The sequence below is a fragment of the Tenrec ecaudatus genome, chromosome X (assembly GCF_050624435.1).
Source record: "Tenrec ecaudatus isolate mTenEca1 chromosome X, mTenEca1.hap1, whole genome shotgun sequence".
Classification (NCBI taxonomy): Eukaryota; Metazoa; Chordata; class Mammalia; order Afrosoricida; family Tenrecidae; genus Tenrec; species Tenrec ecaudatus.
In genome coordinates this window covers 112,073,233-112,145,321 of record NC_134548.1, presented here as the reverse complement: position 1 = coordinate 112,145,321, position 72,089 = coordinate 112,073,233, and the positions used below count along the sequence as shown (strand labels likewise).

Here is a 72,089-nt window from a genome sequence, read left to right as displayed (position 1 = left end):
TTTTTAGTTTTTAATATTTTGTTTTCTTTTTTAGATGTAAACAAACATTTTAAATGTGTACTTTAGGACAATAACATTGCTAGAGAAAAGAGGTAGATTCCATAATGATGCAAGATTCAATTCCATGACTATAATAATCAAACAATTCTAAATTAGTGCACATCTCTTAACAAAGGCCCCAAATATGCACAGCAAAAATGGGCAGAAATGGCGAAGTGGGTATCTCCACAGTCATGGTGGAGTATTTTAACGGTGTGGCAAACAAAACAGATAAACCAAATCAGAAGGCAACGTGAAAAAACAACATGGATACAGCATCGATACCGAACAAACGTTGCCCTACTTATGGCTACGCATGGAAAGTTCCAGAACAGATCGGGGGGCCGAGTCATAAAACAAGCCTCTAGAAAGTTTTATACGGATAATGCAAATTAGCCAGAAAAAGCTCGGGTCAGCATTTAAGGTTTTGTGTGGATTACCAGACCCCGGCCCGCTCCCAGCGCCCACCCAACCTCAAAATAGGAACCACAAGAAAGCTAATTTTCCACGTCCTCGCCCCAAGTCACAATCACTCCTCCCGACTGGGAGTCACTCGACTCATGCTTGTCCCCTCAACCGAACCACGGGAAGGGAGGTTTTTCCATGTAAAAATCATCACAAACTTCAGGGGCCCCTCAGGCCCTCTCCTCGGGTGAACAGAAAAGTCCGCGGGGCTCTGGTACGCCCCATGGAAATGGCCGCTAGTACCTGGGTGGGGTCGGGAAAGAAAACCTCGCCTACCTTGTGTGCTGGCCATGGTCTGACTGTCACCACTGCTCTCACGGGACTTTCCTGAGGAGAACTTGTGGGTTCTGGTGCCTAGGGTTTAGGGTAGACCAAGGTGAGGTGGGGCTCTAAAGGAAGCCCGCAAACCACCTTGTCAGGGTGCGAGAGGAAAATGGAGGCCAGCCCGGAAGTCTCTCCCCCAAGGTTACATGGCGCAGACCTCTTGGGGTCAAAGGAGACCGCTGAACTTCCTGTTTTAACTGCTCCCTTTGCTAGTAAGCTAGTTGCTGGTAAACTAGCCAGAGTTATTTCCAACTGAGTATATTCTCATCCCTCCGCTTCAATCCCTCAGCCCATCTCTTTCCGAGGTGTTAACTAAAGTTTGGCGGTTCGGGTCTCGTCTAAGGAAGGGTAGCCGCAGGGAACTGTGGGTAGGCTGTGACCATTCAGTTACTGTTACCCCGTGTGCCTGCTGACATTCTGTAAATCCAAAGACTAGCGAGATCCTGCCGCATACCGGGATCTAAACTGCCTACTGTGTTCCTGGGGCGTTGAATGAGAACCACCAGCAGCTCTGAGTTGCTGAGCTCAGCGAAGTGCAGGAGTTGGTCTGCAGTCACCCACATGTTACACGAGCAAAGAGAAAGCACAACGGAGCTCCATGGAATGGAGCGGGCTTCAAAAAGTTCCCAGAAAAACGTGCAATGAAAAGAGAATGGAACTTTCTGAAGCTACCCCCTCACCTCAAAGTCTTGCTGCAACGTATGTATATGATATACTTACTATTTTAATGCCCATCTTGCTTTATTATGATATGTATTAATCTGGTCGGTGTGGCTTTGCCACTGCAAATGAATATTATTGAAAGCTTCGCCCTCTCACCCATCCCCATCCTCACCTTATTGCCATTGCATTGATGCCAACTCATAGGGACCCTACAGAGCAGGGTAGCATTGCCCCTGTGGGTTTCCAAGACTTGACCTCTACAGGAGTAGAAAGCCACGTCTTTTTCCCACAGAGCAGCTCATGGTTTCCAACTACCTACTACTACTTGTGTTCAGTCACTTAAAGAGTTTAATCTGCTCTACATTTACAATGCTATACTGTCACTGAGAAATTATTAAAAGATTTTTAAGTGATAAAAAAGGTTTAATCTGTACAAGTCAACAATTGCAGTTCATAGCTGGCCCATATTCCTATAATTTCCTTTTCTCAACGGTGTTTTAAATCCTATAGCATTGGTTAAATTAACGATGCTATCGTGCATGTGTTTGGATTTATGGTAGTTCTGATTCCATGGGCCTCTCATAATGTCCCATGCCAAAGCAAACTGTAACCCGAAACCATTGCCTGGCTTTACCCTGTGGGTTTCAGGCACTGAAGTGGGTTGCACAGTGGGGGAAAAAAGAAATTAATGACATTATCAATAGAATTGCCTTATGCCTCAGGAGGATGATTTTTAATGTTTTTTTTTTAACATAAAATGACAATAATGTCTCTTAGGTGAACCAGAGACACATAGATGCGTGAATGGATTTTGGGCTTGCTCTTAATTCGAGCCCCAAACTAAGGACCTTTTGTTCTTATGACATGGCTCTGCTTTAATGCTCACCCTTATGAAGAGATCACTGAAGATATGGACACTATAGCAAAGTGTGGTGAAGGAACTACACAGTGCCCAACCATGAGAAGGAATAGTGCCTGGGGTCTACTTAAAGGCTTGTCTTCTAACAAACAGCCATCTAAGTGAGGCGTCACTTAAGTCCACATGGAAGAAGAATAGGAGCCTGTGTGATCCAACGATTAAAAATAATAAAATTCAAATCTGAAGGAGGAAACGGTATCAGAGATTAAATGGAGAATACCTGGTTTGCAGAAGGTTATAGATGACAGTGGAAGTCCTACATGGAATAAGCCTCTGGTAAATCCCCTCTGACCGTAGTTGAGGGATGTGAATAGCCTTGTTATCAAACGGAGAGCATTATGAAGTGAATTATGGCAGATGTAGTTACGTTAAAATATAATAACATTTGATATTACCTTTGACACATTTTAAAGTTGTTTCAGTTAAAAAAAGTGAAAGGGAAACATGTGGATTAAGCGTCTAGTGAATTCCCTTTGACCATAAACCAGGGGTGTGACTACTCTTGCTATCATGTCAAATGCATTGGAAAGTGGAATATTGCAGATGTGGTTAAGGTACAATTCATCACTTTATAATGTAATCTCCCTTTCGACCCATTTAAAATTTGTTCTATTTTTAATGTATTCTTTCTTTTCGATTGAGATTTTTATCTGCTTCACTTTGTTATTCTTGTTAGGTTTTGTTTTCCCAAAATGTTTTTCTGTGTATGAAATCCAGAGTAGGTAAAGTTAGAGAGAGTAACTGACTTGATGATTCCTTGGAGGCACGGCAGGAGAAGTTGGTGGGAAATGAAGTGCAAAAACAAAGACTTTCTAACATTGATTGTGGTGATGATTATACAACTCTTCTTAATGTGATTGAATTATTGAATTTTATAATATGTGAATTATACACAAATAAAACTTTTTTTAAAATTAATAAACCAAAGTAATTAAAAATCATTTTATTAGGGGCTCATACAACTCAAATCACACTTCGTAATACAACAATTGTGTCAAGCACATTTATACATTCATTGCCCTCATCATTCTCAAAACATTTGTTCTCCACTAAAGCCTCTGGCATCAGCTCCTAATTTTTCCCCTCCCTCTCCTCTCTCCCCTCCTTCATGAACCCTTGATAATTTATAAATTATTATTTTGTCTTATCTTTCACTGTCTGATGTTTCCCTTCACCCACTTTTGTCTTGTCCATCCCCCAGGGAGGAGGTTATATGTAGATCCTTGTATTTGGTTCCCCCTTTCCACTCCACCCTCCCTCCACCCTCCTGGTATCGCCACTCACCACTGGTCTGGAAGGGATCATCCGCCCTGGATTCCCTGTGTTTCCAGTTCCTGTCTGTACCAGTGTACATCCTCTGGTCTCGCAAGATTTGTAAGGTAGAATTAGGATCATAATAGTGGTTGGAAAGGAAGAATTTAGGAACTAGAGTAAAGTTGTATGTTTCATCGTTGCTACACTGCACCCTGACTGACTCATCTCCTTCCCGCGACCCTTCCATAAGGGGATGTACAGTTGCACACAGAAGGGCTTTGGGTCCCTAATCGGCACTCTCCCTCATTCACAATGATATGATTTTTTGTTCTTTGATGCCTGATACCTCATCCCGTCATCACCTCGTGGTCACTGAGGCTTGTGTGCTTCTTCCATGTGGGATTTGTTGCTTCTGAGCTAGATGACCGCTTGTTTACCTTCAAGCCTTTAAGAACCCAGATGCTATATCTTTTGATAGCCAGGCACCATCAGCTTTCTTCACCACATTTGCTTATGCACCTGCTTTGTCTTCAGTGATTGTATTGGGAAGGTGAGCATCATGGAATGTCAGTTTAATAGAACAAAGTATTCTTGCATCGAGGGAGTACTTGAATAGAGACCCAAATGCCAATCTACTACCTTAATACTAAACCTATAAATACATGCATATAGATCTATTTCCACATCCTCATATATTTAATATTTTTATATATGTACATGCCTGTATTTAGACCTCTATCAATGCCCTTTTCCTCCTAGCTCTTTGTCTATTTCCTTTGAAATTTCCTCTTGTCTCACTATCATGCTCAGACTTCATTTGAGTTACAGTTCTTGGTTATATTACCCTTGGTCAAGTCCTACCAGGCCTCCCACACCCTCCCACACCCTCCTCACCACTGATTTGTTGTTCCCTTGCCCCTGGGTTTGTTACCACAACTATATTTCCCCCCCCCCCACCTCCCCCTCTTCCATGTCCCTCCAGAAACTGTTGGTCCCGTCCGTTGTTTTCTCCTCTAGATTGTTCATCTAGCCTATTTTACTTAGACCTGCAGAGATAAACAAGCACAAAAACAAGACAGAGCAAAACAAAGCAACAAAATAAAACAAAACAATACCAACAAGCCAATGACAAAGACAAAACAAAACACAACAGGAAAGAAAAGCTTGTAGTATGTTCAAGGACAATTTGTTGGCCATTAGGTGTATTTTTGAGTCGAATCTGTTGGGGCGCCAAGCCCTGGCCCCAAAGTCTATTTTTGGTATTCCCTCTGGACTCTGTTGCTCTGTTCCCCTTGGTGTTCTGTTGCATGCTGTTAGTGTTTTGCCTTGGTGTGGTGGGAACCGATGGGATGAAATTCACACACTGTGTCTCTAGTGTTGTCCCCTGTAAGGCTATAGGTCAGTGAGGGATATCGTGTCACACAGTGGGGCCGGCTATGTGGTCTTCTCTGTGGATTGGCTGCTCTGAGTGGGAATATTGTCCTCAAGGGTTGGTGGGCCAGGATGTGCTCCAATCTATCTTCCACACCCTTCCTGTGTGCTCTGATCAGACATATCGTCCCGAAGCTGCAGAGTCAGTGCAGACCTCTGAAATAAATTCTTCTGGAGGGATGGGCAGGTGTCCATATAGTTGGGATTGGGGCCGGACACTCAGACCTCTCCACTGGTTCCCTCCTCCATGTCGGCATATTGCATTCATGTCTTGGAGCACTGGGTTGAAATCTGGTCCTTCTTTCCCTATAGAGATGTAAACAATGCCCCTTGGGTAGGTTAGTTCCCTGTGCCCCCGCTACCCATTTCATTTTATTTTTTTCCTTCCCCGTCCCCCCTTTTAGTTGGCTACAATATGTATCCCTGGATTTTGTCTGACTCCTGTCATACTACGTGGTCCTCACCGCAGGAATATTTGTATACATTAACTTTTTCCTTATGCCCATTTTGCATTTTTTTAAAGCTTACCTCAGCAGACTCATGTTGTACTTGTCTTACTTGTTGTGCTTGGCTTACTTGGCTAGCATGACTTCCACCAGTTCTTCTGATGGAGTGATGTGCTTCACACGTTCATCACTGCTTTTTTGCGATGCGTAGTGTTCCATTATATGTGTGCACCACAGCTTTAAAAAAACATTTTATTAGGGACTCATACAACTCTTACCATAATCCATACATACATCAATTGTGTAAAGCACATCTGTACATTCTTTGCCCTCATCAATTTCAAAGCATCTGCTCTTCACTTAAGCCCTTTGCATCAGGTCCTCTTTTTCCCTTCCCTCCCCACTCCTCCTCCTTCATGAGCCCTTGATAATTTATCAATTATTATTGTGTCATATCTTGCCCTGTCCGACGTCTCCCTTCACCCCTTTTTCTGTTGTCCGTCCCCCAGGGAGGAGGTCACATGTAGATTCTTGTAATCGGTTCCCTCTTTCCAACCCACTCACCCTCTACCCTCCCAGTATCGCCCCTCACACCCCTAGTCCTGAAGGTATCATCCACCCTGGATTCCCGTGCCTCAGGCTCCTATCTGCACCAGTGTACATCCTCCGCTCTATCCAGACTTGCAAGGTAGAATTTGGATGATAGTTGGGGGGAGAAAGTGTTTAAGAACTAGAGGAAGGTTGTGAGCTTCATTATTGCTACACTGAACCCTGAGTGACTCATCTCCTCCCCACTACCCCTCTGCAAGAGATGTCCAGTTGTCTACAGATGGGCATTGGGTCCCCATCACGTGCTTCTCTCATTCACAATATGATTCCCCGCCACCCCCCCCGCCTTTGGTGCTTGAAACCTGGTCCTCTTGACCCTTCATGATCACACATATTGGTGTGCTGCTTTGTTACTTCTGGGCTAGATGGCCGGTTGTTTACTTTCAAGCCTTTAAGACCCTAGACACTATATCTCTTGATAGCCAGGCACCATCAGCCTTATTCACCACATTTACTTATGCACACATTAATCTTCAGCATTTATGTGGGGAGGGTGATCACACAATGATGGTTTTTGTTCTTTGGTGTCTGCTAACTGATCCCTTCAACACCTCGTGTTCATACAGGCTTGTGTGCTTCTTCTCTGTGGGCTTTATTGCTTCTTGGCTAGATGGCCGCTTGTTTACTTTCAAGCCTTTAAGACCACAGATGCTATATCTCTTGATAGCCAAGCACCATCAGTTTTCTTCACCACGTTTGCTTATGCACATGTCTGTCTACAGCGATCATGTCAGGAAGGTGGGTATCATGGAATGACCGTTTAGCGGAGCAAGGTGCTCTTGTATTAAGGGAATGCACACGAGGAGGCCCACTGTCCACTTGCTACCCTACTACTAAGCCTATAAACATATGCACAGAGGTCTATCTTTTAACACTTCAAAGAGGTCTTGTAGAGCAGATTTGCCCCATACAACATGCCCTTTGATTTCTTCACTACTGCTTTCATTCAGCATTGATCGTGGATATAAGCAAGGCAAAATCCTTGAGGATTGAGATCTTTTCTCCATTTATCATGATGCAATCTATTAGTCTAGTTGTGAGGATTTGGGTTTTCTTTACATTGAGCTACTATCCATGTGGAAGGTTGCTGTCTTTGATCTTCACCACTAAGTGCTTTAAATCCTTTTAACTTTCAGCAAGCAGGTAAATGTCATATGTCATCTGCATTTCACATATTGTTAATAAACCTTCTTCCAATCCTGACAATGAATTCTTTATTAGCCCAGCTTCTCAGATGATTTGCTCAGCATACAACTTGAATAAGTATGGTGAAAATTTTCAACCCTGACATAACACCTTTCCTGATTTTAAGCCATGCAGTATTCCTTTGTTCTGATAAAAATGGCTGTCTTTTGGTTTGTGTACAAGTTTTGCATGAGCACAATGATGTGTTCTGGAATTCTCATTCTTCTCAAGGCTACCCACAGTGTGTTAGGATCCACACAACTGAATGCTTTTGCATCATCAACCAAACACATACAACATCTTTCTGCCATCTTTGGCTTTCAGCCAAGATCTATCTGACATTGACAATTATCTTTATCTACATCTATATATCTATCTATAGACATATATATATACATATATATATCCTCTCCTGAATCTCGCCTGAACCTCTGTTGATGTACCACTGCAACCGTGTTTAAATTATCTTTAGCAAAAATTTACACATGTGATATTATTCATTACTGTCTACATTCCGTTAACAGATATTATATTTAAGAGTATTCCATAAAGAAACCATTGTTGTGAGTGGCGATACTGGGAACGCAAAGGGAGGGTGGGTTGGAAAGGGGGAAACAATTACAAGAATCTGCATGTGATCTCCTCCCTGGGGGGGCGGACATCAGAAAAGTGGGTGAAGGGAGATGTCGGACAGGGAAAGATATGACAAAATAATAATTTATAAATTATCAAGGGTTCATGAGGGAGGGGGAAGCAGGGAGGAAGGGGAAAAAATAAGGACCCGATGCCAGCGGCTTAAGTGGAGAGCAAATGTTTTGAGAAGGATAAGGGGAATGAATGTACAGATGTGCTTTACACAATTCATGTATATATGGATTGTAATAAGAGTTATATGAGACCCTAATAAAATGATTAAAAATAAAAAAGAACGAAAAACTGATTTCCAAAATAACAGATGACCTTCCTTAAAAAAACAAACAAACAAGAATTCAAAATTTTCAAATCTGCAAGTCTTCCTCTGGAAAATGGATACAAATATTGCCATGCAAACCCATGTCTTCAGAAGGATGCTGTAATTTCCATACCCTCCTGGAATCTTTTCTAGGAGAAAGGATCAATCCATACATTTCTTCAGTGCCAAAAGTTTCTCTGAAGTGCATTCCCCAATTAAGCCCTTTGCAAGAACTCTGCAGTTCCATTGATGATCTATGGAAGGTGGTGGGCAACCCCTACAAAATGGTGTCATATAAAAAGCAAGCCCAGATTTCGATAGGAAGATGTTGTATTCAGAAAGAATTAATGCAATTAGAAAAGTATTCAGCTGTCTTTAAGAGCCTCAAGAGTTAGTCAAAAAGGCTTTTCCCTTATAAATACATGCCAAAACCAAACCAAATGCACTGTGATCAAGTTGATGATGATTCAAAGCAACCCTACAGGACAGGGTTAGCAGCCCAACACATAACTCCCCCCCCCCAAAAAAAAAAACGCACCGCAAATCAAACTCACTGCCATCAACTCAATGCTAACTTAGAGTAACCCCCTACGTGTTTCAGAGTAGAACAGCCCCATAGAGTTTCAGTGACTGTAAATCTTTTCTTTCTCTTTTCCTCCCCTTAACTTTTTACTGTAAATTAGGTGAAAGTGTTTAAAGATAAGATCAGTTTTCAAGTAAACAATTCACATATATTTTGTTTCATGTCATTGACTGCAATCCCCACAACGTAACATCACTTTCTCCCTATGTCCTGTCTCCATTCCTTCTTCTTTCCTAACCTTCTGAACTTGGTCCCCTGGTAAATACTGCCCTTTTTGTCTCATATAGTTGATTATTGTAAGGTGTGCATACTTTCCTCGTGTTTTTGTTTCCCTAATAGACCTATTATTAATTTGAAAATTGAGCCATGGGGATGAGTTCATTTCTAGACCTGAAGGATGGCTAAGGACCATAGTCTCAGGAGTTCTATCAGTCTCTATCTGACTAGTAAGCCTAGTCTCTTATATGATTTTGAGTTTTGTTTCTACATATTCCTTCCACTCAGCTCTGTCCAGGACCTTCTAATGCAGTGGTTCTCAATCTTCCTAATGCTGTGACCCTTTAATACAGTTCCTCATGTTGTGGTGACACCCCAATGATAAAATTATTTTCGTTGCTACTTCATAACTGTAATTTTTCTATGGTTATGAATCAGGCGACCCCTGTGAAAGAGTCATTTGACCTCCCCAAAGGGGTCGCAATCCACAAGTTGAGAACCATTGCTCTAATGCAATCCCTTTTAGAGCAGGTGGCGGTGGTGGGCATCATCTAGTTCTTCTGGTCTCAGGCTCAAGGAGATTGATGTTCATGTCGTCCATTGGCTCATTGGACAAATTGTTTCCATGTGTCTTCAATTTTCTTCACTCTCTTTTCCTCCAGGTAGAGAGAAAATAGTAGTTACTCCTTTGATGCTATTCACAAGGTTTTAAGACCCCAGTTTCTTCTCACCAAAGTAGGGTAGATTGAGGATTGTGCTACTAAGGTTTTAAATCTTTTATTTTCATTATTTAGAGAATCCTTTATCAGATTCTGTAATCAAATGCACGTAGATAAACCCTTACATATTTAACACAGTGCATTACCCCAGTACAAATGGAAAAAAATAAGTTAAATGTTTTTACACCGATATGGCTGTCAATTTCTGTAAAATGCATGCAAACTCAACACAGTACAACTAGGATGCTTTTTTGAAAGTTGACAGAACAACTAAAGTTTCCAAATATTCAAATTGTATTACATATATATAAATGAATCTAAAAAGACCAATCACAGTGTTAACCATCAAGAGTAGCACCAGCTTTTCCAGGCACTGAAGTCATCTGAACAAAATTATAGAGACATCTAGCACACTCCATTTAAAAAACGAAACAAAAAATATACAAAACCTCAGAAAACAGTGAAGTTCTGTAACTGTGTGGTACTGACACCATTTTATTATTATTATTATTATTATTATTATTATTATTATTATTAACCTCTCACTCATCATGTGGAAAGAAAATATTCTAGAAGAAGTCATTTAAAAATAGCTCTGATATAGCACAGCCACTATTACATTGTCATTAGGCAGGTACAAAATATTTTCTATTTGAGGTACGATACAGATACAGTATAGTCCTACATCTATAATACTAAGGATATAATTTAAAAAGCATTTGAGACTTGATTCCATCTTCCCAGCAGAGGACCCAAACGATGGTGTGACACAGTTATGGTTTAGTAACGCCCCCTCTAAGATTCTAAACCTTTAAGGAAGCAGACTGACTCATGTTTCTCTTGAGGTGCAGGTGGTGGATTCAAACCACCGACCTTAATAGTAGCAGCCAAAAAAAATAGAAGCCCAATATTTAACCCTCTGTTCCACCAGCCCACCTCTCACCCTCAAAAAGTGTGGGGAAATAGAATGAAAGGGTTACATGAATGGAGAAACTCTCAGAGAAAATTTTATTTTGAAACCACCTAGTCTCAGGAAGCCTGTTAAGAAGGTGTATGCTGGTTGAGGCTGAAGGTGGACCAAAGTTGAGGGCGCTGGGAAAATAAAAGATGCTTTAAGGAAAGTTAGGTAAACAGGCATTTTGTTCTGACTGATCAGTGGGGACAAAAAATTCAGTTAGTAATTTTTGAGGTAAAGAATGTGACTTTAGAGGGTGTGTGCCCACCTTGTCATAGATAAACAAGGTGCTTTCTGTGAATCTTATCTAAGTCATACAGGAAGGGGGCTAGCAAAGTTCAGTTTTTTTATTAGAGTAATGCATTGTAGTCGATTAATTCCCAGGAGAACCTGATAAGGGGGAATATACTCCACTTGTTTAGTAATTGCTATGGTTTGGTGGCACAAAGATGTCAGGTATGTATAGGAAGGAGAGAAGCCCGGCCTGTGATATTGGTCAGCCCTCCCAGTTGAGTGTGACAGAGACTATGATTTACAAATGAAAAGCTATAGAGAAGAAAATCCCAGAGCACTGGGATTTGATCCTGATTTTGTCTGATTAACCACATGCAATATAAACTAATTTTTAAAATTTAAATTTAATTTTTAAATAGTTTTATTTGCATATACTTCACATAGCATACAATGTAATTGTTCAGCCATAGTAAGAAGACTTGTGTGATCAACACCACCATCAATATCAGAACATTTTCTTCTCATACTCATTGTTATTATCACCCCATCCCTTGCCCCCATCTTCCCCTGACACTCCCCCAATCCCGGTACTGTCTCTATAGAGCTATATACCCTGGATTTCATATGCCGAAACCATACAGAACATACATAAAAAAGTAAACAAACAGAAAAAGCCCAACAACAGCAATGACTAAACAAGAAAACCTCAATCAAAAAGAAAGCAGAATCAATTGGAATAGTGTCTGGGGTCTTAAAGGCTTGTATTTAAACAAGCAGCCATCAAAGTGAGCTGTCAACTAAGTGTACATCAAAGAAGCACACTAGCCTGTGTGATCCAAAGACGATGATAACAAAATCCAAATATGAAGAAGGGAAAAGTACCACAACTCCAATTGTTAACACCCAATTTGTATAAGTCTCTGGAGGACAGTGGGAATACAACATCCATCTGCAGCATATCCAGTCAGATTTAGCCTCTGGCAGCAGTTGAGGTATAATGTTGTTATCCTGACAGAGATGATTGTAAACTTGATTATAGTGGATGGAACTACAGTGTAATATGATACTTGGTAAGTTGACCTCCCTGTTGACCCAACCTGAAATTCTTCTGGGCTTATATATTTCTTGCTTGTTCCATGGCAGAAATTTCTTCTCTGGCTTTTCTAATATTGCTGGTGGTCTTTTCTTTCTTACTCTTTATTTTTATCTTTATATTACCTTTTTTTCTTCTTTCTGTTTCATTGTTTCTGTTAGATTTTCCAGTTTATGAAGCACAGAGAGAATGAATGCATTAGAGACAATAACAGATGAAATAGTTTATTGGGAGTGGGGATGGGAGTTGGAGGGCACACAATGAATGCAGGAGGGGAGAGGAAGCATTAGAACTGATTATGGTGATGCATATACAATTCTTTTCAAAAGGAACTTAACTATGAAAGTGTATGTTGTATGAATATTATATCGAGAAAACTGCTAAAAAATAAGAAGAAACCAAAGTTGACCAGTGGTTACCATGAGTGAAGGAGGAAGAGCTGTTGCTTAGGGGGCACAGAGTTTACATGACTGGTGATGGAATAATTTGGAAAAGGATATCAATAATGGTTGCACAACATGAAGAGTATAATCAATAGCACTGCATTATACATGTGGAAGTTGGTGAATTGGAAGATATTTTTGTCACAATTAAAAATACTAATAATTACACTAATAACAATGAGTACAAGGAAGAAGAAAATATTTTAAAATTGATTGTGATAATGATTGTACAACTCTTGATATGATTGAACTATTGAGTTACATGCTATGTGGATGAAGTACCAATAAAACTTTTGGGGGGAAAAAAGCAGAAAATATTAAAAACTGAAACAACTTTAAACTGGGTCAAAAGGGAGAGCAAAAGATAAGGGGTTACATTTGTTAATAGAATTTTCTTCCATTTTTTTCTAAATAGTGTTTTCACTGGTGAAATTCAGAAGTGAGAGATAAGTACTATCCAGTAACTGGATACAGAATGATTGCTTGGACATCCTTCAGTAGGAAGCCTGGTTAGAAGGAAGGAAGGGAGGGAGGGAGGAAGAGAGGGAGGAACCTCATAAGAGGGAATTTTCTGAAAGTTTGCGTGGTAAATGAAACATTAATGAACAACTTAGTTTGAGTCCAAAGACATTAAATCTTGTGACAGGATGTTTTTTTTTCAGCCTTTTCCAAAGTGATCAAAAGAAAGCTCTGGGTGTATGTGTGTGTGCAAGAAAGAGAGATAGGATGATGAATACACACTGCAAAGTTGAAATACGTATTCCTTTTGTGAATGAATTTCTGGTCATATTGTCAAATTTTAAAAATCAATTATTTCTCATTATTTTAAAATTAACATATTCATTCCAAAATAAAATGCAATTTACAAATTTTATTTGCTAGAGAAGATTTTTAAAATTTCTTTAATCCAATTACACAAAAGGATGTGTATTTCAGGTAATTTTATTTATATTGTCTAGATATCTTTCTGTGTGTACAATCCTATATAGGTAGCTCACATGAGTGCATATAGTCTTCAAATTTTGCATATATATTAACTTGGTTTTATATTTAGAAATCCTACAGCTTTTTTGACTTTAATAATTTTGATTGCAATATAGAGTTCATCTCAGAATTATTTGAGAATGTACTTGAAGTGGTTGTGAGTACCAGACAAAAGCACAAGAATAGTGTCCATCATGAAGGGATGGGAATTAACATGACAGAATTATTATCATGCAGAGGTTCTTAGATTAACAAGTTTAAAGTTGTTATTTCCCAGTACTTACAAATGTAAATGAGGTCAAAATCTTGTACCATTATGTCTTGAAGCCTTCACAGCTTTCAGGCCTGGAATCTCTAGTGACTTGGCATTTGATGCAACTCTGTGTATTATTCAAATTTACTTCTGCTATGAATTTAATAATTTTTTTAAATAATGAAAAATTTTAAGTATTTCCGAATTGTCAAAAAGTTTTGAATTTTCATTCAAAATGTGAACAGCTGGGCATAAACATACACAAATAGTATTACAGACTTTTCTCTAATATACATGATTATTAAAGACTCTCATTAAACAATAAGGTGAGAGGGAAAATTATATCAACAAGCAATTCACCTAAAAAGTAAAATGTGTTTGTAGTAAATGTTTGGAAAGATGCAAATAGTTGGGTGGGGGGGAATCAGAGATGTCATACTAAGTGAAGAGAAAAATATTTGCAGAAAATTACTTTGGGGGAACTTCTGGGAAGATGGTGACTGAGTAATGCATACCAGAGGGACTCTGCAGAAACAGCCCAGGAGAGTTACTAAGAGGGAAGTTCAACACTGCTGGATCCCAGTAGGAGCATCAAAAAGACAAGTAGGCACAGATCCACAAGCTTTTGAGGGGCTGGGGGATTTTGGCTTACCACAATAGAGGCTGCCTAGGGCTTGATCTTAGCCCCACCACTGTCTCAGCCAGAGCCGGGACCATTTGGAGCTGGTGCAGGGGCTTTGTCTCAACACAGTTACAGCTTGCTGCCATCTCAGAGCAGAGATTAAATCTTTGCAGCCCCATGGGAAGGGATCAGGGCTAAGCTATATTGTCACTTTTGTTTCCCTCTCTTCTCTATCCCACCACATTCTCAGCAGGCTTAATTTTTTATTCTTTTCTCCTCTTTGTCACTTACCTGTTCTCTCGGACACCACTGCTGACCTCCAGACCACTCCCCTTAGTTAGGGCATTAAGCCTGTCCCACACCCAGTTAGTTGAGCTCCACATGGTGCAGCATATCCCAAGGCTGGGGAAAGCCCAGCTGACCTCCACCAGGTGATACTCCAGCCAACATCTTACCGGTGAATTGCAGTCTGTGTGGCTAGGGGAGCTCCTGTTTCTCCTCTGTGGGCCCACGTTACTGAGGTAACTTCCTCTTTCCTACCTCAGTGCCTCACATGGCAAAATGGAGCTCAGCTAACATTCACCAACATTCCAGTTTGTTGCAGGAACCTCTGCCCAAACTCTACAGTGAGCTGCCTGGACAGGGAAATGCTGCTCAACATTCTCAGTGCTCTACACAAAAGAAGGCAACCCACCAACTTTCTGGGGCACTCCCCTTAGAGGGAAGCCACAGGAGGAAAACGTGGTAAATCAATTCCATAGTGAAATTAGCTGTAGGCAGTTCGAAGAAGCATTCCTAAAAGTTTCCCAGAGAGAGCAAGTGCTCATCGACTCTCTGGAAAATGACAAGTGGCTCTTCTGAAACAACTCAACACAAACAACCAGCAGCCCGAACGACCTCAAGGCAATAACAAGAGAAACAAAAGGCAATAGCAGAAGATGTGCTGAATATAGCGGCATGCACAGAAGAAGCAGACATTGAGCTGCCACAGAAAGAAATCTTCAGAATGCTGCTTGGAGTCATACAGAATATGAGGGAAACAATACAGAAAAAGGATGGAATGAAAGAGCAGATAAAGTCCATACACCAAAGGGAAATGCAAGAGCTTAGGGAGGAGAAAACAAAAATCAATAGCAAACACACGGACCTGGAGAATCGACTGGAGGAAGAAGAGAACCGCATCAGTGACTTGGAGGACAGCCAAGCAGACTTTAACAAATGTGAACAAAAATCGAATAAGATCATCAAAGAAGCTGAAGAAAACCTAAGAGCTATGTCTGATGTTATGAATAGAAACAACATTAGAATTATTGGATTACCGGAGGAAGACACAACCAAGAAATAATCTACAACAATAGTGAGACAACTCTTAGAGGAAAACTTTCCCAGCTTAATGAATGAAAACCAGGCAACCACTCAGGAGGCTGAAAGAACACCAGCTAGATGGGATCCCAAAAAGAAGTCACCAAGGCACATAATAATTAAACTATCCAACTTTGTGGTAAAGGAAAAAAAATCACGAGAACAGCTAGGGAAAAACAAGCAATCACATATAAAGGTTCCCAAATAAGAATATGCTCAGACATCAGCAGAAACTACAAAGAATAGGAGAGAGTTGAGTAACAAATTTCAAAAATTGGAGGAAAACAATGCAAACCGAAGGATACTCTACCCAGCCAAATTATCAATCAAGATACATGGAAAAGTAAGAGTCTTCCAGAGAAAGAAAAACTCAAATAATACTTAGAAAAAATCCAGCCCTACAGAAGATCCTTGCCGACACATTATGGGCAGAAGCACAACACTCACTAGGCATAAATAAGAGACCGTCACATAGAGCAACCTCACCCAAAAGGCAGCAAAGAGAAAACAGACCCCAAGATAGCATTGGTTAAAGGATGGAAAAAATTCAAGAATGATACACACACGCACAACACACTAATAAGAAAGGAAGGTAGGAAAAAAAACACAAAAGGTATAAGATGACATCACAGAGTCCACAGATAGACATGATAACCCTGAGCATCCTGAACTCAGGCACTAAAAAACTGAAGCCAGATGACTGGCTCAGAAAACACAATCCATCATTCTGCTGCCTACAGGAGACACATCTCAATGCTGTAGACAAAAATAGCCCAAGAATCAAAGGCAGGAGAAAGGCATATCAAGCAGACAGCAATTCAAATAAAAGCAAGGATTGCAATCCTAATCTCAGATAAAATTGACTTAAAAGGGCAAACCATAAAAAGATATAAAGAGGGACACTATATAATACTCAAGGGAATGGTAGATAAAGAACCACTAAGCATTGTAAACATATTCCCCGAATGAGAGACCCACTGAATACGTCAACCAAACACTCCAAAGATGAAAAAAGAAATCACAGCCTCAATAATTATACTGGGTGACTTCAATACACTGGTCTCTGAGAAAGATAGGTAATGGAGAAAGAAATTCAATAAGAAGGCTAGTGATCTAAATACTACAATTAGACAATTTGACTCGATATTTACAGAGCTTTTCATCCAAATTAAAAAAAAACCCATTCTTTTCAAGTCTGCATGGCACGTATTCGAAGATAGACCACACGCTGGGGCATAAGGTGAATCTACATAAATTTAAGCACATTGATATCATACAGACCTCTCTCTCTGACCACTGTGCCATAGGCTGGAAATCAATAAGAGGAAGACAAAGAAAACAAGAGCAAACAATTGGAGGATGAATAACTATTGCAAAAGAAGTGCATACTGGCACAAGTCAGAGATGAAATTAGGAATTTCTAGAAGCCAATGAGAATGAGAACACGACATACCAAAATTTATGAGATACAGAAAAGGCATTTATCAGAGGAAATTTCATAGCAATACATGCACAACTGGAAAAGGAAGAGTTACTCATGACTGATATGCTGACACAAATTTACAACAAATAGAGTAGAATTGGCAGGACAATCCTACTAATAGCAAAAGAAAAGAAATAATAAAAATCAGGGCTGAGATTGAGGAGACAGAAAATAAGAAAACTATGGGAAAAAATTAATGCTGCTAAAAGTTGATTCTTTGAAAAGATAAACAGAATCAACACACCACTGGAAAACCTTACCAAAGAAAGGAGGGAACAAATTTCAGTAGAAAGAATGAGGGATGACAGAGGGGACATTACAACAGACCCTAATGAACTCAAAAGGACAATTGCACAGTACTACAAAGGAGTGTACTCCAATTAATTCAATAAATTGGAAGAGATGGACAAATTCTTGGAAAATCAATCCCTCCCTAGACTGTCCTCCAAGGATGTCAAGGATCTCAACAGACCCACAGCAATAGAAGAAATAGACAAGGTTATCAAGGGATTACCGACAATATAATCCCTGGGCCATATGACTTCACTGCAGAATTCTACCAAGTATTTAGGGAAGAACTAACACCAATCCTACAAAAATTCTTCCAGAACATAGAAAAAGACAGCAAACGTCTGAACTCCTTCTATGAAGCTAGTATAACTCTGATACCAAAACTGGGCAAGGATGCCACAAGAATTGAGAACTACAGACCAATATCCCTAATGAACATTGATGCAAAAATCCTTTACAAAATATTGGCCAATAGAATACAAAAATATATAAAACAAATAATTCACCATGACAAAGTGGGATTAATACCAGAGATGCAGGGATGGTTCAACATACGAAAGACCATTAGCATCATTCGCCACATTGACATGAAAAACTACAAGAACCGCATGATAATATCTATAGAGGCAGAAAAAGCATTTGACAACATCCAACACCAATTCCTGTTTAAGACACTTGATAAGATAGGAATGGAAGGAAAATTCCTCAAGACAATACAAGCTATATATATGAAAAACCAACAACCAAAGTAGTAGTCAATGGAGAAAAGACTAACACAATCCAACTAAAAAGGGGACCAGACAAGGATGCCCCTTGGCCCCACTGTTATTTAATATCGTGCTGGAGGTTTTAGCTAACAGCATAAGGCAATAAAAAGACATCAGAGGTATTTTTCTGGGGAAGGAATATGTGAAACTCATTATTTGCAGATGACATGGTTTTATATATGAAAAATCACAAAAGTTCCGCAAGGGGAGTACTGGAAGCAATAGAGGAGTTTGGCAGGGTTTCAGGATACAAGATCAACACACAGAAGTCCATCCGACTGCTATACACATTTGATAAGACCATAGAAGAGATAAAAAATGTGGCACCCTTCGCAATATCCAAGCACAATTTGAATATCGAGCGACATACCTGACTATAATTAAAAAAAGATCTATATGGGGAAAACTGCAGAAGTCTATTACAAGAAACCAAGAGTGAGCTCAACAAATGGAAGAATATCCTATGCTCTTGGATTGGAAGACTCAATATAGTAAAGATGTCAGGTCTGCCCAAGGAACTACATAAGTTTAATGCAATTGTGATACAATTACACTCAGCATTCTTCAAAGTAATGAAAAATATGATTACCAACTTGATATGGAGAGGGAAGAAGCCCAGAATTAGCAGTGAACTCCTCAAGAAGAAGGACATAGTGGGAGGGCTTGCTTTACTTAACTTTAGCACATCCTATACAGCCACAGTTGTCAAAACCGCATGGTATTGGTACAGTGACAGCTACTCAGACCAATAGAACAGAACTGAAAACCCAGAAATAAAATCATCAGCATACAGACAACTGATCTTTGACAAAGACCCAAAAAACATCCAATGGGAAGCATATACCCTCTTTAACAAGTGGTGCTGGAAAAAATGGATATCTACCTGCAGAAAAATGAAGCAAAACCCATATCTCACTCCATGCGCAAGAATAAACTCAAGGTGGATCACAGACCTTGAAGGTAAACCCCAAAATATTAGGGCCATCAATGAGGGAATTGGGACCAACTTGAGAACTTTGGCACAGGGGATACATAGACTATCAGAAATAAGGAAGGACACAAGCACAGAGGAAATACAAATTGACAAATGGGATATACTGAAGATAAAACACATGTGTACATTGAAAGAATTCACCAATAGAGTAAAAAGAGAGTCCACGGACTGGAAAAACATCTTTAGCAATGACACATCAGACAACAGCCTAATTGCTAAAATCTACAATACTCTGCTAGCTTCCAAAAAGAAAAAAAAACTACTTGCCCACTGAAGAGGTGGGCAAAGGACCTGAACAGACGTTCCATAGGGGCAGAAATCTGAATGGCCAACAAACATATGAGGACATGTTCCTGATCTTTAGCCTTAAGAGAAATACAAATTAAAACAACAATGAGGTACCACCTAACACTCTTAAAGATAGCCCAATTCAAAAAATCAGAAAGCAACATGTTTTGGAGGGGATGTGGGGAGACAGGAACTCTCATCCACTGCTGGTGGACCTGCAAGTATGTACAGCAAGTATGGAATTAGATCTGGCGATATCTAAAACAGATGGAAATTGAGCTACCATATGATCCAGCAATCCCCCTACTGGGCATATACCCAGAGGAGGCAAGAAACAAACCACAGCAAGACATCTGTGCTCTAATGTTCATTGAGGAAAGAGTACAAAATGTCAAGGATTTGGAAGCAACCCAAATTTCCATCTTCTGGTTAGACCAGAGGATGCACAGCGGTACAGATGGGAACTGGAAACACAGGGAATCTAGGACAGATGAACTCCTCAGAACCAGTGGTGAGAGTGATGATGCCAGGAGGGAAGGGGTGATAGAAAAGGGGAACCGATCACAAGGATCTACATATAACCTCCTCTCTGGGGGATGGGCAGCAGAAAGGTGGGTGAAGGGAGACGCTGGGCAGTGTAAGATAAGATAAAATAATAATTTATAAACTATCAAGGGTTTATGGGGGAGGGGGAGCGGTGAGGGAGGGGGAGTTGAAAAAGGAAAATGAGGAGCTGATCCCAGGAACCCAAGCAGAAAGCAAGTTTTGAGAACGATGAAAGCAATGAATGTGTAAGTGTGCATTATACAATTGATGTATGTATAAGAGCTGTATGACCTCCAATAAAATGACTTAAAAAAACAGCTATTTGCTACGAGCAACAACAATGACAAAAGTGTTAAAAAAGCAAAGATGTCCCTTTGACAATTAAGGGGAGCTTGACTCAACCCACATTATTTTCCATTGCCTCATATACACGTGATAGTGGACAATGAATAAGGAAGGCTGAAGAAGAATTGATGTATTTGAATTATGGTGTTGGCGAAGACTATTGAAAGTACTTGTTTTGTTTTTGTCATTGGTTTGTTGTTGTTTTATTGTATATTGTTCCTTGGTTGTGCTCTGTCTTTTTTTTGGTGCATGTTATTATCTCCGCAGGTCTGTCTAAATAAGATAGGCTGGATGAACAATTGGAGGAGAAAACAGCGGGGTCTATAGTTCCGTGGGGACATGAAAGACAGGGAGGTGGGGGGAAAGGTAGTGGTGTTAATAAACCGAGGGACAAAGGAACAACAAGTGATCCAAATTGGTGGTGAGCAGGGTGTGGGAGGCCTGGTTGGGCATGATCTAGGGTAATGTAACTAAGAGGAATTGCTAAAACCCTGGTGGGAACTGAGCATGATAGTGGGACAGGAGGGAAGTCAAAGGAGATAGAGGAAAGAGCTGGGAGGCAGAAGGCATTTATAGAGGTCTAGATAAATCATGTATATATGCAAATATATTTATACATGAGGATGGGGAAATAGATCTATGTGCATATATTTGTAAGGTTAGTATTACGGTAGCATTGGACCTCCACTCAAGTACTCCCTCAATGCAAGAATACTTTCTTCTATTAAATTTGGATTCTATGATGTTCACCTTCCCTACACAACCTCTGAAGACAAAGTGGGTGAACAACTAAATGTGGTGAAGAAAGCTATCAAAAGAGATAGCGTCTGGGGTCTTAAAGGCTTGAAGGTAAACAAGCGGCCATCTAGCTCAGAAACAACAAAGCCCACATGGAAGAAGCATACCAGCCTGTGCGATCACAAGGTGTCAAGGCATCAGGTATCAGGCATCATCAGAACAAAAAATTTTACCATAGTGAATGAGCGGGGGAGTGCGAAGTGGAGATCGAAAGCCCATTTGTAGGCTACTGGACACCCCCTTACAGAAGGGTCTAGTGGAGGAGGCAAGACATTCAGGGTGTGATGTAGCAACTTTCCTCTAGTTTCTAAATGCTTCCTCCCCTCCCCCACCACTGTCATGATCTGAATCCTACCTTGCATGTCTGACTAGACCAGAGGATGTACACTGGTACCGATGGGAACTGGAAACACAGGGAATCCAGGGCAGATGATCCCCTCAGGACCAGTGGCGTGAGTGGCGATACTGGGAGGGCATAAGGAGGGTGAGTTGGTAAGGGGGAACCTATATCAAGGATCTACATGTGACCTCCTCCCTGGGGGAAATACAACAGAAAAGTGGGGGAAGGGAGACATGGAAAAGAGCAAGATATGACAAAATAATAATTTATAAATTATCAAGGGTTCATGGGGGTGGGGTTAGTGGGGAGGGAGGAGAAAAAATGAGGACCTGATGCCAGGGGCGTGGGTGGAGAGCAAATGTTTTGAGAATGATGAGGACAACGAATGTACAAATGTGCTTCACACAATTGATGTATGTATGGATTGTGATAGGAGTTGTATGAGTCCCTAATAAAATGATTTTAAAAAATGAGGAGCTGATACCAAGGGCTCAATTAGAAAACACATGTTTTGAGAATGATAATGGCAACAAATATACAACTGTGCTTGATACATGGATGTATATATAGATTGTTATAAGAGTTGTATGAGCCCCCAATAAAATGATTGGGAATAAAAAGAAAGAAAGTACCGTGTACTGCCAGGATACATCTATTTTGGAGGAAGTACAACAAGAATGTTCCTTAGAAGTGAGGATGGAGACACTTATTCTTACACACTTCGGACATGCTATCATGAGAGACTAGTCCCTGGAAAGGTCATGAAGTTTGATAAAGTAGAGGGGCAACAGAAAAAGAGGAAGGACCCTTAGGAGATGGAGTGTTATAGTGGCTGTAACAATGGGCTCAAAGATACCAGTGATTGAGCGGATGACACAGGACTCAGCAGTATTTCGTTCTGTTGTGTATCAGATTGCCACTGGTCAGAACCAACTTGACCCCTAACAACCAATATTTAAATGACTTTTGAAAACAGAAAAAATATTCAAGAAGTTAGTAAAAATGTATCAACTTCTGGTTGTTGTTGTTTTTTCCCTCAACTTGGCTGGATCATGATGTTCTAGTTTGGCAGTACTGTAATGATGTGTGGTAGTCATTTAATGAGCTTCGATGTTGCGTCTTTCTGTGATGCCAGTCAATTGTAAAAGGCTTCAGGACGGGATGCAACATTCTTAATCCTCTCTCAGCCCTGATCTGATGTAAGGAGTGTTTCTCTGGAGCAGGACCTGCAAAACTTCTTATTTTACAAGAGATAAAGATAGAGAAAAGAATAGAGAGCAGAGGGACCTACTACCACCAAGAAACAGAACTCGGGAGTGGAGTGTGTCCTTTGGACCTGGGGTCTCTGCAGTGAGAAACTCCTACCTCTGGGAAAGGTGAATACCAATACATCTGGGGATCTCTGAGATTTGATAGAAGAATCTGGATCAAAAGAGATAAAATACAGAACAAAATTTCAAATTTTCGTGGAATCTTGACTTTCTGGAACCGTGGTAGCTAGATGAGCCCCCCAAACTATTGCCTTGAGATACTTTTGAATCCTTAAAACAGAATTATCCCCTGAAATCTTCTTAAAACCCAAGCACAGTTCAGCTTAACTAGTAACAAATGTTTCCCATGAGCATTTTTTTCTGGGACAAAATTGGAAATAATTACCTGAAACCTTAGAGAAGAACCTTAGGAAGCAATGAGTTTTTCTGAAGCAACCGCAGAAAAGATGGGTGAGAATTATCTCATGACTCAAAGAAAGTAATCCAAGTCACTGAATTAGTAATACATGTACACGTTGAAAGAGTTGAATTGGTTTGTATGTTCTGCTGTGTAGTTTTGGACAACAACAAATTATTTTTTTAAATGAATGAACTATTGCATGAATGTCATTGGTGAAACATTAAATGCTCTGTTTTCAAGCCAGTTACAATTAAGTTGTGCATGAAATGAATTTGCTTATATTGTATTTACTCAAGGTGACCTTGAGGCAGAACTAAACACTTCCTGTTTTTTTCTGTCTTTCTCATAATTGTTGTGTTTAAGTCCATTGTTGCAGCTTCTGTGTCAATCTCCTTAGAGGTCTCCCTCTTTTCCACTGTACAAGGTGTGGTGTTCATTTTCAGTGACTGGTCACTCCTGATAGCATGTTTAAAGAAAGTGAGATATGTTAAATAGCTATGGAGAGCTTAGAACCCTGGTGCTGTAATGGCTAGGTATTGGGCCCTGATGCACAAGGTCAAAAACCCCAGGCATTCTGTGGGAGATAAATAGAGTTATAGTCTCAGAAAGTCAGAGGAGCAGTTCTTCCCTGCCCTGTAGCTGGCTCTGAGTTAGTAGCTGATCCTTCATAAGGGCCAGAGCATGTTAGCCACCCTGCTAAGGGAGAGCAAAGGTCACTGAGACCCACTGCTCCATTTCCCTTGTGTGGATGTGAGGCAAGCTGGAAGCAGCTGGAAAATCTCCTGAAAATTTCCCTTTGATAGTGATACTCAGCCACCAGTGACGACCATTCTGATATTTAAAAAAACATATTACTCACCAGCCTATAACATTTTACCTTCTAAATGATAATAGATGTGAACTATACATAAATCACATTTATTCCAATTTGCATTCTGTAATCCATTGAACATGATTGCTTTCGAAAACTCTTTATTTTATTTACTTCTTAAAACCTTTACATCATAAAATTTACGAAGCTGATTATATTCTTACATTGATTTTACTTGAACATGGACTTAGATAAATTTGTCTTAAATGGATACTGGATATCACTATTGTTTTCATCAGTATCCTAACTGCTAATCAAGATATCTTTCACATTTGCTGTTTTTTTAATGTTTATGGATACAAATGCTTTACATGTACTTAACTTGGGAAGTTTATTTGGGATTGGGAAAATATTCAGTAATAATACATCAGGTTAATACCCCAAATCTAAGGAGAACATTATAAATTAGCATAAGATATGAATAGACAATTTACCAAGATGACATCCGTATGAAGACAATTTACCAAAAATGACCAACACCTATATGAAGAAATGCTCTTATTCATTAGGAGCAAGAGAAATATGAATGAAGGCAATGAGATACCACCTCACACTGACACTTTCAGCAAAATTCAATATAATAGAAAATGATACATGTGGAGAGATTGAAATACTTTTACCATTGCTGGTGGGACTGTAGAATTGTACAACCACTATGGAAATTAGTATGGCATGTATCATTTTCTATATAAACTAATGTAAATAAAAGTACCTTATGATAGCAGCAATCTCTCTAGTGGGCATATATTACCCTAAAACTTCGGTTCGCAACTTATGGGTCGCGAACCCTTTGGGAGTCGAACAATCCTTTCACAGGGGTTGCCTGATACATAACAGTAGCAAAATTACAGTTATGAAATATCAATGAAAAGAAATTAATGGTTGGTGGAATCACTACATCAAGACGAGCTATATTAAAGGGTCGCAGCATTAGGAAGGCTGGGAACCACTACTCTAAAGAGAGAAAGAATACAAGAAGAGACATATGCATTTCTATGTTTATTGCAGTAATTTCCATAATAACAAAACCATGGAAACAATCCAAAACCTTAATTATAAAGGAACAGATAAAAAAACTCTGGTACCTTCATGCAATGGAATATTATGCATCAATAAAAAGCGACAATTATCTTTTCTTGTGTGACAGTTATCTGTAGCACTGCATAACCTGGAAACAGCTAGAGAAAATTATACTTAGCAAATATAGTAAGTCTTACAAAGGTAAACATTTAATAACACCATTATTATAAGAAAAAAACAAGAATGAAAAATGTGGTTTATACACCAAAAGACAAGACTTTGATGACTAGGAGGAGGCCAGGGATGGGGGTGGTAAAATGGAGAGGGGAGAATATTGAAGTGGGAGGCTTCAACAAGATATTGTTGTTGATTTAAGATCTTGAGGTGGGTTGTGTAAATATGTATGTTTCTTAAAAAAAAAACACACTAAAAAGTCCCTTCAGATTCCTTATCCCTCAAATCTAAATAGTACTCTGAGTGACTAAAGGAGGTGGGGGTCCATAGTAAATGAGGGGGGGGGAATACGGAGTGGAGACCCAAAGGCCATTTGTAGGCCACTGGAGATCCCCTTGCAGAGGGGTCTCGAGGGGGAAACTAGCCAGACAGGGTGCGATGTAGCAATGATGAAACATACAACTTTCCTCTAATTCCTAAATGCTTCCTCTCTGCCCCCCCCCCCCCCAATCATGATCCCAATTCTACCTTGCAAGTCTGGCTAGACCAGAGGAAAGTTGTGTGTTTCATCATTGCTACCCTGAACCCTGACTGGTTTGCCTACAGATAGGCTTTGGTTTCCCCACGCTGCACTGCCCCTCATTCTCAATGATATGATTTTTTGTTCTGATACCTGATCCTTTTGACACCTCGTGATCACACAGGCTGGTTTGCTTCATCCATGTGGGCTTTGTTGCTTCTCAGCTAGATGGCTGCTTGTCTACCTTCAAGCCTTTAAGACCCCAGATGCTATATCTTTTGATAGTCGGGCACTATAGCTTTCTTCACCACATTTGCTTATGAACCCGCTTTGTCTTCAGCGATTGTGTTGGGAAGGTGAGCATCATAGCATGCCAGTTTAATAAAAAGTATTCTTGCATTGAGGGAATGCTTGAGTGGAGGCCCAATGTCCATCTGCTACCTTAATACTAAACCTATAAATATATGCACATGCATCTATTACCCCATCATCATATATATATTTACATATGTACATGCCTGTAATTTAGACCTCTATAAATATTCTTTGCCTCCTAGTTCTTTCCTCTATTTCCTTTGATTTTCCTCTTGTCCAACTATCATGGTAACCCTTCATTTGGTTTTAGTAATACCTATCAGTTATATTGTCCTTGATCATGCCCTACCAGGCCTCTTATATCCTCCTTGCCACTGATTTTGGATCACTTGCTGTTCCCTTGTTCCTGGGTTTGTTAACAGCACTTCCTTTCCCCAACCTCCCCCTTTCCCATGACCCCCTGGAACCGCTGATCACGTTGTTTTCTCCTCTGGATTGTTTATCCATTTGCTGATTTTAAAAAATGGGTTCTTAATACAAATACTTAACATGTACTGACCCACAGTCATACAAAGTGAAAGTCTGTTTCCTGATGACCATTCCAGCCCCTCATTCCCCCAAAGTAACCACTGTTATCATGTCTTCTGTGGATGTCATATATCTTTGCCCACATATACTGGTAAAAATACAGATATACACATAGTGGATCAGTCTGTTCACCAATTGACTTTTTTTCGTATTCATATCAAAATGGAATTACAGAACAACACTGCTCTGCTACTCTTGTCTTTCAGTTAACAAGCTGAACACTTTATTTATTTATTTAATAGATCATTTTATTGGGGGCTCTTACAGCTCTTATAACATTCCATACATCAATTGAATCAAGCATATTTGTGCATATGTTGCCCTCATAATTTTCTAAACATTTACTTTCTACTTGAGCCCTTGGTATCAGCTCCTCTTTTTCCCTCACTCCATCCTCATGAACCCTTGATAAATTATTATTATTTTCATATCTTGCTTGTCTCCTTCCCACAACGATTTCTGTTCTTCCTCCCCCTAGGATACTTTGAAAAGTACTTTTATTAAGGTATGATTTAGAAAAAGTAAAATTCACTCTTTCTTATGTAGTTTTACAAGCTTTGAAAAATGCACACTGTTGCTTAACCACCATCAAGATTTTTATCTTGTCCAAAAAAAATTCCACCAGCATCTTTGCAGTCAAACTCCTTCTCCACCCTCACTCGGCCTCTGGCAATCACTGATCTGTTTTTGTTTTTTAACAAAGCCATCTTCTTTTTCCAGGAACAGCAGAACATTGAGATAATACAATATGTAGTGCTTTTGAGCTTGGTTCTTCCGCTTTATGTAATGTATTTGAGGTTCATCTATGTTGTCCCCATCTTTCCCCCTCCCCCCAACTCCACTTGCATTAAAATAAAGAGTAGGAGGTTTATTTGCTGGTCACTGTTTGAATAGCAATTACAGACAACTATGAAATATGAAAATAAAGCAAAACTAACAGTACAAAGGGGTAGCACAAACAGGCCAATGCCAGCTCCCTGTATTTCAGCAAAGGGAGGTCAACAGAATAACCTGCTGCATTTAATTGCATTGGTCTTTGTCCTTCAAAAATTGTGCCAATAGCTGCACATCATTGCACCTAATCAAGTTTAAAGAGGCAGACCTAAGAACGAAACTGCTCATTTTTCAAAAGCTATATAATGCAGAGTCACTGTTTACTTTTTCATCTTCTTTTCTCCCCTGAATTTGTAGGTGGTGGCCGAGTCTCTTGTATTTCTTCTTTGACATCAACTGCAGGCTGTTTGAGAATGATTTCATGATCTTCATTATCATTCAATTCAGCCACTTCAGATTTTCACTTTCAAATATTATGATGGTGTACAAACTGGTGTGGAGGGATTCATAGAGTTCTGAAGATCACAGATTGAAATATTTTGGTTTGTCTTTTTTTGGTAAAATCATTTCACTGCTGTGTGGGATGGCTTTGAAAATGGAATCGCCAAATCTTTGAAATGTTCTTCATGTACTTTTTCTGGTGTCATGAAATCACACTTCAAGAGTCTTTCACCAAAAAGGTAGTTTTTCATTGTTTTAGCAATAATCTTGGCAACATCAGGTGACTCAAACTCCACCAAGGCACAGTCATAGCTATTTCCAGTCTTTTTGCTTCTGGACAATTTGAATCTTGCAATAGTCCCAAAGTGGGGGAAATAAGCCTTGAGCTGGGGTCTGAAAAGGCCTCCACCTAGGTATGTGACTCACATACACTAATCTAGGAGCATGTTTCTCTTGCTGGGTCTTGTGCCTACAGACCTGTGCCACCTGCTTCTGAAACTTGGCCTGCTCTTGCTGGTTCAGTGACAGCAGAGGCTTAGAGGGGTCATCAAGGTTCACCATGTCTCAGTCACCCTAGCTAAAACGCTCATCTATTCTGTTTTGTCTATCGTTTGTTCATGATTTTATCTGAATAGTATTACATTGTCTGGATGAACCACAACTATTTTTCTATTACTTAGCAGGGGACCATTTGGGTTGCTTCAAGTTTTGACAATTTAAACACAAAGCCATATCTACTCCCAATCCAGAAGACCTATCACAAAATAGAAGAGAAAGAACCATTTTTATTATTGAATAAGCATTAAACCAGAATGTGAGACATCACATTGCACCAAAGAGAGGATGACATCTTAACAATGAGCTATGTGATCTGTTGCACAAGGCACACACTGCTGTAACATGACAGCAGAGATTCTTCATTTCAGAGTACACTAAAACAGTGGAGCAATTTTAAAAGAGGAAAGAAAGTAAACTTATATCACTGCAATGAAGGAAACCAAGAATCCACAAGCAGGAACTTTCAACTCTGAAAATTAGAAGTCGTGGTTTCCTTTCTGTAGCTTGTGGGCTATGGCTTGTTCTTGGGTCATTGGTCCAAAATGAGGTAAAGATCTCAGTTCATTGTTTGAGAGGAACGATCACAGGATCACAACAGACTAATCCTTAGGGGACTTGTGACATATTTTCACAAGGAGAGACAGGAATTGTCTAGGCACCTCTTTCTTTTTTTTTATGGCGATGATTTTTTTAAACATTTTATTAGGGGCGCATACAACTCTTATCACAATCCATACATATACATACATCAATTGTATAAAGCACATCTGTACATTCTTTGCCCTAATCATTTTCAAAGCATTTGCTCTCCACTTAAGTCCTTTGCATCAGGTCCTCTTTTTTCCCCTCCCTCCCCGCTCCCCCCTCCCTTATGAGCCCTTGATAATTTATAGATAATTATTTTGTCATATCTTGCCCTATCTGGTGTCTCCCTTCACCCTCTTCTCTGTTGTCCACCCCCCAGGGAGGAGGTCACATGTAGATCCTTGTAATCGGTTCCCCCTTTCCAACCCACTCACCCTCTACCTTCCCAGTATCGCCCCTCATACCCCTGGTCCTGAAGATATCATCCACCCTGGACTCCCTGTGCCTCCAGTGTACCAGTGTACAACCTCTGCTCTATCCAGACTTGCAAGGTAGAATTTGGATCATGGTAGTTGGGGGGGAGGAAGCATCCAGGATCTGGGGGAAAGCTGTAGTCTTCATCGGTGCTACATCGCACCCTGACTGACTCATCTCCTCCCCTAGATCCCTCTGTGAGGGGGTCTCCAGTGGCCGACAAATGGGCTTTGGGTCTCTGCTCTGCACTTCCCCCTTCATTCACTATGGTAAGAATTTTTTTTGATGATGCCTTATACCTGATCCCTTTGGCACCTCGTAATCGCACAGGCTGGTGTGCTTCTTCCATGTGGGCTTTGTTGCTTCTGAGCAAGATGGCCGCTTGTTCACCTTCAAGCCTTTAAGACCCCAGACACTATCTGTTTTGATAGCCGGGCACCATCAGCTTTCTTCGCCACATTTGCTTATGCACCTGTTTGTCCTCGGTGATTGTATCATGGAGGTGTGCACCCAATGATATGATTTTTTGTTCTTTGATGCCTGATAACTGATCCCTTCAGAACCACGTGATCACACAGGCTGGTGTGTCCTTCCATGTGGGTTTTGTTGCTTCTGAGCTAGATGGCCCCTTGTTTATCTTCAAGCCTTTAAGACCCCAGACACTATCTCTTTTGATAGCCGGGCACCATCAGTTTTCTTCACCACGTTAACTTGTTCACCTGCTTTGGCTTCAGCAGTTGTGTCGGGAGGGTGAGCATCATAGAATGCCAATTTAATAGAAGAAAGTATTCATGCGTTGAGGGAGTGCTTGAGTAGAGGCCCAAGGTCCTTCCGCCACCTTAATACTAAACCTGTAAATGTAGACACATAGATCTATTTTCCCATCCTCATATATATATTTGCATGTACATGTCTTTGTCTAGACCTCTATAAATGCCCTTTGCCTCCTAGCTCTTTCCACTATTTCCCTTGACTTTCCTCCTGCCCCACTATCATGCTCCGTCCCCACCTGTGTTACAGCTATACCTCTTCTTTACGTAGCCTTACCCTTGATCATTCCCTACCAGGCCTGGCACTCCCCCCTCACCACCAATTTTGATCACATGTTGTTCCCTTGTCCCTGGGTTTGTTAACACCACTTCCTTACCCCCCCCCATGTCCCCCTATCCCAAGTCCCCCCGGAACTGTCGGTCCTGTTGTTTTTCCTCCAGATAGTTCATCCAGCCTATCTTATTTAGACAGACCTGTGGAGATAATAACATGCACAAAAACAAGACAGAGGAAAACAAAGCAACAGTATACAACCAGACAACAAAACAGCAACAACAAACCACTGACAAAGTACAAAACAAAACACATCAAGAAGGAAAAGCTTGTAGTTAGTTCAAGGATCGTTTGTTGGTCTAGGCACCTCTTTCAACAGATAAGCATTTCTCTTGGTCAATGACCTTCACAGTACAGATTGTAATGGTCTAGTTTGTTCCTTCTAGCAATCACACCCTTGGCAAGTATGTAGAGCTTGTCTGGTTTGTCACATGAAACTGTCCCTTTTGCCTCTTAATAACCTCAAGATGCAGGTTCTTCTGACATGCATAGGTAAAGGTGCGCAGTCATTGCATTCATATTTTAAAGATAATTGTTAAATTTTCTAGTCCTGCTGTCTTGGAGATAGGGCAAGGCCAGCTGGGTTTATGCTAACTTCTGCCCAGGAAAAACAGGAAGGTTGTCTGGTACTGGCACAACTATAAATATGAAGACCAATAGATTGGAATTAAGAACCCAGAAATACAACCAACTACCTACGGCCACCTAATTTTTGGTAAAGAATGAAAACACATTTAGTGGGGGAAGAGATACACTTTTTAACAAACGGTGCTGGATAAACTGGATCTTCATCTGCAAAAGAATGAAACAGGACCAATACCTCACACCATGTACAAAGACCAACTCAAGATGTATCAAACACCTAAATATAAACCACACTGCTATCAAGACCATCAACAACAACAAAAAATAGGGATAAGCTTAAGGACACTAATACAAGGAAAAAACATACTACCAAACATAATGAAAAAATGCCCACACTACAGAAGATGAGATAAAGAACCTTCTAAAAATATGACATTTATGCACATCAAAAGACTTCATCAAAATAATTTTAAAAATAATCCACCAATTGGGAAAATATTTAGTAATGATTCATCTGATTACGGGCTGATCTGAAAAATCTAAAGGGAACTACAACTTCTTATGAACAAAAGTACTAAATGTGCTTGATACAATGCATGTATGGATTATTATGACATCCGAAGAGCCCCCAATAAAATGATTTATTAAAATAAAAAAGTAATAATAAGCCAATAAAAAAAGAACATAAGACATGAATACACAATTTGCCAAAGATGATATCCAGGCAGCCAACATCCATATGAAGAAATGCTCATGTTCATTAGCCATAAGAGAAATACAAATTAAAACAATGAGATACCAGCTCACACTGATACTTTTAGCAAAATTTAAAAATACAGAAAATGGTAAGTGCTGGAAAGGATGTGGAGAGGTTGGAATGCTCAGAAATTGCTCGTGGGACTGTGAAAGTGTACAAACATTATGGAAACCAGTATGGAGCTTCCTTCAACAAATGCCAATCCAAGAGCCCCCTCATGGTTACATTGCCCTCATGGTTTGGTGTGCCACGATGGGGCCTGTGTGCACACTCCTAATTCTGTGGAGACATAACTAATACTCGCCCCTTGGTCAAGTCAATTTTTGTTGAGGATTTTTGTGTTCAAGAGGTATTGATCTGGTTGTATCTTTTTGTGTACTGTGTCTTTGATTTTTTGGGGGGTGGGCTATATATCAGAGTAATATAGGCTTAATAAAATAAATTGGGAGATGTTTTCTCCTTTTCTATTTTCTTGAAGAGATTGTGGAAAAGTGATGCTAAGTCTTCAAATGTTTGAAACAAAACCACCGGGACTTGGAGATTTCTTTCTGGTAAGCTTTGAAAAGTTGAAATTAATTAGTGTCATGGTTATAGGATTATTCAGATGATCTATTTCATAGTGGTTTTTGTCTTCTTAGTTTGTATTTTTTGAGGAATTTATCTATGTCATTTACGTTTTCATATTTAGGCTTGTAGAAAGTTTCACGTTGTAGTGTCGTCTTTCTGATCTAAAAAGAAGGTGGTCACAGAACATTGCCAGTGCCTGGCTTCACAGGGCAAACTTCTTTTTTTTTTTTTTTTAAGCAAAAGGGAAGAAATTTATTGGAGCCCATACGGGAAACCCTAGCGGGGCCCAGCATACCCTACTGTGTAGGCATGCCCAGCAAAGGGTCATACCATTCACTGTACCCCATGTCCCAGAGGGACTTCCCTTGAGCCAAGCTCCAAAGCCCCAGGACTGGCTGGGGGTGGGGAAGGGCAAACGTTTAAGATAAAGCACAATACAACCCTTAGAGTAATAAATAACTAGCTGGTCTTTAAATTTATGTGTGACCAACATCCTGCATTTTTAGCTTCTACATTCCAGACATACAGGCACCTAGCCATCTGGAAACCTTCCTCAGCAAGTACTGACCCCTGGAGACCTGTATCATCTGTCTTCTTAGCAAAACTGACATTTCTAAAGAAGAAAGAACTTTAAAGGTTATTTTAATGCATACCTGAAAGACTCATTCAAACTGCCAGCAGTTCCTGACTTTCATTTTTCTCAGACTCTAAAAACCTCAATATGGCCACATTTCTTTGGAACACTGACATTGCGCTTTGCACTGCCCAGTTCACACATTGTATGATTCACTAATAAATCTCCAGCCTTACTTTCTCTTGGTTTTGCTCTTAGAAAATCCTCAAAAATCCATTTAATTGTTGGAGGAGGTGCTATCTGTTGTGACTTCATTTTCTCTGTTGGTAGCTTGTGTGTTCTGTCTTAGTATCTTAGTCCTGCTAGAGGTTTATCAATGTTATTGATTTGGGGGGTAAAACCATTGATTTTTGCTACAATTAATGTGCTTATATTTATTTTTTCCTTTCTTATCCCTGCTTTGGTAATAGTTTGTTCTTCTCTCTTTCTAGTCTCTTGAAGTTTGGAACTTAGATGATTGACTTTCGACCTTTTCTTGTTTCTGGTGTAAGCATTTCATTCTATGGATTTCCCTCTGAACACCTTTTCAGCTGTTTCCCACAAATTTTAGTATGCTGTAGTTTCAATTTCCATCAGGCATATCGATTTTTTCACTTGACACTGAGATTTTATCTTTGACCCATGGATTACTTAAAAGTAACCTGATTGCTTTGAAGGTGTGTTTAGATTTTTTTCTTGTGTTTCAATGATTGATTTCTACATTGATTCCATTATGGTCAGAAAATGTACTTGGCATTATTTTAATTAGTTTAAATTTTTGGAAATTTATGACCCAGGATATGACTAATCTTTATGAATGATCCTTGGCACTTGAAAAGAATGTGCATTCATTTGTTGTTGGGCGAAGGGTTCTATGATTGCCATTTTGATCTGCCTGGTGCTTTTAAGTGGGAGAGCAAAAGATGTCAGTTCCAGGTTACCTTGTGCCAATGACAGCCAATAATACTGTAACTATCATCTTTTCCCACATCTAACTTGCATTCCTTTCTTTTTCAGTTGCATGAAATGCCATTATAAGTAGTTAAGATTTATTATCACAAAGATCACCAAAAAAATTCTTCCAAAATCTGAGTTGACACGTTCATACTGTGGAATTTATAGTTTAGTAGTTCAATAAGACTAGAATTATGAAAAAAAAGAGGACCTGATGCAAAGGGCTTAAGTGGAGAGCAAATGCTTTGAAAATGATGAGGGCAATGAATGCACAGATGTGCTTTACACAATTGATGCATGTATGGATTGTGTTAAGAGTTGTATGAGCCCCTAATAAAACGTTTATAAAAAGACTAGAATTATATATTTTCAACATCACTTTGAAGATATAATTTACATAACATAAAACGAATCACTTAAAGTGTACAATTCAATATTTTTGGTAGATCACAGAGTTGTGCAACCATCAACACAACCAAATTTAGAGCATTTTCATGCTACAAAGAGAGACCTCACACCCATTAGCGATAACTACCTGCCTCTAGTACTAAAACAAAAATCAGAAGACTCATCCAAACTCACTGACATGGAATCAATTTTAACTCATGGGCGATATCCTATTTCACAGAGTAGAAACAGTTCATACCCACTAGAATGGCTACTATTAGAAAAAAGGGAAATAATAATTGTTTGCGAAGATGTGGAGATACTAGAAGTCCTCGTCCACTGTCACTGGGCATGTCAAGTGGTGCAGTTGCAATGGAAAACATGGGCAGTTCTGCAAGAGGTTAAACAAAATTATTGTATGATCCAGCAATTTTCTCCTTTGGTATATGACCAAAAGAAGCAAAAGCAAGACACAAACAGACCCTGGTAAACTAATTTTCACTGCAGCACAATTTACTATTGGAATAGATGGAAACAACTCAAGTGTTCATTAACAAATGAATGTGTAGACAAAATGTGGTAAATACACTCTCACTGCCATCAAGTCAATTCTGATTTGATAGCGACCCTATAGACCTGCCTTTGTGGGTTTCCAACACTATGGACTATTTTCCATGAGAGATGACACTTTTTTGAAGCTATGAATAAATATGCTGCACCTCTTTAGAGAGTACTGAATATCAAGCCTGTTACTTTGATGATTATGGTGTGCCTAACCTCACATCATGGTATTTTCAATTGCCTCATGGGTAAGGGAAAGTTGCACATGGAATAAGGAAAACTGACTAGAAGTTGATGCATTTGAATGGTGCTGGAGAAGAATATGGAAAGTACCGTGGACTGCTCCAAGGACAAACTGATTTGAATTGAAAGAGGTCAAGTCAGTGTGCTCCGTAGAAGCAAGGATGGCCAGATTTCATCTTACATACTTTGAGCATATTGTCAGGAAAGACCAGCCCCAGGAGAAGGACATCCTGCTTGGTAGAGGGGCTGCGAAAAAGAGGAAGGCCCTCGGTGAGATGGATTGACACAGTGGCTGCAACAATGGGTCCCGTCATTGGAGCACTTGTGAGGATGGCACCGGACCAGGCAGTCTTTAGTCCTGTTGTGCATAGAGGGTTGCTATGAGTCTTAACTGATTCCATGGCACCTGACGACAGCAACATGAGAAACGATATTCTGCTATATACTAAGAAATTCCACCCGGACAAAATTCCTGCCTCGCCAGGCAGTCTAGTGTACAGAAAACAGTAAGCACTGTTAAAGCAAAGCAAAACAAAACAAAACAAAACACCACCCTGCAATCCAGTCCATTTCAACTAATAGTGACCTTACAAGGAAGCAGAAGGTCTCAACTTTGTCTCACGGCGCTGCCGGGCGCAATGTGCTGACTTTTCAGTTACCACTCCAATGCTTCACCTAATAGGCCTACAGGGATGGCTAGTTAGGAACATCTCAAGTTCTGGAGGAGGAGGAGGTTGTGTGGCAGGTGTTCTCTGCTTCATTTGGGGGACACTTTGCTGATCATGGTTAATTTTGCACTGCTTTGCTTGGAAAATATTGCATTAAGATGTAGTTGATGTTGATTGCTGAGTTGTCAAATCTTGCGCAGAGTGCAGCAGAGTGAAGGGTTGTGTCTGGGAAGCAGAAGAGAGTGAAAACCAATTCCCCAAGAAAAACAGAAATGACCAACATCGATCCCCTTGAGTAAATGCGGTCCTTTCCTGGCAAGTTAGGGAAAGGCCCAGGGTTCAGTCCCCAAAGAAGAGAAGTGTCACGCCACAGGGTGGTGAGGTTCCGGGGCTTGGGGTAGGAGAGGGGGTCACGCAGCCGGCTTGGCCTGATTCCAGGGCGCCAGGGGCGGGCCCTGGCTGAGGGGGGAGGGGGCGGGGCGGAGCCGCGATGGCAGGACGCGTCACGTGACCCGGCCAAGCTCACTAGCCCGCCTCCCTGCAGACTGGGACCAGACTTCGCGCGTTCCTCCTCAGTGCCTGTTCCCGGTGGCTTCGAGGGCGTGCAGGCTCTGGACTGCCGGCGGAGCGCTGCGAGGCGCAGGCGGAGCAGGTACGACAACCGGAGGGGTCCCTGAAGCTGGGGTGGGCGAGCGGTCGCGGTGGGCGGAGCCGCCCCACGGGGGTCTAGGCAGCCGGATCGGGGCGACGTGGAGCCCGTGGCCGCTGCAGATCCGCGGTTGCAGCCACCAGGGCACTTGCGGGATGGAGTGAGCGGCCGCACAGAGCTGCAAGCCTCTCCAGGGGAAGAGACTGGCCGGCCCTGCAAGGGGGGTGGCTGGAGGTAAAGACCTTTGGGAAAGCACCTGCATCTCCCTCCCACCACCTCCGGCTTCTCCAGCACTTTGCTCAGCCTCGTTCTCTTTCGTGCAGCAGGGGGGTGGGGGTGGGTGGGGGGTTTGAGCGGGGAGGGAGGGGACCAGAGCTGTCTGCCACAGCAGCCCCCCCCCCTGCAGGTCTGAAGGTCCTGAAGGTGCACTTGGTGTTTGGTGGATCAGGAGAAGGAAACCTCCAGGTCAGTGAATGGGACTTTGGTGAGGGGGACCTTGGGGCCCGGGAGCTGGGGCCGTGGCAAGCCCAGTTTGAGATGAAACCCTTATCATTCTCCCTCCACCTTCCTACCCCCCCCCACCCGCTCCCCCCTTCCCCATCCTCCATTTTGATGTCTGCAGAGGCCTGGCAATGGAGAGACAGGAAAAATGGTGGGCTTGGGGGAGGGTGGGAAGAGGAGGACTGGGAGCCCCCTAGAGGGCGCCCTAGTCACTCAGGTGGGAAAATTGAAATTTAAAAGTCAAACAACCCCCCCCCCCAAAATGTCTGCTAAACATTGGGCTGCTAACTTCAAGGTTGCCAGTTCAAACCCACCAGCCCACTCTACTGGGAGAAAACTGAAGCTGTCAGCCTCGGCAAAGATTTACAATTGCCGAAACCCAATATAGTGTTGCTATGAATGGGAATAGGAGCCTTGCGGTGTAGTGGGTAGCGCCTTGGACTGTTAGCTGCAAGGCCAGCAGTTGGAAGTTACCAGCGCGCACCATCGGAGAATGGTGAGGCTTTCCACTAGCATCAAGATTTACAGCCTTGGAAACCCACAGGGGTACTGCAACTCTTTCCTACAGAGTCGCTGTGAATCGGAATTGACTCCATTGCAGTGGGTCCTTTGGAATTGTGAGGGGTCCAGAGCAGGGCATCGGCTCTCAGTGCTTATCGACTTTAGTGGCATTCAGTCCCTTCTCTCGCCTTTGTCTCATAGGAGTCATGGCGTCCAAAGAGGAACAAGTGGGAAAAAATCTCAACGTGGAAGACGCCCGCCAGGAAAATGAAACGGAGAGAGGAAAGCCGACCTCTGCGAAGGAGGATGGAAAACGCCCTCAGGGAGGGCGGGAAGCCCGCGAGCCGGGAGGAAATGTGAAGCAGGGGCGGGTCTGGCGACTTGCCCCGAATTTTCGATGGGGATTATCCAATAAGCATGTTGTACACAATGAAGGGGGAGATGATGCAGAAAGGATCGCAGGGCAGATGATACAAGTCAGGAGAAAGATTAGGGAGCAGCAGATGAGGCATTACATGCGCTCTCAAATTCCTGAACCAGATAACCATGACGACTTTTGCCTTATACCTTAAGTATTACCAAGCTTAGCCCTGGAGTTAGATTGGGCCCTCCACTTGCAAACTGCTTTACAACTTGTGTTACTATGATGTAGTTTAGCTGCCAACCTTTTGGTGTTTCCGCTTACCAGTTTCTAATCAAATATTGTTTTGTGTCACTTTGGGAATTTCTGTCAGCAGGGCAATTGTACCCATTTTTAGGAAGACAATTAAATTTTCATATTGTGAAATTAATAAAGCAGTTTAAAAGGCAATCTGTATTCCAGTGGTTTCCGCTATCTCTCCAGCACCCCACCCCCCTTATTCTGTTTGGTTAATTGCCTCTTCCCTGTTTCCTGAACTCAATCTCAAATCTATTTGACCATTATTTTTTATGCTCAACCAATCAGGAACATTTGTACCCATAATTCTACATCTGACAATCATTTTAAGAATGTAGGCCCTGGTTTTTTAGAGTCTGCTAGAATGAATATTTAAGTTCAGTAAGCAAAACATCAAAAAGGAAAAGCATAGGACCTTAATATAGATTGACCAGTGGAGTGGTAGGGATAGTGACAAACTGGAGGATGTACGCTGAGAGGACAAACAAATTGTGCCTGAAGGCCACATATGCCAGGGGTACCTGAAGTTCTTGGCCCCTCATGATTACTCTCTGCATTTTTTTTAACCAGTCAATGTCTGTCTGGTCTTTCCCTTACCAGATGAAGCCACTGAGGTTTAGAGATGTTAAGTACCTAAGTACCTAGGCTACACCGTGATGTGTATCTTGTGAGGGGGGATCTACCCTATGCCCTTTTCTATGATGCCTTGTCATCTACAGATGCAGGATCCTTAGGCTGTGCATGAATTACCTTTGGTTTCCCCTATTTCCAGCAACCCCCAACCTGACTCATAGTGACTATGTAGGGTTTCCAAGGCTGTACATCTTTAGAGGGGCCTCTTCTTTTTCCCGTGGAGCAGCTGGTGGGTTTGAACCACAGACCTTGAGGTTAGCAGTCCAGTTTTTAATAGCACCACAAGGGCTCTGTATTTCCAGTACAGGCATTTTAATTTTTAGAACATTAGAGCAGACAAAAATCTAAAGTTCTGATCACCATCCATTGTGCTATGGGCAGGTAAGTGTGTGGGTCACAAACAGCAATGTGAACAGCACACACGTGTCAGAGTCCCTCACCCTTGAGTAATATTGATTGTTCTTTTGGGACACTTCAGTTTTAAACAGGAAGAATGGTGTCCTTAGAAAATACATTTCTCATTGTGGGTCACAGTCAAAAATGTGAAAGTCACCTGTTCAGTTCCACTTCTTTTCACAGGCGAGGAATATGGGTAGGAAAATGATTTTCCTAAAGTGACACAGCCAGGTAGTGGTAGAGCTGGGAGCAGAGCCCACCTTCCTGGTCCCCCCAACACCCCATTCTTAGCTTAGGGTGCTTGGCTTCTGAAGGTGAGGTACTTTGATTTGTACCATCTCAACATGGCACTTTGGGCACCTTCAAAGGACCGAAATGTATTCCTTGTCGATGCTCTTTGAGTTTGATGAGCAACAATGAAGTCTGAAGGGGAGTGGCAGGACCGCCCTTGCTAGCCTCAGAACATGAGCAGGTACATTGCTGTGGTGGGAAAAATGCCTCAGCACAATTTTCCTGGCCTTTTAAAAATTGCCAATGCAGGCCTTAATTTTCTTCAACTCTTTCTAATAAGCTCCTAGAATTGTTCTGTGTCCACTGCGATGATCTTTGACCCTGGAACAGTCACCGTAACCGCCTGAGGTGATAGCTTGGCTTTAACTTGATCTGGTCCAGCAGATACCCAGCAGAAGCCACAGTTGCGGTGCTGTCAGGTAAGTGTGAGTACTGTGAAATGCTAGCTTGGCGGTTCAAACACACCAGCGATTATGTGGGAGACAGATGAGGCTCTCTGCTCCCCAAAAGATTTACAGCCTCAGATGCTCTATACAGGGTTGCTTTAAGTTGTAATGGGCTCATTGGCATTGGTTTATTTATTGATTTTTCTGAAGGTACCCTAACAAGTCTAAGATGTGCATTATTGAGAGAACTTGTCTGCAGCCATCAATTATCTGCAGAGCCATATTTAAACATGTTTTGTCTGCAGTCAACCGTGTGTATAGGAACTGAACCTCTAGTTAATGCCCCCTGTGTGTGTTTCTTTTATTGATGAACAATTTTAAAGCTTTTTGTAGCTATCTTCCAACAGCAAGATCACTCTCCGAAGAAGCACAATACAATGATCACATTCAGGAAATTTACTGCAGGTACAATGCTATTAACCAATTGACAGCATCAATCAAACATTGCCTTTGGTTGATATGTCTTTAAGTCTAAACAAGTTTCTCTAACTTTTTCTCCTGGCATTGATATTTAGTCCAGGATGTGGAACAATGGATACCTTGCTGATATGATCAGAAAATGGAACAGTCCCTTTGAAAAACGGATCATTTTTCTTGAAAAGTAAGTGTTCACCTTTTCTGTGACCTCACAATTCCCTCTGTAGATATTTACCCCAGAGTAGTCAGAACACATATGCACAAAAAGACTTGAACAAACATGTTCATAAATGCTAGATTTATAATGGATGAAAATGGAAACAACTCCTCTAACACTTTCTAAATGGATAAACAAATCATTGTATATTCACACTATGAAACAATAAAAAAGGAATTACAATCCATAATGACTATGAAGATGAATCTTTAAAGGCATTATACTGAGGGACAGATTATAAATACAAGAATATTTACTGACTGATTTCCCTTATATCAAGTTCTTCAACCGAAAACGAACCATCATTGACAGAAATCCGCTGAGTGGTTACTTGGAGTGATGGTTGGGAAGAGGGATGGGAAACTTTCGGATGTGATGGAAATGGCCTATTTAACACTCACCTACCTGCATACACCTGATCATTATACTTCATTAAAAAAGAGAGACTTGCAAGGATTGTAAATTATTTAATCAAAATTCAAAGAAGGGAATCATATCATAGCTTACTTTGTGAGATTCTGATAGTAGAAAGGTATGGATGACAGTGGGAGCCCAAAATGCATTCACAGAATCTTCACAGGGACTAAGCCTCTTGTGATTCCCCTCTAATCATGATTGCCGATGGGAATAACCTGGTGATCAGACACAGTATTGGAGAGACGACTATAGTAGATGAACATGATTTAGATCTGAAGGGTTAAAGCAAACCTTGTCACTTGAACTCCCTGCTGATACATTTTGAGCTTGCTCTGGTTGTTAATATTTTCTTGTTTCTTCATATTAGGGTTTATCTCTGTTGTATTTTGTCATTGAGAGCAGCCTTCGTGAATCTTGGTTATGTGCTCTTCTGGCTTTTGGTATAGGAACCTGCGGAGACGACAGCTAGAATAATGGTTCCTGGAGGGCACAGTGCGGAAAACGGGGAGGGGTCAGGGGAGCCGACATCCAGCAGTTCAAGAAGGAAGAAAATGTTTTGCCACTGATTTTGATACCAATTGTACAACACTGCTTGATATGATTGAATGATGGAATGGTATGATGTCTGGTTTAGCTCTTAGTAAAATAGTTTGGAAAAAAAGGAGAGGGTGTGTGTGTGTGTAAATCTGAATATAAGCATCACGAAAGCGGAAACTTCGTTTTTTCCCAGGCTAGCTCCAGGACATAGCCAAGTTCCAGGGCACAACAGGAGCTCAATAAATACCAAAAAAAGAGAGAGAAATAGCTCTTTGCAGTCATCTCTATCAATGGCTATGAAATGCGTAATGGCGATGTTTACCTTCAACCCTTAGATTGTATCGGTATCTCGTGTAGTTGAAGTCTGATATTATAAATCTACCTCCTGCACTACCAAAATGTCTATTACGTTATAGGGGTCAGAGATAAGAAAATAACTGAATACGGGTTTTGCTGACTTTAAAACCTATGCTTTACCTGCCTGTTTCCACTTTCCATGGAGAGCGTCCAGGGTTCAGGGACAATGGAGAAGAGTGATGAGTATGTATCAATGCGGGGTCATGTCTATGTGGTTGGATAATATTTATCTTTCCACGTAGATAATTATATCAGGCAGTTAGATATAGAGTCTCATAAGGGAAGTCTTGGATGGATAAATGGATTTGGGGTAACATTATCTGACACATAGTAGGCATCAAGTTAATATTTGTTTAATAAGTAAATAAATGAACTATAAATGGTGGAAGCTCTAGCAAATGCACCGGAGAGGATATCTTTCCAGTATTTTTTCTGCTGATGTACATTTGAAGTAGAATGAAGAATCATAGTGTCATAATGCTCTAAATGTAATGTGTATTACCATTTTATTTTTGCAATATTAAATATAATTGGAGAATATTTAGCAAATAGATACGATGTGCCACCTTGTGGCCAAATTCAGAACTAGTTCATGAAATAAACCCGCAAGTATCCACTTAAAATTGATTTTTAACAAAAAATTACTAAATGACAACAGAGATAACATTTTCAAGAAAGAGTGCCAGTAAAATTGAATCTCCACCTGCAGAAGAATGAAACAGGAACCACAGCACAACTCAAGATGGATCATAGACCTAAATGCAGATTCCAGAGTGACAAAGATCATCAGTGAGAATATGGAGACAAATTTAAGGGCCTTGTAGAGAGTGGACAGACTGGCAAACATAACAAGGAAGCATACACAGAAGAAGACAAAGTACGTGACCGGGATCCACTGAAATCAAGAAACTTATGTGCATCAAAAGACTTCATCAAAGAGTAAAAGCGAACCCACGGACTAGTGGAGATCTTTCGTAATGACACAACGAATGTGAGGCTAACCTCTAAAATGAACAGAAAACAGCAATACCGCAATAATAAAAAGAAAGAATCCAAGGAAAAAGTGGGTAAAGGTTATGAGCAAAGATTTCACCAGAAAGGAGATCCATAGATAGTGCTAACAAAAATGAAAATAACATCCCCGCCTCCCCCCACCCCACCCCATCAAAATAACAAAAACAGAAAACAACAAATGCTGGAGAAAGTTTGGAGAGATTGGAATTCTCGCATAGTGCTGGTGGCCCTGTAAAACATGCAACCGTTGTGGAAAGTGACGTGACACTGCTTCAAACAATTGGGAATAACAATTCCATATTTTTATTCCAGCAATACCTCTGCTGGGTATATACCTTAAAGAAGTAAGAGCCTTAACATGGACTGACATACGCACTTCCTGTTCATTGCAGTACTGTTCACAATAGCAGGAAGTTGGAAACATCCCAAATCCTCATCAGTAGAAGAATGGATAGAGAAACTTTGGTGTATATACACACACACAGTGGAATACGATGTTTCTAGGTACCATCGAGTTGGTTCTAACGCACAGTGACCCCATGCACAACAGCATGAAACACTGCCCAGTCCTGCATCTCCACAATTGTTCCTGTGCTTCAGCCCATTGTTGCAGCAATTGTGTCACTCCATCTCATTGAGGGCCTCCTCCTCCTCCTCCTCCTCTTCCTTCTTCTTTTCTGCTCCTCTATCCAGCATGAAGCTCTTCTCCACTCTCCTGGCAACATGTCCACACTATGTAAGAACAAGTCTCGCCATTTTGGCCTTGGAGGAGCATTCTGGTTGTACTTCTTTCAAGACAGATTTGTTCATTCGTTGGGCAGTCCATGGTATTTTCAAGATTCTTTCCCAGGACCATAATTCAAATGCATCGATTCTTCTTCAGTCTTCCTGATTCAATGTGACAACATTGGTCGGAGTTAAAGTTATTATGTGGTATAAATTAAAATAGACCAGCATTTTGGTAGAAATTTGGAAATTTGTCATAAATCATTTTGTTGGCCTCCATACATGTTAGTTCCTCTTGATTCTATGAGCTTTTTCTTTCCCAACTGAAAGGTATTTCTGGTTAAAACATAATACATTTCACTAGCCAGAGAATATTTTTAAAAGTAAAAGTAGGAATGTATAGTAACTAGAGCAAGAGAGCAGTATATTTCCAAATTTGTTATAAAGAACTAGTATAAAAATGTTTTCACTTATCCTTTTGCTCCTAAATTGAGTCTTTCATTAAATATGTATATTTTAAATGATTTTCATCAGTGCATATTGAGCCATTAGAAAATAGAAATGAAATATGGTTTAATACATTATCATATAAAATAATGAGGATCTTATAATTTAAGATGACAGAAATTTTTAAAAATCATTTTATTAGGAGCTCATACAACTTCTATCAAAATCCATACATACTTCAATTGTGTAAAGCACATTTGTACATTCGTTGCCCTCATCATTCTCAAAACTTTTGCTTTCCACCCATGCCCCTGGCATCAGCTCCTCATTTTTTCTGCTCCCTCCCCACTAACCCCACTCTCATGAACCCTTGATAATTTATACATTATTATTTTGTCATATCTTGCTCTGTCCCACGTCTCCCTTCCCCCACTTTTCTGTTGCATGTCCTCCAGGAAGGAGGTCACATGTAGATCCTTGAAATCAGTACCCACCCTCCATATGCCCTCCCAGTATTGCCCCTCACACCGCTGGTCCTGAGGGGATCATCTGTGTTTCCAGTTCCCATCTGTACCAGTGTACATCATGTGGTCTAGTCAGACGTGCAAGGTAGGATTCAGATCATGACAGTGGGAGGGTAGCAGGTGAGAGAAAGCATTTGGGAACTAGAGGAAAGTTGGTTTTTTCATCGATGCTATATTGCACCCTGACTGTCTTATCTCTTCCCCAAGACCCTTCTGTAAGGGGATGTCCAGTGGCCTACAAATGGGCTTTGGGTCTCCACTCCGCACTCCCCCGTTCATTCACTAAGATAAGATGTTTTGTTCTGATGATGCCTGATACCTGATCCCTTGACACCTTGTGATCGCACAGGCTGGTGTGCTTCTTCCATGTGGGCTTTGTTGCTTCTGAGCTAGATGATCGCTTGTTTACCTTCAAGTCTTTAGGACCCCACACACTATATCTTTTGATAGCCGGGCACCATCAGCTTTCTTCACCACATTTAGTTGTTCACCCACTTTGTCTTCAGCGCTTGTGTTGGGAAGGGGAGCATCACAGAATGCCAATTTAATAGAAGAAAGTGTTCTTACATTGAGGGAATACTTGAGTGGAGGTCTAATGACCCTCTGCTACCATAATACTAACCCAATATATATATGTACATATATATTTCTCCATCCTCATGTATAAATATATTTACATATGTCCATGTCTTTATCTAGACCTCTATAAATTCCCTCTGCCTCCCATCTCTTTCCTCTATTTCCATTGACTTCCCCCCTGTCCCACTGTCATGCTCAGTCCCAACCAGGGTTTCAGCAATTCCTCTTAGTTACATTACCCTTGATCACAACCTCCTCACCACCGATTTGGATCACTTGTTGTTTCCTTTTCCCTGGGTTTATTAACACCACTACCTTTCCCCCCACCTCCCTGTCTTTCATGCCCCCATGGAACTATCAGTCCAGTTGCTTTCTCCTCCATTTATTCATCCAGCCCATCTTATTTAGACAGACCTGCGGAGATAATAACATGCACTAAAACAAGACAGAGCAAAACCAAGCAACAATATACGACAAAAACAACAACAAACTAATGACAAAAACAAAACAAAACTCAACAAGAAAGAAAAGCTTGTAGTTAGTTCAAGGGCTGTTTGTTGGCCTTTAGAAGTGTTTTCTAGTCCAGTCTGTTGGGGCACCATGCCCTGGCCCCAAAGTACACCTTCTGCATTCCCTTGGGACCTTGCTGCTCCATTCCCTTGCTGTTCAGTTGCACCCTCTTAATGTTTTGCCTCGGTGTGGCAGAACCCGATCAGGTGCAATTCCCTCACTGTGTATCTGAAGGGCTATGGGTCAGTGAGGGACGTCATGTCTCATAGTGGGGCCAGCCATCTGGTCCTCACTGTCGACTGTCTGCTCTAATTGGGAGCATCGATCTCCTGGCCTGGTGGGCCATGATGTGCTCCACTCTCTCCTCCTGCCCCTTCATCTGCTCCCGTATGCTCCGATAAGATATGTCCCTCTTCTGGAGCTGTAGATTCAGTGAAGTCCTTGGAAATAATTTCTTCTGAGAGGAAGGGCAGGTACCCGCTTAGTAGTTGGTGTTGGGGCTAGCCCCCCACACCTCTCCACTGGTTCCCTACCCCACAGAGACATGTTGCATTCACATCTTGGAGCACCTGGTTGAAGTCTGGTCCCTCTTTCCCTGTGGAGACACAAACAATATTCTCCCCTTGGGGGGTTAGTGCCCCATTCCCCCGCTACCCTTTTCTTTATTATTATTATTTTCCTTTCCCCACCTCCTTTTTAGTTGTCTACCATGTGTATCCCTGTATTTGGTCTGGTCCCTGCCATATTACCTGGTCTTCACCCCAGGAATGTTTGTATAGCGTAGCTTTTTCCCCTATGCCCCTTTTGCCTTTTTTAAAAAAAAGCTTACCTCAGCAGTCTTTCTATATTTAATTCTGTGCTATCTTGAGGTCTGTTTTCTCTTTTTTGCCCTCTGGGTGAGGTTGTTCTATGTGGTGGTCTCTTATTTATGCTTGGTGAGTGTTGTTCTTCTGCCCATACTGGGTCGGAAAGGATCTTTTGTAGGGCTGGGTTTCTTCTAACGTATTCGTTGAGTTTTTCCTTGTCTGGGAAGACTCTTACTTCTCCATCTATCTTGATCGATAATTTGTCTGGGTAGAGTATTGGGTTTGCATTGTTTTCTTTCAATTTTTGGAATATGTTACTCCACTCTCGCCTCTTCATAGTTTCTGCTGATAGATCTGAGTGGATTCTTATTTAGGAACCTTTATATATATGTGATTGCTTGTTTTTCCCTAGCTGCTCTCATGATTTTCTCCTATTCCTCAAAGTTGGATAATTTAACTATTATGTGTCTTGGTGACTTCTTCTTGGGATTCAGCCTAGCTGATATTGTTTCAGTTTCCTGAATGGTTGCCTGGTTTTCATTCGTTAAGCTGGGGAAGTTTTCCTCCATGAATTCTCTCACTATTGTTGCAGATGAATTTCTTTGTGTGTCTTCCTCTGTTAAGCCAATAATTCTAATATTGTTCCACTTCATAGCATCAGACATAGCTCTTAAGTTTTCCACAGCTTCTCTGATGATCTTATTAGATTTTGGTTCGAGTTTGTTAAAGTCTGTTTGGCTGTCCTCCAAGTCAAGGATGCAGTTCTCTGATTCTTCCAGTTGCTTCTTGAGTTCCATGAGTCTGCTGCTGGTTTTTGTTATCTCCTCCCTAAGCTCCTGTATTTCTCTTTGATTTGTGGCTTTTACCTCTTCTATCATTTCATCCTTTTTTTGTATTGTTTCCCTCATATCCTGTATGCTTCCAAGCAGCATTCTGAAAATTTCATTCTGTGGCAGCTCAATGTCTGCTTCCTCTATGCATGTCATTATGTCCAGGACATCTGCCATTCCCTTTTGTTTCTCCCATTTTTTGTTGAGGTCGTTGGGGCTGATGGCTGTTTCCGTTGTGCTGTTTTAGAGGAGCCAGGTGCCATTTCCAGGGAGTCGAAGAGCACTGACTCTGAGAGACTTTTAGGAGTGCTTCTTCCAACTGCCTGTAGCTTATTTCACTATGGAATTAACATACCACTTTATCCTCCTGTGGCTTCCTTTTCAGGGGAGTGACCAAGAGGGTTGCCTGCTTTGGTGTTGCAGAGGTTGGGGAGAGGTTCCTGAAGTAGCTTGGAGTGTTGAGGAGTGTTGGCCGAGCTGCCTTATGCCCCCAGGCACACAGGCAGGAAATCCCCAGTAAGAAGTTGAGCAGAGTGTCCCCTGGTGGAAGTCTCCAGGGCCTTTCCCAAGCTCTCTAGTTACACAGGGAGGAGCTCACCTAGCTGGGTGTGGCACAGGAGTAAATCCCCTAGGGTAAGGGGAGAGGTATGGAGGTTAGCAGTTGAATGTGAGAGACCAAGAAGGAGACTAAGAGGAGTAAAAAGAGTTAAAAAGCAAGCCCGCTGAGCCTGTGGGAGGCAGGGGAGGGTGTGATACAGTGAAGAGATGGAAACAGAGCAACAATGTAGCTGAGTCGTGATCCCTGCCTGTAGAGCTGCAAGTGTTTAGTCCCTGCTCTGAGGCGGCAGCAGCAAGCTGTGGCTGTGTTGAGAAAAGGCCCCTGCACAGCCCTCCAAGACCGAGGGCTGGACAGAGAGGAGCTGTGAGGGTCTAGTCCCTGCCCCGAGGTGGGTGGTGGCAAACTATGGCTGTGTTGATACCATGGCACCCTACAGGCTCCAAATGGTCCTGGCTTTGGCAGAGATAGTGGTGGGGCCAAGGTCAAGCCCAACTGGCCTACACTGAGGTAAGCCAAAAGGCCCCAGCCCCTCAAAACCCTGTGGGCCTGTGCCTACTTATCTTTATGTTGCTCCTCTTGCATTCCAGCAGTGTTGAATTTCCCTCTAAGCAACTCTCCTGGGATGAATTATGTGGAGTTCCTCTGATATGTGTTACTCCGTCGCCATCTTGCTGGAAGTCCTTTCGATGACAGAAATTTAAGAGTATTCCATACCTGAAAATATAAGGAACTTTTAAAAGTTTAATAGTATTACTGACATATAAGTCACATATCATACAGTTCAATGGTTTAAACATATTATGGCTTAATGGTTTAAATGTGTATGCAATCATCACCACGAACAATTTTAGAACATTTTCTTCATTGTTATACTTATTACTATTATTAGCTCCCCATTTGCCCTTGAACTTCCCCTGCTATAACCCTATCAAAACTCAAACTTGCTGCCATCGAGTTGTTGCCCATTCTTAGTGACCTTACAGGGTAGAACTGCCCTTGTGGCTTTTTGAGACTGTAATTTTTTAAAAAACATTTTATTAGGGGCTTATACAACTCATCACAATCCATACATATACATACATCAATTTTATAAACCACATCTGTACATTCTTTGCCCTAATCATTTTCAAAGCATTTGCTCTCCACTTAAGCCCTTTGCATCAGGTCCTCTTTTTTTCCCCTCCCTCCCTGCTCCCCCCTCCCTCATGAGCCCTTGATAATTTATAGATTATTATTTCGTCATATCTTACCCTATCCGGCGTCTCCCTTCACCCCCTTCTCTGTTGTCCGTCCCCCAGGGAGGAGGTCACATGTAGATCCTTGTCATCAAAAATTCCCCCTTTCCAACCCACTCACCCTCTACCCTCCCAGTATCGCCCCTCACACCCCTGGTCCTGAAGGTATCATCCACCCTGGATTTCCTGTGCCTCCAGCTCCTATATGCACCAGTGTACAACCTCTGCTCTATCCAGACTTGCAAGGTAGAATTTGGATCATGGTAGTTGGGGGGTAGGAAGCATCCAGGATCTGGGGGAAAGCTGTATTCTTCATCGGTGCTACATCGCACCCTGACGGACTCATCTCCCCTAGATCCCTCTGTGAGAGGGTCTCCAGTGGCTGACAAATGGGCTTTGGGTCTCCACTCTGCACTTCCCCCTTCATTCACTATGGTAAGATTTTATTTTTTGATGATGCCTTATACCTGATCCATTTGGCACCTCATGATCGCACAGGCTGGCGTGCTTCTTCCATGTGGGCTTTGTTGCTTCTGAGCTAGATGGCCGCTTGTTCACCTTCAAGCCTTTAAGTCTCCAGACACTATCTGTTTTGATAGCCGGGCACCATCAGCTTTCTTTGCCACATTTGCTTATGCACCCGTTTGTCCTCGGCAATCATATCATGGAGGTGTGCACCCAATGATATGATTTTTTGTTCTTTGATGCCTGATAACTGATCCCTTTGGGACCACGTGATCACACAGGCTGGTGTGTTCTTCCATGTGGGCTTTGTTGCTTCTGAACTAGATGGCCTCTTGTTTATCTTCAAGCCTTTAAGACCCCAGACACTATCTCCTTTGATAGCTGGGCACCATCAGCTTTCTTCACCACATTTACTTGTTCACCCGCTTTGGCTTCAGCAGTTGTGTCGGGAGGGTGAGCATCATAGACTGTAAATTTTAAGGGCTTAACAAGCCTAATTTTTCTCTAACTGAGTGGCTAGTGGTTTGGAACCACTGACCTGGCACTGAACAGCCCAATATATAACCCCTATGCCACCAGGGCTTCATCTGTCATAACCCTAAGAAACTATTAATTCAATCAGTGTCTCTATAGATTTACCTATGTTACATTTCATAAAAAGAAAAACATACCCCCCAAACCACACAAAAACAATGACAAGATAAAACCTGAGAAAAACTTCAATAAAAAAGAGAGCAGAAAATAATTTTTAAAAACTAGAAAAAATTAATGTAGGTCAAGTGTGGGAGAACAAATGATAAGGTGTTTAAGTTTTAACCTAACTGCATCTGTGTAAATTCACTTCCAAATGCACTTTCTGATGGCAAGGCTATTTACATTCCTGGTCAATGTTCAGAGAATATTCATCAGAGGTTTAACACAGGCAGAGACCCTACAAATGGATTTTGGGCTTTCACTGTCATCTATAGCCTTCTACAAACTGGATGCTCAGAATTTAAGCTCTAATACTGTTCCCTCCTTTGGCATTGGATTTTATTATTTACAATCCTTGGATCACACAGGCTGGCATGTTTTTAAAGTGTGGATTTGGCTGACAAATCACTTAGGTGGCTGCTTGTTTGAAGACAATTCTTTAAGACATTAGACACTATTCTTTCTGATAGTCAGACACCAATTTATTTCCTCACAACACTTTGCTATAGCACTCATATCTTCAGTGATCTCTTCATGAGGCTGAGTATTGATTGGGGTTGTGTCATAAGAACTAACTCATTTTAGACTAGGGCTACAACTAAGTGCAGGCTCAAAATCCCTTCATATATCTATGGCTTATATGTATGCCTGGTCTACTTCAGAGACATCGTTTTCCTTTTCTTGGTGAACGTTGTAAATCCTCCTGATGGGGAGTATGGTAATTCTATTGGTAGTAGATTAATTTAGTTAGTAATACAGAATTTAACATATTACTGAGAAAAGGAAAGTATATATGTGTAGGACAATTTTTAGACTAACGTACATGGATATTTGACTTAAAATTGGATATGGGAGAAGGGAGGTAGGGAAAGGAAGTGGGTGTTAGGAAGCCCATGGACAAGGGAACAACAAGTGATCTTAAATTGATGGGAAGGAGGGTGTAGGATGCCTGCTAGGTCTTGATTAATGGCAATGTAACCGAGAAGAATTACTGAAACTCAAATGAACTCTGAACATGGTAGCTGGACAAAAAGAAAGTAAAAGGAAATAGAGGAAAGACCTAGGAGACAATGAACATTTAAAGAGGTCTAAATACAAGCATGTACACATGTAAATATATATATTTACATATATATAAATATATATAAGGATAGGGAAATAGATCTATGTACATATATTTATATGCTAAGTATCAAGGTAGCAGACAGATATTGGGTCTCTACTCAAGTTTTCCCTCAATGCAAGAACACTTTGTTCTATTAAACTGGCATTCCATGATGTTCACCTTCCTTACACAATTGCTGAAGACAAAATGGGTGTATAGCAAATGGGGTTAAGAAAGCAGATGGTGCCTGGCTATCAAAATATATAGCATCTGGGGTCTTAAAGGCTTGAAGACAAACAAGCAGCCATCTAGCTGAGAAGCAACAAAGCCCACTTGGAAGAAGCACACCAGCCTGTGTGATCATGAGATGTAGATAGGATCAGGTACCGAGCATCAAATAACAAAAAAAAAATCATATCATTGAGAATGAGGAGGAGTGCAGAGTGGGGACCCAGGGCCCATCTGTGGGCAATTGGACATCCTTTTGCAGAAGGGTCGTGGGGAGGAGACGAGCCAGTCAAGGTGCAGTGTAGCAATGATGAAACATACAACTTTCCTCTAGTTATTTAATGCTTCTTCCCCTCTACTGTCATGACTTCAATTCTACCTTACAAATCCGGCTAGACCAGAGTATGTACAGGTGTACAGGTAAGAGCTGGAAACACAGGGAATCCATGATAAATAGACCCCTCAGAAGCAATAATGCGAGTAGGGATACCAGGAGGGGAAGGGGAAGGTGGGGGGAGAAAGGAGTAAGAGATCACAAGGATCTACATATAACCTCCTCCCTGGGGGATAGACAACAGATACGTTGGTGAAGTGAGACATTAGTCAGTGTAAGACATTAAAAAATAATAATAATTTATAAATTATCAAAGGTTCGTGATGGAGGAAGAAGGGAGAGGGGAAAATGAGGAGCTGATACCAAGGGCTCAAGTAGAAAAATATTTTGAAAATGATGATGGCAACAAATGTATAAATGTGGTTGACACAATTAAGTATGTATGTATTGTGGTAAGAGCTGTATGAGCCTCCAATAAAATGATTTTAATAAGTGTCCTTGTTTCTCTGACAACTTATCAAATCCAACTTCTCTGTTTTTTGGGTTTCTTTTTTACTGCTCTTGGTGCATTATTTGTATTCCTAGATGCCTTAAGGATCTAAGGTATATTGTAATAATACTTTTTAAAAAGGAGAGAAAAAACTCAACCACTTGCGAGCAACTCAACAATACACTACACCCAACAAGAAGCAACAGATTATTGATTTGGACTATATTGTGTTCAGAATCTAATGATTAATAAGTACGATTCCCATGACTCTTATGAGCAAAAAATGCCACCTATCTCCATCCTCAACTTTTCTTTTTCTAACTGTGCTTTTGAGACTTGCTTAATAGTAGTCCATTAAAAAGAAACATTGCCAACTAGCGTTGGCAACATTGCCATCAAGTTGATGGTGGCTAATGGAAATCATATGTATGTCAGAGAGTAGAACTACATATTCCACAGAGTTTTCATAGGTGGTATGTTTCTTGGAAGTAGATTGCCAAGTGTCTCTGGGTAGACTTGAATCTCCAAGCTTTTAGATAGCAGCCAAGTACACACATTAACTGTCTGCAACCTGTGGTAATTATTGCATGCAGGAAAAAACTGGATAAAAACTGTGAAAACCTGTTTATCTATACATAGATTGCTAATTTAGCATATATTTATATCTATTAAATATAATTCAAGCTTTATGATTCCCCAAACAGGAATTGGACAAATATATAAAATCTATAAAAACCTTAATAAGTCTATGTTGTTAGGTGCTGACCCAATGTGTCAATGCAGAACTGCATCATATTATTCTAGGCTTTAATCTTCACAAAAGAAGATCACCAGGTCATTCTCTATAGAATCATTGGGTGCGTTCAGACTGCTAACTTTTTGTTAGCAGTTTAAGTTAAGCTTTTTGATTAAGCACCCTTATTCTTAGAATGCTTATCATTTGGATCACCAAGGCTCCTCCACAGACACATAATAGTGTTTGATGATAAGTTCATTGAGTTGACTTAACTCTAAACGAAAAATTCAAACTCAATGCCACCGGGTCAATTCTAACTCAGAGTAAAAAATAATTTTAATGCCAAAATCCGTGTCAGAATATGACATTAAACACATCACATCAGCAATCACTTAAAATTGAGATAGATATACTTCCAGAAAGTATAACAGCTTAATCCAGTAATCAGGCAGATGAGACAGATTCAAGGACAGAAGAGAAGTAAAACAGACCCAGGAGAGCAGGCTCCCTTGACACACTGAGCAAGAGGCACAATTCAGTCTCTGTGTGCATAAGCAGGGCCTGAGGGAGTGGGGCTTAACCAATTGCAGTCATAGCAGTATGAAATAAATGGAGGTTAACTGAAATTTCATATGAAAGGGAAGGCGAATCAGAGTCATTTATTGTCGCTGCCAAGAAAATCTAGGTTAGATTAGTCTTATTTGAATAATATTTCTTGACTCCCTTACACTTCCACTACCCATAGCAGAGAAACCCTTGTTTCTCTAAGGGGCAAACTGTGGGAAAGGAACAAATGTCAATCCCACAGATTCTCCCCAAACAGCTATGCTGCCTTAAAGTGAGCACATGGTTGGTTTTGTTACTTGTATAGACAAACATTCCCTGATTATCTCCTTCCACTGCTGTGCCCATCCCCCATCATACCTTCCCCCCCATGCTGGCATTAGGTTTCTTCACCTGTGAGTTTAGGGACTTTACTGTGATTACCACCCACCTATGTATGTAACTACTGAATACGCATGTCTTATGGCTACCTACAAATTGCCCCCAAACAATACTCTCTCTTCTCCAGTCCCCTCTCCTCTGGTCCTCTTTCCCTCTTCCTCCTTCCCCTGTTTCCCCTCTCTCCTGCCATCTCCTCCAGCACCTCCACGTGAACCACCAAAAAGGGCTGAGGTGAGCATGCTACCATGAAATGTGTCTGACGCCTTTATTTTACTCTTTCTCCTACCTCTCTTATTCTCTATGACTTTACTATAATCTTTATCTATCTTAACCATACAGTTGCACCTATGAACCCATGATAGTTGTTAGGGGCTGGTCTCCCCTCACAGAAAGCCTCCAATTACCTTGCGTGCCTGAATCTATTACAAGCACTTCATTCTGGTTTAGCACTAAATATTCTGTTTAGTACAACAACCTCTTAAACAGGAAATCCTCCCGCAGCATCATGAGAAATCACTGCTTTGATCAAACCAGGCTCACAGAGATATCCCAAAATTCTTGAAACCAAAATGAGCTCCAATAGTACAACAACAACATGGATCTTAGGACTGCTTTCAAATTATAGTGTGCTCTTGAAATTAAAGGTCAACCATACCAATCTGAGGGGCTTCCCCAACTCCCCCTAGTTCTCCCCCCGCCCCCACTACCCCTAGTTCACATTGCTGCTCCCTGGCTTCCCCTAGTATCCTTTTAATTTTATTGTTGTTCAGGTAGCTCTCTGGATAAAGACCTCAGGAGAATTTAATAGTGTCTAAGACACTTTTATAGTTTTTTTTCCGTGTAAATATACTATTTTTTATACAAAATATTATTGGCATACAATTAATATATCATATAATTCATTGGGTTAGACATATTAAAGAGTTGAGCAATCATCACCATGATAAATTTTTAGAAAATTTTCTTATTCCTTGTATTTGTTTTTATTAGCTCCCTATTTCCCCCCCAACTTCCTCTGTCATAACCCTAAGAAACTATTAATCTAGTCTCTATATATTTACCTATTCTGGATTTCATATAAATAAAAACATACAAAAACAAACCAAAACAACCCCAACAAGAATAACAAAATAAAACTGAGAAAATTTCTCAATATAAAGATGCTATACTTTGGGGCCAGGGTGTGGCATCTCGTCAGACTCGACCGGACAAAGCTCCTAAAGGTCAACAAACAGACCTGGAACTATTCATAGGCTTTTCTTCACTTTTTGTTGTTGCTTTGTTTTTTTTCTGTCTTGTTTTTGTGGTTATTATTGTTTCTGCATGTCTGTCTAGATAAGACAGGCAGGATGAACAGTCTGTGGGGGACACAGGAGATGGGGAAGTGGATGAAAGAAAGAGGGGTGTCAACAACTCAGGGACAAGGGAACAACAAGTGATCTAAAATCGATGGCAAGGGAAGATATATGATGCCTGGTGGGGCCTGATCAAGGGAAATGTAGCTGAGAGGAATTATTGAAACCTGATTGAAGGCTCAACATGATAGTGGGACAAGAGGAAAGTAAAAGGAAATAGAGGCAAAGGACATTTATAGAGGTCTAAATACAGGCATGTACATATATAAATATATTTTTATATAAGGATAGGGAAATAGATCTATGCACATATCTGTATATGTTAAGTATTAAGGTAGCAGACAGACATTGGGCCTCTACTCAAGTACTCCCTCAATACAAGAAAACTTTGTTCTAATAACCTGGCATTCCATGATGCTCACTTTCCTGACGCAATCACTGAAGACAAAATGGGTACATAAAGAAAGCTGATGGTGTCTGGCTATCAGAAGATATAGTATCTGGGGTCTTAAAGGCTTGAAGATAAACACGCAACCATCTAGCTGAGAAGCAACAAAGTCCACATGGAAGAAGCACACCAGCCTGTGTGATCACGAGGTGTCGATGGGATCATGTATCAGCCATCAAAGAGCCAGAACAAAAAAATCATATTAATGTGAATGAGGAAGAGTGTGGATTGGAGACCCCAAACCCATCTGCAGACGATTGGACATGCCCTTACAGAAGGGTCACAAGGAAGAGACAAGCCAGTCAGGGTGCAGTATGCACCATTGAAACATACAACTTTCGTCTCTTTCTTTAATGCTTCCTCCCTTCTACTATCATGACTCCAATTCTACCTTATAAATCCGGCTAGACCAGAGTATTTGCAGAGGTATAGATAAAAGCTGGAAACACAGGGAATGCAGAACAGATTAAACTCCCCGAGGACTAATAATGAGAGTAACGATATCAGGAGGGTAAGGGGAAGGTGGGGGGAGAATCACAGTCATCTACATATAACCACCTCCCAGAGGGACAGACAACAGAAAAGTGGGTGATGTGAGACATCGGTCAGTGTAAGACATGGAAAAATAATAATAACTTATAAATTATCCAAGGTTCGTGAGGGAGGAAGGGAGGGAGGAAATGAGGAGCTGATACCAAGGGCTCAAGTGGAGGCCAAAGTTTTGAGAATGATGATGTCAACAAATATACAAATGTGCTTGGCACAATGGATGTATGTATGGCTTGTGATAAGAGCTGTGCGAGCCCCCAATAAAATGATAAAATAATAAAAATACATGCTTTATTTGTGGATGCCGAGCAGCCTTCTTTTTCAAAGAAAGGGATGTTATTGCTGTGGATTTCAGTGGTCTTTGAATTACCTGAGCATAGGAAAGAGAGCAGAGTGAATTTCATTTTAAGTCATTTTATTTCTGAATTTATTTCTCAATATGTAGACGACGAGGACTGCTCCGGCAGTCAAATCTGTTGTTTATCTCTGGAACTTAATTATGCTTGGACCCAGTGGCTCATTTTGAGCAAGTCGCATTAGCGAGAAGAGAATGTAAAGTATGGTTGACAGTGTGTTTGTGGTAATTTGTGACAAATTTTTTCCCACTCAGTTCTTTGTTTATTCCTCCCGCCTCCATGCAGGTTCTGTAGAGAAAGGAGCAGATAAGTAAATTCACTGGTAAACAGTTAAGGGTATTGACTAGAATGAATCTTTCTATCTCCATCTCCATTGTGGGGCAGTAATTGGAGCACTGTTCTTTATTGCAGTAAAATGTCAAAGAAGTTCATGCTACCAAAACATGTATTTCCAATTATTTCACAACATATTTTTCATCGGCACTGTTAACTTTTATTTTCACTATATTTGTATGTATGCGTGGGTGTATACACTCTTTGCCACTTTTCTAAATCATAGTCCATTAAACACTTCCCAATATGTGTTCTATAGAAATGTTTTTAAAAAGAGATTGGATAATACTAATTAAGGCAAGGTGTTATTTCCAGCTGCTGCAGATCAGTACTGTGTTACATTAAAGCTATGTTTTGTGATAAGTTTAAGCACAAAAGAACAGCTGAGAAAATACATATTTCAAGACGTACAGGTATGTCAAATAAATGTTCCTTTTAAAGAAAAGTCTGTGCTATAACTACCACTTTTGCTTGCAGAACTGTGGCAAGACACAAAGGCTAATTATGCATTACAATTGTTATTAATTTCAGTAGAAACTGTTAAGGCTAAATTGTGATGTGTTCACTTCTAATTCTTATTCTAATCTAAATCTTTCAATGTATTTCTTTTAGCATGTTATTTTTTCCTCTCTAATTGTCAAGTCATTTTCCTATGGAATCAGATTTTATTTCTTCTTTATTTTCCTGATAATGATTTTGAATTAAGGAGGAGAAATTTAAATGCATTTTATGACTCATCATAACTGTCCTGTGAATGTCTTTAATCTACTACATGATAAGATTCATTTGTTGCCCAGGAATATAATTTTCCCCTGCACAAGTTTGAAGTAATGTAGTCCAGTTCTATGAATGCCAATCAATAGCCATTAAACTCTGTGGAAAACAAATGCTTAAGCCAAAGGGAACAAAGAGCAGTAAAAATGGAGATGAAGTAGTTAAAAGCTGTTATATAATTTTAGTCTACTGTAACTTGTTTTGAGACTGTACACAAGTCTATAGGTTAATGTACATATAGTTCAGTAAATTTCACTTTTAATAGCAGTAATATTTGTGTTGCTTAGGGCACATTCAAATAGAAGGGCACATTCAAATAGAAGAAATATATTGTTACACCATTCTGCCGCACCTACCCTTTTACAGCAGAATCCATTGCAGGATCGTCATACAGTTCCAGGTTTTCTGTAATTTTAACTTTTGTCAAGCCCATTTTCTGCTTAGGTGTGAACACTTAAGGTTTGACTCTAAACGGAATGAAATTCTTAAAAAGGCCTGAAAGTCATTCCTAGGTGATTTTACTGATTTCAAATCTGACATTCTGGATGACTCAAGGTCTCCTCTGCCCAGTCATCTGTGAAACCCTCCCAGTGGTAATGAGATCTATGCAGGAACACTGTGGAAGGATGCAATTGACGTCAAAGAAATCACTTTGCTTGAGGAAAATACAAGGCAAGTTGTAAAGGTGGGAACTAAGCTGCAAAATATAAAGTGTTTTTAAACATTGGATAGAAAGCTTAGGAAGCTGCTATAGGTTACAGGGCTCAGCTTTTCAGATGAATCAGTAGAATTCATGTTATTTTTGAATTCCAGGAAAATAAGATGAGATTAAAAACTTACTAGTACATTGTGAATGATGGTGCATTCATAAATGTATATATCTACATGCATATTTATGCTATACATTCATTTACATATCCATCTTTCACCACATATAATTTGATGTTTCTTTTAACTTTTCAGCAGAGTGAATTTTGAATCACATTTGCATAATTAAAAATAACGCGTCTCCTTACATTGAGTTTCTTATAGGGATTTTAAAAATCCAACAACTATTTATGGAACTATCTTTCGTAAAGCATTCACACTGTTGCTATGTGAACAGTGCCAACTTCTTATAGCATGGGAATAGTGAGAACGAGCACTGACTGTGTATAGATAGGTGAGTGGTTTTCATTCCTTTCCTCAGCAAGTATGGAGTAGCTGCGTGGGTACACGTTGGGCTACTAACTGTAAGGTCAGCAGTTCAAAATGACCAGCTGCCCCTGGGGGAGAAAAATGGGGGCTTTCTACTCATATAGAGTTAACAATCTCAAAACTTTCAGGGGTATTTTTATGCTGTCCCGTAGGGTTACTATGAGTCAGAAATGACTCTATGGTAGTGAATTTGGTTTTTGGTATATGACAGGTAATATTTTGGCTATTTATGTATAGCAGTATAAAAACAAAACAGAGCAAAAACTCTCATGTCAAGGAATTCATATTTTAATAAAATATCTCTGCTTTTGTGGTCACCTTGTTGGTTCAAGAGACAGAAAGGAAAGTTTTCCTTTTTTTTTGTTTGTTGCTACTGAAAAATTGAACAAGCACAGGGACAACTCTTCCTTATTAGTCAGTGCTAACCAACCTAATGAATATGAAGTCCTATCAGAAATTTTAAAATCCAAAATACTCTTCATTCTGTTTTCTTATTAGCTCATTGTGAATTCCAATCCTTCAGTTTTTTCTGACTCCCACTTCTGATGTATCCAGGGGAATGGAATGCATTCTTGGAAGTTGGAAGAGGAGATTCAAACACTCCTTACCTGTAGATCAAGATTCTGAATCTGGATGCTGAAAACCAGACTATCTTGCAGAAAGGGCTGACTAAAGGCTGAGACTGAAGCAAAGAACAATGAAGATTTGGGAATCTTGGAGGGAATGTTAGTGAAACCATCAATATCCATCATTAGGTAAGCTACTTTTACCAGGACTTGGCTCTGTATTATTTGGACAGGGGTTTGGGCTGAGCAAATGGCACCGACTGATTAAGATAAGAATCAGCACGCACATATTAGGAAGGGCACAAATTTTAAGTGGAAAACCCTCATAATGGATATAAATTCCAATCTTTACTAATTAAGTCACGTGAGAAGATTAATGAATCTTTCGCTCATGTTTTAATCTGTTAAAAAGAGGTTTAAAAATCTCAATTGACTTTTGTAAAGAATAAAGTGTATACCAAGCACTTCACAAACTACATGGTAAATGCAAATTATTTCATGCACGATTTGGCAAGTTCATATCCAGATATCATTTGAGACATAGATGTGAGATTGTGATCATTCATTGACAAAAGTTGTACCTGAGCTGCAGATATTTGTGGAGAGACAAAAAGAAAATTAAAACCTATAGGCTATGTCTCAATACTTTGAGACATATAAAGATGCAATTTTATAATAGTTAACAAAATTATCTTTTTCCCATGAGCTGTTGCGAAGCTTTACACCTATTAGACTGAGGAGAAATTTTCCCCATTAAAATCCATAAAACTGTTAAATCATCTCAATGAATTGCCTTATTCTTATAAATGCTGATAAGAAAATGTAAAAAGTGCATGTTCAGGGTCAATGACTATTTGTAATTACTTTAAGTACACATGAAGATGACAATTAAAGACCTCATGCCACGATTTGTCCTAGGTAGATTGCGTAAATAGTTTTGCTGAAATACCTCAATAGCCTGCTCACACTGGGTTTACACATTGACTTCTAATGTTGTTTTCAATATTTCTATTTTTATGATGTAGCACACATGTCCAAATGCACCGGGATAGAGAATTGAATAAGATTTTGTCTCACTCTTAAGAAGCTCCCCAGAATATAAATTTAAGGGCAAGAACAATTACTTGTTTATGATTTGAACTCCTCTTCCTGCCAGCATGTAAGAGGGGCTCAGTAGTCTGCTGACTGCCATGAAGTTGGGAAGCTAGATCTATGTTTTTAAAAAGTAATAGAAATTGATGCAAAATTACATGGCTATATTGTATCTTTAGATTTTTCCATACACTTACATTTAATATCTTCATGCCACCATACATCACCTTTTATTGTAAGCACAAACTAGCCAAAGTTTAGGTGCAATTGAATAAAAATTGTGAGTGCAAGTATGGAAAGCTGAATTGTTTTTGTTGTTGGATACCATTGACCCATAGCGAGCTTATGCACAACAGAACAAAATCTTGCCTAGTCCTTCACCATCTTCACAATTGTTCTAATGCTTGAACCCATTATTGCCGCTATGGTGCCAATCTGTCTACTGGAGAGCCTTCCACTCCTTCATGGCCCCTGTACTTTACCAGATATTATGTCCTTTGCCAGAGACTGGTTTCATCTGACAGAATGTCCAGAGTATTTAAGATGAAGTCTCTCCATCCTTTCCTCTAAAGAGCACTCTGATCATACTTCTTCCAAGACAAATTGGTCTGTCCTTACACAGTCCATGGTGTTTTCAATGTCCAATGTTCACATGCATACCTCCATCAGGGGATACTCTGCCAAGTTCTTACCAGGGAATTCCTGCCTGTGTGCCTGAGGGTCTAAGAAAGCTTGCCCAACACTCGTCAACATTCCAAGCTGCTGCAGGAACCTCTGCTCAACCTCCGTAACACCAAAGCAGTCAACCCACCAGCCTTCTGGCACACACCCCTGAGAGGGAAGTCACAGAAGGATAAAGTTGTAGGTTAATTTCATAGTGAAATTAGCTGTAGGCAGTTCAAAGAAGCATTCTTACAAGTCTCACAGAGAGAGCAAGTGCTCTTCGATAACTTGGAAAATGGCACCTGGCTCCTCTAAAACAATGCAATGCAAACAGCCAGCAGCACCAACGACCTCAATGAAAAAACAGGAGAAACAAAAGGCAATGGCAGAAGATGTCTCGAACATAATGACATGCATAGAAGAAGCAGACATTGAGCTGCTACAGAAAAAAAATTTTTCAGAATGCTGCTTGGAGTCATACAGGATATGAGGGAAACAATACAGAAAAATGATGAAATGACAGAGGAGATAAAGGCCACACACCAAAGGGAAATACAGGAGCTTAGGGAGGAGGTAATGAAAACCAGTAGCAGAAACACAGACCTCGAGAATCGACTGGAGGAAGCAGAGAACTGCATCAGTGACTTGGAAGACAGCCAAGCAGACTTTAACAAATGCGAACAAAAATCTCATAAGATCACCAGAGAAGCTGAAGAAAACCTAAGAGCTATGTCTGATGCTATGAAGCAGAAGAGCGTTAGAATTATTAGGAGGAAGACACAACAAAGAAGTCATCTGCAACAATAGTGAGAGAATTCTTGGAGGAAAACTTCCCCAGCTAATCAATGAAAACCAAGCAACCATTCAGGAGGCTGAAATACCACCAGTAGACTGAATCCCAAGAAGAAGTCGCCAAGGCACATAATAGTTAAACTATCCAACTTTGAGGAAAAGGAGGAAATCATGAGAGCAGCTAGGGAAAAACAAGCAATCACATACAAAAGTTCCCAAATAAGAATCCGCTCAGATCTATCAGCATAAACTATGAAGAAGAGGCGAGAGTGGAGTAACATATTCCAAAAATTGAAGGAAAATAATGCAAACCCAAGAATACTCTACCCAGTCAAATTATCGTTCAAGATAGATGGAGAACTAAGAGTCTTCCCAGACAAGGAAAAACTCAAAGAATACATTAGAAGAAAGCCAGCCCTACAAAGGATCCTTTCCGACCCAGTATGGGCAGAAGAACAACACTCACCAAGCATAAATAAGAGACCACCACATAGAACAACCTCACCCAGAGGGCAACAAAGATAAAACAGACCCCAAGATAGCATTGGCTTAAGGATGGAAAGAACTTAAGAATGATAAACACTCACACATGTGCACAACACACTAATAGAAAGGAAAGTAGGAAAACACCCAATACAAAAGGTATAAGATGACATCACAGAGTCTGCAGATGGAGATAATAACCCTGCATATCAATGGCCTGAACTCAGGCATTAAAAGACTGATACTAGCAGACTGGATTAGACAACACAACCCATCAATCTGCTGTCTACAAGAGACACATCTCAAGGCTACAGACAAAAATAGGCTAAGAATCAAAGGCTGGAAAACGGCATAATAAGCAAACAACAGCAGGGGTTGCAATCCTAATCTCAGATAAAATTAACCTCAAAGTACAAACCATAAAAGAGATAAGGAGGGACACTATATAATTCTCAAGGGAATAGTAAACAGAGAACCACTAAGCACTGTAAACATATATTCTCCAAATGAGAGATGCACTGAATATGTCAACCAAACACTCCAAAAGATGAAAAAAGAAATGATAGCCTCAACAATTATACTGGGTGACTTCAATACACCACTCTCTGAGAAAGATAGATCACAGGAAAAGGAACTCAACAAGGAGGCTAGAGATGTAAACACTAACAATGAGATAATTTCACCTGATAGATACTTACAGAGCTTTTCATCCAAATACAAACAATTCACATTCTTCTCAAGCTCCCCTTTGTGACATATTCAAAGATAGACCACATGCTGGGGCATAAGGTGAATCTACAAAAAATTAAGCACATTGATATCAAACAGACCTCTCTCTGACCACTGTGCCATAAGGTTGGAAATCAACAAAAGGAAGACGAAGAAAACAAGAGCAAACAATTGCATGATGAATAACTCTCTACTGCAAAAATGTGCGTACTGGCACAGATCAGAGATGATATTAGCAAATTTGTAGAAACCAACGAGAATGAGCACACAACATACCAAAACTTATGGAACACAGCAAAGGCAGTCATCAGAGGAAGTTTCATAGTAATACATGCACACCCGAGAAAGGAAGAGAGACTCTTGATTGATATGCTGACACAAAATTTACAACAAATAGAGCAGAGTGAGCAGGACAATCCTACTAATAGCAAAAGAAAAGGAAGTATAAAAATCAGGGCTGAGATCTGAGAGAGGGAAAATAAGATAACTATGGAAAAATTAATGCTGCTAAAAGTTGGTTCTTTGAAAAGATAAACAGAATTAACAGACTGAAAGAAAGGAGGGAACAAATTTCAATAATAAGAATAAGGTTGAAAGAGGGGACATTACAACAGACCCTAATGAAATCAAAAGAATAATTATGCAGTACTATGAAGGATTGTACTTCAACGATTTCAAAAATTTGGGAGACATGAAAAAATTCTTGGAAAATCAATCCTTCCCTAGACTGTCTACAAAGGATGTCAAGAATCTCAACAGACCCATAGCAATAGAAGAAATAGACAAGGTTATCAAGGGACTTTCAACAAAAAATTCCCCTGGACCAGATGGCTTCATGGGAGAATTCTACCAAGCCTTTAGGAAAGAACTAAAACCAATCCTACACAAACCCTTTCAGAACATAGAAGAAGACGGCAAACTCCTGAACTTCTTCTATGAAGCTAGTATAACTCTGATACCAAAACTGGGCAAGAATCTCACAAGAATCGAGAACTACAGACCAATATCCCTAATGAACATCGATGCAAAAATCCTTAACAAAATACTAGGCAACAGAATACAAAAGTATATAAAACAAATAATTCACCATGACCAAGTCGGATTCATACCAGTGATGCAGGGATGGTTCAACATAGGAAAGACCATTAGTATCATTTGCCACATTGACATGAAAAACTATAAGAACCACATAATAATATCGATAGATACAGAAAATGCATTCGATAACATCCAACACCAATTCCTGTTTAAGACAATTAAGAAGATAAGAATCGACAAAAATTCCTCAAGACAATACAAGCCATATATGAAAACCAACAGCCAACGTGATGGTCAATGGAGAAAATACTAACACAATCCCACTGAAAAAGGGGACCAGCCAAGGATGTCCCTTGTCCCCACTCTTATTTAATATCATGCTGGAGGTTTTAGCTAACAGGAAGGAAGAGGTGAAACTATCATTATTTACAGATGATATGGTTTTATATATGGAATATCCCAAAAGCTCCAAAAGGGGAGAACTGGAAGCAGTAGAGGAGTTTGGCAGAGTGGCAGGGTACAAGATCAACAAACAGAAGTCCATTGGACTGTTATACACATCTGATAAGACCACAGAAGAGGAGATAAAATAGGCGGGACCATTCACAGTAGCCAAACACGAATTGAAATATCTAGGGACATACCTGACTAAAAGAACAAAAGATATATATGGGGAAAACTACAGAACAGTATTACAAGAAACCAAGAGCTACCTCAACAAATGGAAGAATATCCTATGGTTGTGGATCGGAAGACTCAATATAGTCAAGAAGTCAGTTCTGCCAAGGACACTATATAATTTTAATGCAATTCTGATACAATTACCCTCATCTTTCTTCAAAGAAATGGAAAAACTGATTACCAACTGCCGAGACCACGTCCAACCATGGACTTTGACAAAGTCAGCACCTGGAGGAGGAGCACTCAAAGAAGGCTCCACCAAGGAAGGTCTCTTCTGTGAACCCTTTGAAATTATTGGCCTGATATCATTATAGATAATTGTAGCTGCTCTCTGGTTCTTGATAATCTTGATCACTTCCCCTTTTAGGAAACAACTGATGTCAACTGAGGAATATTCCCCAGAAGTTGAGGTTACTCCCCTTCCTATGGATTTGAAAGATCCATGTCCTGACTACGTGCAAATTGTATTGTATAATAAAACTAGAAACTGGAAGCCAGAAACGCCCCTTAAGGAATTTATGTTAGATCTTGAGCAGGCTGAACTATTGCAATTGAAACTCACGGAAATCTCAGAGGCTCATTTGGAAGCGTATGTGCAAGACTCTAAAAGAGTTTCTCATCCTCTTCCCACAGTTTTCCCCTTTCCTTATATTGGTTACTGCATAGGGGGTAGAACATGGAATCCCCTCCAGGAAATAACCCAAAGAGAAATAGAGTTCCTGACCCTGATTTATCTTATACAGGGACTTGTAATGAAAATGGCATAAGAATAGTTAACAAAGAAGGTGTACAAGTTCCTTTTAGTAGTTTAAGTTTTATGGAACGGTTAGCAAGAAGAGGACCTCTGTGATATTTGAAGTTCACTGAAGCAAAGCTACCTATTGTGAGGCAACTCATACGTTGGTACAGAAAGACTTTTGAGAGTTTAATTTATGGGAACTTAGTGGTAAAGAAAGAACAAGAAATGAAAGCCCTAGAGGAACAGCCTAAGAAAGAACAGAAAGAACAGCCAAAGCCTGTCAAGTAATTTTTGATAATGAAATGCCTTAATGCTTTATTGATTTTATTGTTAGAACAATGTGCCCTAGTTGGATGAAGTGTGCTCTGTTATTGTTAGAATGTTTATGTCTATCACCCTTGTAGTTGAGAAAGTTTTAGTTTCAAGATGTACTAATTTTTAACCAAGAATCATGATGTGATTGATGTAACTTGTTACGGTCTTGTGGCCTGAGAATTTCCTGATGTATGATCTCAGTCCATAAGCTTTAAGCCAAGAAAAAGAATACATAAGTTGAAGCTTTGTATGAATAAAATTGGAACACTCACCAGCAAACTTTGAGTCATGTGGTTTCTGTCTCCCACTCGCCGACATCGTGACCCACCTTGAGGGACCCCCGGACCTTGTTGCAGATGGTCTGTGACAACCAACTTTATATGGAGAGGGAAGAAGCCCAGAATTAGCAGAGAATTCCTCAAGAAGAAGGACACAGTGGGGTGCTTGCTTTACCTGACTTTAGCACATACTATACAGACACAGTTGTGAAAACCGCATGGTATTGGTACAATGTCAGATACTCCAACCAATGGAAAAAAACTGAAAATCCAGAAATAAAACCATCAGCATACAGACAACTGATCTTTGATAAGGGCACCAAAAACATCCAATGGGAAGCAGATGCCCTATTTAACAAGTGATGCTGGAAAGAATGGATAGTTACCTGCAGAAAAATGAAGTGGGACGCTATCTCACCCCATGCACAAGAATAAACTCAAGGTGGATCACAGACCATGATGTTAAACCCCAAATTGTTAGGGCCATGAATGATGGAATTGGGACCAACTTGAGAATTTTGGCACAGGGAATACACAGGCTATCAGAAATAGGAAAGGACACAAACACTGAGGAGGCACAAATTGACAAATGGGATATACTGAAGATAAAACACCTGTGTACATCAAAATAATTCACCAAGAGAGTAATAAGAGAGTCCATGGACTGGGAAAGCATCTTTAGCAATGACACACCAGACAAAGGCCTTATTACTAAAATCTGCAATACTCTACTAGCTTCCAAAAAGAAAAAAAATCTAATTGCCCACTGAGGAGGTGGGCAAAACACCTAAATTGGAGTTTCGCAGGGGTAGAAATCCAAATGGCAAACATATGAGAACATGTTCCCGATCTTTAGTCATAAGAGAAATGCAAATGTAAACAACAATGATGTACCACCTAACACCATCAAAGCTAGCCCAGTTCAAAAAATCAGAAGGCAACAAATGTTGGACGGGCTGTGGGGAGACAGGACCTCTCATCCACTGCTGGTGAACCTGTAGGTATGCACAACCACTAGGGAAATCAACCAGGTGATATCTAAAACAGATGGCAATCAAGTTACCATACAACCCAGCAATCCCCCTAGTGGGCATATATCCAAAAGAAGCAAGAAACAAACCAAGGCCAGACATCTGTGCTCCAATGTTCATTGCGACACAATTCACAATCGCAAGGATTTGGAAACAACCCAAATTGCCATCAACTGACAATTGGATTAAAAAGTTGTCTATGTACAAAATGGAGTACTACATATCACTAAAAAGCAGTGATGAACGTATGAAGCACATTGCTGCATAGGAAGAACTGGAGGAAATCATGCTAAGCGAAGTAAGTCAAACACAAAAGGACAAGTGCAACATGAATCTGTTGAGTTAAGCTTTAAAAAAATGCAAGAGGGGCATAGGGAAAAGCTACTGTATACCGACATTTCTGGGGTGAAGACTAGGTAATATGGCAGAGACCAGACTAAAGGCAGGGATGCACGTGGTAGAAAACTGAAAAGGAGTTCAGGAAAGAAAAAAAATAAAGAAATGGGTAGTCGGGGGCACAGGGCACTAACCCACCCAAGGGGAGTGTATTGTTTATATCTCCACATGAAAAGAGTGACCAGACTTCAAACTTGTGCTCCAAGATGTGAATGCATCATGCCAGCATGGAGTAGGGAACCAGTGGAAAGGTCTGGGGAACCAGCCCCAATCCCAACTACTAAGTGGACACCTGCCCCTCTCCCCGAAAAATTTATTTGAAAGGATGCCATTGAATCTGCAGCTCCAGGAGAGGGACATATCTGGTCTGAGCACATGGGAACAGATGAAGGGGTAGAAGGGGACAGTGGAGCACATCTTGGCCCACCAGGCTGTGAGGACGATGTTCCCAATTAGAGCAGTCAATCCACAGAGAGGACCAGCCCCACTATGAGACATGACGCCCCTCAGTGACACATAACCCTACAGGGGACAATACCATACACACAGTGCAGGAATTGCACCCGATCTGATTCCGCCACACTGAGGCAAAACACTAAGGGGGTGCAACAGAACAGTAAGGGAATGGAGTGGCGAGGTCCCCAGCAAGTGCTGAAGGTGTACTTTGGGGCCAGGGCGTGGTGCCCCAACAGACTGGACTGGAAAACACTCCTAAAGGCCAACAAACAATCCTTGAACTAACTAACTAACTAACTAACTAACTAACTAACTAACTAACTAACTAACTAACTAACTAACTAACTAACTAACTAACGAACAAGCTTTTCTTTCTTGTTGTGTTTTTGTCACTGGTTTGTTGTTGTTTTGTTGTATATTGTTGCTTGGTTTTGCTCTGTTTTGTTTTTGTGCATGTTATTATCTCTGCAGGTCTGTCTAAATAAGATAGGGTGGATGAACAATCTTGAGGAGAAAACAATGGGACCAACAGTTCCCACGGTACATGGGAGAGGGGGAGGTGAGTTGAAAGGTAGTGTTGTTAACAAATCCAGGGACAAAGGAACAACAAGTGATCCAAATCGGTGGTGTGGGAGGCCTGGTAGAGCATGCTCAAATTTAATGTAACAAAGAGGTGTTGCTGAAACCCTGGTGGGGACATAGCATGATAGTGGGACAGGAGGGAAGTTAAAGGAAATAGAAGAACGTTCTGGGAGGCAAAGGGCATTTATAGAGGTCTAGATAAAGACATGTACATATGCAAATATATTTATATATGAGGATGGGGAACTAGATCTCTGTGCATATATTTATAGGTGTAGTATTAAGGTAGCAGAAGGACATTGGGCCTCCACTGGAGTACTCCTTCAATGCAAGAATACTTTCTTCTATTAAATTGGCATTCCATGATGCTCACCTTCCAGACACAACCGTTGAAGTCAAAGCAGGTGCATAAGCAAATGTGGTGAAGAAAGCTCATGGTGCACAGCTATCAAAAGATATAGCATCTGGGGTTTTAAGGGCTTGAAGTAAGGAAGCGACCATATAGCTCAGTAACAAGTCCCACAATGAAGAAGCACACCAGCCTGTGTGATCACGGGGTACCGAAGGGATCAGTTATCAGGCATCAAAGAACAAAAAAATCATATGATTGTGTGCTCACCTCCATGATAAGATCGCTGAAGACAAAGTGGGTGAATAAGCAAATGTGGCAAAGTAACCTGATGGTGCCCTATTACCAATGATAAAGCATCTGGGGTCTTAAAGGCTTAAAGGTAAACAAGCTGCCATCTAGCTCAGAAGCAACAAAGGCCACATGGAAAAAGCACACCAGCCTGTGTGATTATGAGGTGTTCATCTTACCAAGTGAATGACTGGGGGAGTGCAGAGTGGAGACCCAAAGCCCATTTGTAGGCCACTGGACATACTCTTGCAGAAGGGTCTCAGGGAGGAGATGAGCCAGTCAGGGTGTGAAGTAGCAACTATGAGAAGTGCAACTTTCCTCTAGTTCCTAAATGCTTCCCCCCCCCCCGCCCCGCACCACACACTATCATTATCCCAATTCTACCTTGCAGGGCTGGCTGGACCAGAGGATGTACACTGGTATAGATAGGAACTGGAAACACAGGGAGTCCAGGGCAGATGATACTTTCAGGACCAGTGGTGTGAGTAGCGACACTGGGAGTGTAGAGGGAGGGTGGGTTGGAAAAGGAGAACCAATTACATGGATCTACATGTGATCTCCTTCCTGGGGGACGGACAACAGAACAGTGGGTGATGGGAGACGTCAGACAGGGCAAGATATGACAAAATAATAATTTATAAATTATCAAGGGTTTATGTGGGAGTGGGGAGTGCAAATATGAGGACCTGATGCCAGGGGCTTAAGTGGAGAGCAAATGTTTTGAGAATGATGAGGGCAATGAATGTACAAATGTGCTGTACACAATTGATGCATGTATGTTTTGTGATAAGAGTTGTATGAGCCCTTAATAAAATGACTTAAAAGATGGAAAATACCACGGATTGGTTTAGGTGCACCTTAGTCCTCAAAGTAACATCTTTGCTTTTCAATATTTGAAAGAGGTCTTATTTACCTACTGGAAAACATCTTTTGATCTCTTGACTGCTGCCTCCAGGAGCATTTATTGTAGACCAAGCAAGAAAATATCTTTCACAATTTCCACATTTTCTCCATTTATCATGATGTTTCCTAGTGTTTCAGTTATGAGGGCTTTGGTCTTCTTTGAATTGAGTTGTAATACATACTGTGTTACTAGAAAAACCAATCTGTAGAATCTCATATGTGTATAAGAGTTTTATAGAGAGGTTAACTGTACATTAAGAAATCATCCCAACACAGTCCAGTCCAAGCCCATAAGTGCGATATTAGCCCATATGTCTGATACAGATGTATAAAGCACTCTTCAGACTCATGAAACACATGCAATGATGCTGAATGCAGGTTAATCATAGGCCAGTTGGTAGAAAATCTTTGGATCCAGTGTCGTTGTGAGCATCTCAGCGCTGACAGTGGTCTCTAAGTGGCTTCTCCGGCTTCAGAGTTCTGGTTGCATCAGGGCGAGTCCATGTGGCTTCTCCAGCTCAGGGCACTATCGTAGTTCCATGTGTCTTGTCAGCTTCAACGTCTCCCAGGAAGTGAATAGAGTGAGAGAGAGTGTGTCTTCCGCCTCCAAGGAGGAAATACAGGAGTTCCCAGAATCCTCAGGAGAAGGCCAGGCCCACATAGAGGCCCCATTGGCTATGACCCGATTGACAGACTAGACTCCACCCCTTCACTCTTAATACTCTCAAGTTCCAAATTGACACCATATTATATAACTACCACACATACTGAAGGTTATAATCCATATTTGTCAAATGCTTCAGGTTCTTTGCATTATCAGCAAGCAAGGTTGTGTTATCTGCATATCAAAGGTTATTAATAAGCCTTCCTCCAATCCTGATGCTGCATTGTTCTTCATATAATCTAGCTTTTCTGATTATTTTCTCAGCAGAGATTGATAAGCATATGGTGAAAGGATACAACCCTGACACACAACTTTCCATTATTTACACCATGCAGGATTCCTTTGTTCTGTTTGCTCAACTGTCTTTTGATCCATGTACAGGTTCCATATGGGGACAATTAAGTGTTCTAGAAGTCACATTCCTCTCAAGGATATCAGTAGTTTGTTATGATCCACAAAGTCGAATGCCTTAGCATAATCAACAAGACACTAGTAAGCATCTTGCTGGTGTTTTCTGTTTTCAGCAAAGATCTATCAGACATAAGCAATGATATACTTTGTTCCACATCATCTTCTGAATCCAGCTTAAACCTCTGGCAGTTCCCTGTCAATGTACTGCTGCAACCATTGTTGGATGATCTTCAGAAAAATTTTACTAGCATATGATATCAATAATATTTTTTGTACAAT

General features: G+C 40.6%; 2 protein-coding genes, 1 non-coding gene and 1 pseudogene across 4 annotated transcripts in view; 2 read left to right on the top strand and 2 right to left on the bottom strand.

Annotated features, from left to right (window-relative positions):
* Positions 1-8,495, bottom strand: part of LOC142433651 (nuclear RNA export factor 2-like) — a 16,585-nt gene extending 8,090 nt beyond the window's left edge. The window contains exons 1-2 of the mRNA XM_075538436.1: positions 8,421-8,495; positions 2,097-2,126 (exon numbers count right to left, since the gene is read on the bottom strand). Of these exons, the coding sequence (XP_075394551.1) occupies positions 2,097-2,126; positions 8,421-8,495 (105 nt within the window). The remainder of the gene's footprint in view (positions 1-2,096; positions 2,127-8,420) is intronic.
* Positions 2,029-2,162, top strand: LOC142435397 (small nucleolar RNA SNORA42/SNORA80 family). Its single transcript, XR_012781459.1, has one exon. It is a non-coding gene; the product is annotated as a small nucleolar RNA SNORA42/SNORA80 family (small nucleolar RNA).
* Positions 8,496-27,909: 19,414 nt separating the features above from the next.
* On the bottom strand, positions 27,910-28,598 carry LOC142433650 (MKI67 FHA domain-interacting nucleolar phosphoprotein pseudogene; annotated as a pseudogene).
* An 8,020-nt stretch (positions 28,599-36,618) lies between these two features.
* On the top strand, positions 36,619-38,547 carry BEX4 (brain expressed X-linked 4). 2 transcript variants are annotated; one of them, XM_075538532.1, is made up of 4 exons: positions 36,636-36,745; positions 36,865-36,976; positions 37,149-37,207; positions 37,946-38,547. In XM_075538532.1, the coding sequence occupies exon 4, from the start codon at positions 37,951-37,953 to the stop codon at positions 38,314-38,316; it is 366 nt and encodes a 121-aa protein (XP_075394647.1). In that variant the 5' UTR covers positions 36,636-36,745; positions 36,865-36,976; positions 37,149-37,207; positions 37,946-37,950; the 3' UTR covers positions 38,317-38,547. The 2 variants fall into 2 exon arrangements, with proteins under 2 accessions (XP_075394646.1, XP_075394647.1); XM_075538531.1 differs by lacking the exon at positions 36,865-36,976 and having other exon boundaries at positions 36,619-36,745.
* Positions 38,548-72,089: the final 33,542 nt, after the last annotated feature.

Bases quoted from the DNA above. Each gene is read 5' to 3' on its own strand.
- BEX4 (XM_075538531.1), top strand. From the start codon at position 37,951: ATGGCGTCCAAAGAGGAACAAGTGGGAAAAAATCTCAACGTGGAAGAC.